General features: G+C 38.5%; 1 pseudogene; it reads right to left on the reverse strand.

Moving 5' to 3' along the window:
- Window positions 1-25647: 25647 nt before the first annotated feature.
- Window positions 25648-41754, reverse strand: LOC129637081 (nuclear receptor coactivator 4-like; annotated as a pseudogene).
- Window positions 41755-67527: the final 25773 nt, after the last annotated feature.

Consider the following 67527-nt stretch of genomic DNA (forward strand, 5'->3'; position numbering starts at 1 on the left):
TGGTTCACATATTGTTGAAGCCTGACTTGAAGAATTTTGAGCATTAATTTACTAGCATGTGCTGCTGCTACTGCTGCTAAGTCGCTTCAGTCGTATCCGAAGGCAATGGCACCCCACTCCAGTACTTTTGCCTAGAAAATCCCATGGACAGAGGAGCCTGGTGGGCTGCAGTCCATGGGGTGGCGAAGAGTCGGACATGACTGAGCGACTTCCTTTTCATTTTTCACTTTCATGCATTGGAGAAGGCAATGGCAGCCCACTCCAGTGTTCTTGCCTGGAGAATCCCAGGGATGAGGAAGCCTGGTAGGCTGCCGTCTATGGGGTTGCTAGCATGTGAGATGAGTGCAATTGTGTGGTAGTTTGATCATTCTTTGGTATTGCCTTTCTTAGGGATTGGTATGAAAACTGACCTTTTCCAGTCCTGTGGCCACTGCTGAGTTTTCCAAGTTTGCTGGCATATTGAGTGCAGCTCTTTCACAGCATCATCTTTCAGGAGTTGAAGTAGCTCAACTGGAATTCCATCACCTCCTCTAGCTTTGTTCTTAGTGATGCTTCCTAAGGCCCATTTGACTTTGCATTCCAGGATGTCTGCCTCTAGGTGAGTAATCACACCATCATGATTACCTGGGTCATAAAGATCTTTTTTATATAGCTACCTCTTCTTAATATCTTCTGCTTCTGTAAGGTCCATACCATTTCTGTCCTTTATTGAGCCCATCTTTGCATGAAATGTTCCCTTGGTATCTCTAACTTTCTTGAAGAGATATCTAGTCTTTCCCATTCTATTGTGTTCCTGTATTTCTTTGCATTGGTCACTGAGGGAGGCTTTGTTATCTCTCCTCTTTCTTTGGAACTCTGCATTCAAATGGGTATAGCTTGTGTTTTTTCCTTTGCCTTTTACCTCTTTTCTGTACATAACTTCTATTCTATACATAACTTGTATAGAACATAAGATATATAGAAGCTTCTCTTCTAGACATACCTATAATCATATTATATATGAAAGTTGTAAATTTCAACCCTAGAGTTTCAAACATAAAACCTAGTTACCCTTTTACTGGGCTTCCCTTTTGGCTCAGCTGGTAAAGAATCTGCCCACAATGCAGGAAACCTGGGTTTGATCCCTGGGTTGGAAAGATCCCCTGGAGAAGGGAGAGGCTACCCACTCCAGTATTCTGGCGTGGAGAATTCCGTGGACTATATAGTCCATGGGTTGCAAACAGTCAGAGAAGACTGAGCAACTTTCACTTATATCCTTTTACTGTTGTGGTTCCCAGACCTTTCCAAAGGAACGTTTTTCCCCTTAGTCATTTCAGCACCTTTCTGCCTTTGTCTGTATTTATTCTATTTCTTTCTTTATCTCTTGGGTAACAACCTCTATTTATTTTGCTCTTTTGACAGGTGATAGATAATCTAATTATGCACTTGAATTTCTTATGGATCCCACAAAGATAAATTGTTTGTGTCTCATTATGTATCGATTCATGGACAATTTGCAAAGCAGTTGGCCCAGAGAAATAGTTACTGCTGTTACAGTTCATTTAAAAGAGTTTACAGTAGTGTAAAGATGTTATCATTTCAGAACTGATAGTCTTTTAGAGAGATAGACTTTCACACATACACACACACATGCGCATGCGCATGCATGCCAAGCCTAACAATACTAAAAAAATGAATCATACTTAACATAGTTTCCTATAAAATATTTTTAGCTTTTCTTGGTAAGATCAACAAATCTCATTAATTCTTATAGCTCACAGTTTGACAGTTTAGAAAATAAAATTTGTTTCTTTACATCACTGGGTTTTGTTGACTTCATCTAAAGTTCAATAGATTATATAATATGAAGTGTACAAATAGGGTCTGTTAAGTGATTTTTCCACTGTCATAATTTACTTTGAAAACTTCTCCTCTGATTATAGAAGTCTTCTGAAATAATTTATTCAAAACCACATAAAAAGATTAACCATTGAAAGCAATGGCTAATGGAGATTTTATTTACATTTTTACCAATATATTGTTTACAAAACAATGGCAGATTTTTAGTTTCAATTATTATATCTTGAGGTAACAAAATGGCAATTCTACATGGAATGTTTTAAACAAAGATCCAAAGTTACTAGTTTGTGTGTCTTTTTATAAATTTTCTCATGGATGTTACCATATTACTAACATTATTTTTCTTTTTTAATGAGTGTTAATTTTTATTAAAGACTTAGATTACGTAGACATATTGGAAGCATATACAATATTTGTTATATTCATTTCCAGGTGGAGCTAGTGGTAAAGAACCCACTTGCCAATGCAGGAGAAATAAGAGACATGGGCTCGATCCCTGGCTCAGGAAGATCCCTTGGAGAAGGGCATGGCAACCCACTCCAGTATTCTTGCCTGGAGAATCCCATGGTCAGAGGAGCCTGGTGGACTACCGTCCATAGGGTCTCAAGGAATCAGACATGACTGAAGCAACTTAGCACTTAGCATGCACTTGAGAAAAGTTCACATATCTATCTCAACAAACTTTCCAAACTTTTTAGTTAACATAAGGTTTCCTCTTCCCTGAAAAAAGAACTTTAAACGACATTTCTAAATGCTTCTCAACTAGTTTAGTACTTGATTACATACTGTAATTTTTAGCTCCTAGTTGTTACTTGGAGAAGGAGATGGCAACCCACTCCAGTATTCTTGCCTGGAGAATTCCATGGACAGAGGAGCCTGGCAGCCTACAGTCCATGGGGTCATAAAGAGTTGGACATGACTAATGGCTAACACATACAAGGTCCATGAGAGAAATAATTTCCAACTCCATCCAGTATATTTTCTGTAAGAGGGTGAGAGTGGTCAAACAGCAAACGTGAATACAGCGGCTAGGTTAGTTCCTTTGACACAGACACACTTGGTTGGCATTTTAGACAGAACTGCTGTAAAGAAATGTATGCATTCCCATTTCTCAAAAACATTCTTGACTTCATTGTTTGCTTTTTCATCGCTTTGTATATAAGAAATACTTCGCTGTCTGGTTTACTGTAAAATGAGAATAATACAACTGATTCTTAGCTTCGTTGTAAGGGCGATACTACAGTAGAGACTGTGGCTGTGTGGTGAATACCACTTGAGAGTAAAGCTCAGTATGCCAAGTGGGCAAATTATTTAAGCAAAGAAAGAAATACAGAATTATTTGGGAGTTCTCCGAAGTTTTACATCTTCACAAATAATTAAAAAAATAAAGCTAGTGCAGGCCAAGACTGTGTGGGCCATATAAAATAGGTGTACCATCAATTTGCCACCTCTGGTCTGTAGTATATAACCATGAAAAGTGCTCATCAGCACTGTTTACACAATATGTTCATGATGAGGAACCAACTTTTCTTTTATAGTTAGAGGCTAAGCTTGCTCTTCAGCTATAAAGAACTGGTTAAGCAGGTTTCATTCATCAGAGCATTGTTAATTGCTTGGTTTCTAAGTCATGTCTGACTCTTGTGAACCCAGGGACTGTAGCCCCATCCTACCAGCTCCTCTGTCCATGAGATTTCCTAAGCAACAATGATGGAGAGGATTGCCATTTCTTTCTCCATAGGATCTTCCTGACCCAAATATCTAATACACATATCCTGCATTGGTGGACAGATTCTTTACAACTGCACTACCAGGGAAGCCCCTTACCAGAGTATATGTTAAATTAGTTGTTATCAATGCAGTGGGGCTTTGAAATGACCATGTGATAATTACTTTAAATTGTTTATAGCTTTACCTGTAGTTCCTTAATTTAAATATCTCCACTGCATGAGATGTGTATGTTGAAAAAAATGTGTTTTTCTTAATGAAAGATGACTAACAATGATGTTTCCAGGTTTCAGTTCAGTTCAGCTGCTCAGTCGTGTCCAACTCTTTGCGATTTTCAGGTTTAGTCCATCAATATGCTCAAAATTCTCCAAGCCAGGCTTCAGCAATATGTGAACCGTGACCTTCCAGATGTTCAAGCTGGTTTTAGAAAAGGCAGAGGAACCAGAGATCAAATTGCCAACATCTGCTGGATCATTAAAAAAGCAAGAGATTTCCAGAAAAATATCTATTTCTGCTTTATTGACTATGCCAAAGCCTTTGACTGTGTGGATCACAATAAACTGTGGAAAATTCTGAAAAGAGATGGGAATACCAGACCACCTGACCTGCCTCTTGAGAAACCTATATGCAGGTCAGGAAGCAACAGTTAGAACTGGACATGGAACAACGGACTGGTTCCAAATAGGAAAAGGAGTACATTAAGGGTGTATAGTATCACCCTGCTTATTTAACTTATTTGCAGAGTACATCATGAGAAACGCTGGGCTGGAAGAAGAACAAGCTGGAACCAAGATTGCCGGGGGAAATATCAATAACCTCAGATATGCAGATGACATCACCCTTATGGCAGAAAGTTAAGAGGAACTAAAGAGCCTCTTGATGAAAGTGAAAGAGGAGAGTGAAAAAGTGGGCTTAAAGCTCAACATTCAGAAAACAAAGATCATGGTATCTGGTCCCATCACTTCATGGGAAATAGATGGAGAGTGGAAACAATGTCAGACTATTTTTTTCGGCTCCAAAATCACTACAGATGGTGACTGCAGCCATGAAATTAAAAGACGCTTACTCCTTGGAAGGAAAGTTATGACCCACCTAGATAGCATATTGAAAAGCAGAAACATTACTTTGCCAACAAAGGTCCGTCTATTCAAGGCTATGGTTTTTCCAATAGTCATGTATGGATGTGAGAGTTGGACTGTGAAGAAAGATGAGTGCCGAAGAATTGATGCTTTTTAAATGTGGTGTTGGAGAAGACTTCTGAGAGTCCCGTGGACTGCAAGGAGATCCAACGAGTCCATTCTAAAGGAGATCAGTGCTGGGATTTCTTTGGAAGGAATGGTGCTAACTCTGAAGCTCCAGTACTTTGGCCACCTCATGTGAAGAGTTGAGTCATTGGAAAAGACTCTGATGCTGGGAGGGATTGGGGGCAGGAGGAGAAGGGGATGACAGAGGATGAGATGGCTGGATGGCATCACTGACTTGATGGACGTGAGTCTGGGTGAACTCCGGGAGTTGGTGATGGACAGGGAAGCTTGGCATGCTGCGATTCATGGGGTCGCAAAGAGTCAGACATGACTGAGCAATTGAACTGAACTGAACTGAAAGTCTTTTGGAAGGAATGATGCTAAAGCTGAAACTCCAGTACTTTGGCCATTTCATGTGAAGAGTTGACTCATTGGAAAAGACTCTGATGCTGGGAGGGATTGGGGGCAGAAGGGGACGACAGAGGATGAGATGGCTGGATGGCATCATGGACTCGATGGACGTGAATTTGAGTGAACTCCGGGGGTTGGTGATGGACAGGGAGGCCTGGATGCTGCAATTCATGGAGTTGTAAAGAGTCAGACACGACTGAGTGACTGAACTAAACTGAACTGAAGCTATCTATAGCATAGAGTAGAAGCTTAGGGATTGACCACAGGTTGAGTCATCAAGGAGAGTGTTTTGTTCTACATTTACCATACTCTTTTTACTGATATATAGGTTATATACGATCAGTTCACACATTTAGATGTTTAGGTCAATGCCTGTCTTACCACCAAGCCACTTAATATGTAAGACAGTTCTGTTTCCCCAGAAAGTTCCCTGGGTCCTTTCAAAGTCAATATTCTCCATTTCCACTCACTTCCGGAAATCACTGATCTGAATTCTTGCACTGTATTTTAATTTTGCATTTTCTATATTTTCAAATAAATGGAATCCTCACCTTGCTCTTAAAATAATTCTTCATTTGGCTTTGTGTCTGTGAGATATCCATGTTGTTGCTTTTATTAGTAGCTCATTCCTTTTATTGCAGATTGATATTCATTGTGCAGGTCTACCAGAATATATCAATTCTTGTCCCATTAGCATTTTTCTAATTACTGGGTATGATAAACAAGTTTGCTATGAATATATGTGTAGAAGTCTTTGTATGAACATATATTTTAATTCATTTTGAGTAGATGTAGGTATACCTTTGAGATACTGCAGGTATGGTTCCAGAATAATGCAGTTAAGGAATATGACAATGAAGCAAGTCACATAAAATTTTTGGTTTCCTAGTGCATTATAGAAGTTATGTTTACAATATAGTCTATTAATTGTGCACTCAGTTCAGTTCAGTCACTCAGTTTTGTCCGACTCTTTGCGACCCTATGAATCGCAGCACGCCAGGGCTCCCTGTCCATCACCAACTCCCAGAGTCCACCCAGACCCATGTCCATTGAGTTGCTGATGCTGTCCAACCATCTCATCCTTTGTCGTCCCCTTCTCCTCCTGCCCTCAATCTTTCCCAGCATCAGGATCTTTTCAAATGAGTCAGCTCTTCGCATCAGGTGGCCAAAGTATTAGAGTTTCACCTTCAATATCAGTCCCACCAATGAACACCCAGGACTGATTTCCTTAGGATGGACTGGTTGGATTTCTTTGCAGTCCAAGGGACTCTCAGGAGTCTTCTCCAACACCACAGTTCAAAAGCATCAATTCTTCAGTGCTCAGCTTTCTTCACAGTCCAAATTTCACATCCATACATGACCACTGGAAAAACCATAGCCTTGACTAGGCAGACCTTTGTTGACAAAGTAATGGCCCTGCTTTTGAATATGCTATCTAGGTTGTTCATAACTTTCCTTCCAAGGAGTAAGTATCTTTTAATTTCATGGCTGCAATCACCATCTGCAGTGATTTTGGAGCCCCCAAAAATAAAGTCAGCCACTGTTTTCACTGTTTCCCCATCTATTTGCCATTAAGTAATGAGACTAGATGCCATGATCTTCATTTTCTGAATGTTGAGATTTAAGCCAACTTTTACACTCTCCTCTTTCACTTTCATCAAGAGACTCTTTAGTTCTTCTTCACTTTCTGCCATAAGGGTGGTGTCATCTGCATATCTGAGGTTATTGATATTTCTCCTGGCAATCTTGATTCCAGCTTGTGCTTCTTCCAGCCCAGCGTTTCTCATGATGTACTCAGCATATAAGAATCAGTAACATCTTCTGGATCCACTTCTAAAGTTTTATTGTGATTTCTACCACATCTGCATTTACTTTCTTCAGTGAAATATTTGAGCCTCCAAACATCGTCCATGAGGGTTGGCCACTTCCTTCAAATTCTTGTTGATGTTGATATTTTGACCTCTTCCCCTGAGTCGTGAATTTTTTTAATGGCATGTACAATGTGAATCCTCTTCAAAACACTTTCAGTTTGCTCCAACTAGACCCATAAGAGGAATTAGTGTCTATAGCAGCTATAGCCTTAAGAAATGTATTTCTTAAATAATATGACTTGAATGTTGAAATGACTCCAAAGGATGCTGCTTTGGCAGGTGTGAAAATTTTAATCCCATTGTATATTTCCATCAGAACTCTTGGGTGACCAGGTGTATTATCAATAAGCAGTAACATTTTCAAAGGAGTCTTTTCTCTAAGCAGCAAGTCTCAACAGTGGGCTTAAAATAGTCAATGATATTCAGTGAACTGTGTTATAAAGAAATGTGTTGTCATCCAGTCTTTGTTGTTCCATTCATAGAGCACAGGCAGAGTAGATTTACCATAATTCTAAAGGGCCCTAGGATTTTGCAAACAGTGAATGAACGTTGACTTCAAGTCTCCAGCTACAGGATCCACTACAAAAAGAGTCAGACTATGCTTTGAAGCCAGACACTGACTTCTCCCTAACTTTGAAAGTCCTAGATGGCATTTTCTTCCAGTATAAAGCTGTTTTGTCTACATTGAAAATCTGTTGTTTAGCATGTGTGCATGCTAAGTCATTTCAATCACATCTAACTCTTTGCAAAGCTATGGACTATAGCCTGCCAAGCTTCTCTGCCAGGGGATTCTCCAGACAGGAGTACTGAAGTGGGTAGCCATTCTTTTCTCCAAGGGATCTTCCCAACCCAGGGATCGAACTGACATCTCTTAAGTCTCCTACATTGGCAGGCGGGTTCTTTATCACTAGTGCCACCTGGGAAGCCATTGTTTAGCATAGTCACCTTCATTAATTATCTTAGCTACATCTTCTTGATAACTTGCTACAGCTTCTGCATTAGGACTTGCTGCAGCTTCTACATCAGGACTTGCTGCTTCACCTTACACTTTGATATTATCGAGGCAGCTTCTTTCCTAAAACCTCATGAACCAACTTCTGCTAGCCTCAGACTATTCTTCTGCAGCCTCCTTACCTTTCTCAACATTCACAGAACTGAGGAGTGTTAGGGCCTTGTTCTGGAATGGGCTTTGGCTTAAGAAAATCATTGTGACTGGTTTGATCTTCTATCCAGACCACTAATACATTCTCCATATCAGCTTAAGACTGTTTTGCATTCTTATCATTTGTGTATTCACTGGAGGAACACTCTTAATGTCCTTCAAGAACTTTAACTTTGTGTTCACGACTTGGCTAACTGTGCAGGTGTTCTAGCTTTTGGCCTGTCACAACTTTTACTATGCCTTTGCCCCTAAGCTTAATCATTTCCAGCTTTTGGTTTAAAGTGAGAGACATGTGGCTCTTCCTTTAACCTGAACAGTTAGAGGCTATTGTATGGTTATTAATTAGCTTAATTTTAATGTTGTTATGTCTCAGGGAATAGGGAGGCCTGTGGAGAGGTAGAGAGAAGAGGGAATGGCTGGTTAGTGGAGCAGTCAGAACACACAACATTTATGTATTAAGCTTGCTGTTTGATAAGAGCACAGTTTGTGGTGCCCTGAAACAATTACATGGAGAAGGCATGGCACCCCACTCCAGTACTCTTGCCTGAAAAATCCCATGGATGGAGGGGCCTGGTAGGCTTCAGTCCATGGGGTTGCAAAGAGTTGTACACAACTGAGCGACTTCCCTTTCACTTTTCACTTTCATGCATTGGAGAAGGAAATGGCAACCCACTCCAATGTTCTCACATGGAGAATCCCAGGGATGGGATAGCTTGGTGGGCTGCCATCTATGGGGTCTCACAGAGTCAGACATGACTGAAGTGACTTAGCGGCAGCAGAAACAATTACAATAGTAGTATCAAAGAGCACTGATCACAGATCACCATAAAAATATAATAATAATGAAAACGTTTAACATATTGCCAGAATTATCAATATGACACAAGACATGAAGTGAGTAAATGCTACTGGAAAATGTTGCTGATAGTCTTGCTTAAAACATGGTTGTCATAAACTTTCACTTTATGAAACACACACACATATACACCCACCCACCCACCCACCCACCCATAGTATCTGTAAAGCATGACAAAGTGAAACAGTAAAATGCTGCTGCTGCTGCTGTGTCACTTCAGTCGTGTCCGACTCTGTGTGACCCCATAGACGGCAGCCCACCAGGCTTCCCGTCCCTGGGATTCTCCAGGCAAGAACACTGGAGTGGGTTGCCATTTCCTTCTCCAATGCATGAAAGTGAAAAGTGAAAGTGAAGTCACTCAGTCGTGTCCGACTCTAGCGACCCCATGGACTGCAGCCTACCAGGTTCCTCCGTCCATGGGATTTTCTAGGCAAGAGTACTGGTATGCCTATATTCAGAAGTGAAATTGCTGGATGATACAAAGAATTGTCTTAACTTTATAGTTGAGAAAGTGTTAAATTGTTTCACACTTATCACTCCATCCACAATATGAGAGTTTCAGTTTCTCTACGTCTCTCTACCAACACTTGTCAGTATTATCAGTCTTTTTAATTCCTGCCATTCTAAAGGATACAAAATCCTCTCTTTGTGCTTTTATTTCAATTTTCTTGAAAGTAAAGATGTTTAGCATCTTTTCATGTGCTTATTTGCAACTTTTGTGTTTGTGACATGAAGGTTAAAATCCTTTGCCTTATTTTTATTAAGTTGCTTATTTCCTCATTGTTGATCTCTTGCTATATACTCTAAAGTGAAAGTGAAAGTTGCTCAGTTGTGTCCAACTCTTTGCGACCCTGTGGACTATACAGTCCATAGAATTCTCTAGGCTAGAATACTAGAGTGGGTAGACTTTTCCTTCTCCAGGGGATCTTCCCAACCCAGGGATTGAACCCAGGTCTCCTGCATTGCAGGTGGATTCTTTACCAGCTGAGCCACAACTCTATATTAGCCTTTGTTAAATACATATGTTGAAGATTTCCTCCCAGTCTGTAGCTTAGCTTGTCTTTCCATTTCCTGATGGTATATTTTGGAGAAGAGAAAGTTTTAACTGGTTTGTTTGGAAGAAGATACAGTTTTAATTGTTATATATATTTGAAAATACTGAGTCTTCCATCCAATCCATGGATATGGTAAGTCTCTTCATTTATTCAGACCTTTAATTTTGCTCCTCATTTGCTGCTCATTGTTTAATATTTATTAGTTTAATAGTTTCATGTAGAGGTATGGAACATATTCTGATGGGGTACATATAAGGAAAAATTCTGAGTGAGCACATATCTTGTCAGATGTGACACAGATACAAAAGTAATGTGTAAAGATAAAGACGTAAAAGACTAACTTGTAGTTTGTAAAGAAGTTTATGGCAGGAGTGTGAGAACTGCTCCTTAAAATAATAATGAGGACAAATGATCCTTTTCTTATTTTTGTTTTGTAAGCTGAGTATAGTGAAAAGCTGAGTGGTAAGAATTTAGTAGCTGGTAAAGAAAACCAGTATTTTCTGAAAAAATAGTCCTGAGCAACAGGGTGGTACCCATACACATAGGCATTGAACAACTACTGACTGTATGAGGCTGGGGAAAGAGCTTGAGATAGCTTGAGTAATTTAGATAAGCAAGGTAGGCAAGATAAATACCTTTTCTCCCTTCAGGTTTAATCCAATTAAGACAGTTAAAGCCTGTTTCTATCTTTTCCATATCATAAGGAGTTAGTTCCACCTCACTTGATCCAAGGCAGATTTGGTGTAGCTTTTTCTGGTTCCTTATCTCATATTCTTGGTAATAACGTGATTAGAAGAGACTCCAGTGTAAGTGCAAGTGTGATGCGTGACAGTCCCAGGCTGAGGCAGGAATGTGTTCTTCATGGTATTTGAAATGTTTTCATAGAGTGATTGCATAAAGCAGTGAGTTCCTTTGAGAATCTTTTTATATATTGTGTTCTTGCCCACAGAAGTTACTAGAAGTGGTATGGACCTAACAGAAGCAGAAGATATTAAGAAGAGGTGGCAAGAATACACAGAGGAACTGTACAAAAAGATCTTCACGACCCAGATAATCATGATGGTGTGATCACTCACACTCACCTAGAGCCAGACATCCTGGATGTGAAGTCAAGTGGGCCTTAGGAAGCATCACTACGAACAAAGCTAGTGGAGGTGATGGAATTCCAGTTGAGCTATTTAAGACCCTAGAATATGTTGCTGGGAAAGTGCTGCGCTGAATATGCCAGCAAATTTGGAAAACTCAAATTTCATTCCAGTGTTTTCATTCCAATCCCAAAGAAAGGCAATGCCAAAGAATGCTCAAAAAGAATGCTCAAACTACTGCACAATTGCACTCATCTCACACGCTAGTAAAGTAATGCTCAAAATTCTCCAAGCCAGATTTCAGCAATACATGAACCAGGAACTTCCTGATGTTCAAGCTGAATTTAGAAAAGGCAGAGGAACCAGAGATCAAATTGCCAACATCCACTGGATCATCGAAAAAGCAAGAGAGTTCCAGAAAAACATCTATTTCTGCTTTATTGACTATGAGAAACCCTTTGACTGTGTGGATCACAATAAACTGTGGAAAATTCTGAAAGAGATGGGAATACCAGACCACCTGACCTGCCTCTTGAGAAATCTGTATGCAGGCCAGGAAGCAACAGTTAGAAAACTGGACATGGAACAACAAACTGTTTCCAGATAGGAAAAGGAGTACATCAAGGCTGTATATTGTCACCCTGCTTATTTAACTTATATGCAGAGTACATCAGGAGAAATGCTGGGCTGGAAGAAGCACAAGCTGGAATCAAGATTGCCAGGAGAAATATCAATAACCTCAGATATGCAGATGAAACCACCCTTATGGCAGAAAGTGAAGAAGAACTAAAGAGCCTCTTGATGAAAGTGAAAGAGGAGAGTGTAAAAGTTGGCTTAAAGCTCAACATTCAGAAAATGAAGATCATGGCATCTAGTCTCATTACTTAATGGCAAATAGATGGGGAAACAGTGAAAACAGTGGCTGACTTTATTTTTTGGGGCTCCAAAATCACTGCAGATGGTGATTGCAGCCATGAAATTAAAAGATACTTACTCCTTGGAAGGAAAGTTATGACCAACCTAGATAGCATATTCAAAAGCAGGGCCATTACTTTGTCAACAAAGGTCTGCCTAGTCAAGGCTATGGTTTTTCCAGTGGTCATGTATGGATGTGAGATTTGGACTGTGAAGAAAGCTGAGCGCCGAAGAATTGATACTTTTGAACTGTGGTGTTGGAGAAGACTCTTGAGAGTCCCTTGGACTGCAAGGAGATCCAACCAGTCCATCCTAAAGGAGATCAGCCCTGGGTGTTCATTGGTGGGACTGATGTTGAAGCTAAGACTCCAATACTTTGGCCACCTGATGCGAAGAGCTGACTCATTTGAAAAGACCCTGATGCTGGGAAAAATTGAGAGCAGGAGGAGAAGGGGACGACAGAAGATGATATGGTTGGATGGCATCACTGAGTCAATGGACATGAGTTTGGGTGAACTCTGGGAGTTGGTGATGAACAGGGAGGCCTGGCGTGCTGCAGTTCATGGGGTCGCAAAGAGTCGGACATGACTGAGCACCTAAACTGAACTGAAATTACTAGGTAGATTTCCATCCTTTTTTTGTTCTTTTATTTCATGTTTTCTTTCTATCTTGGCACTCTAGCTATCCATCAGCAATCAGAGATACAGTGCTGAATGACAGAAATGAAAGAGTAGCATTTTTTTAAAAATAAATGACCAAAATAAATGAGAAACATGATATAAAGATAAACTTGTTTTAAATTACTCTAATTGTTTAAAATAGAAATCTTTAAATGTATAACAAGTCAGAGCTACAGTAAGACTATTTGAGACCATATTAAATTATAAAATATGAATAGCATGTTATAAGGAAATATATGATTCCACTTTAGATTGTTTAGTTTAACATATACTTTAAATCAAGCTTGAGAGTTAAACAAAACACAAAGGAAATCCTAATGTAGCTAATAGTGAAACTTTAAATGCTTTACAGAACAATACACATGTGAACAATTGTGATATCCAGGTATTGTAGAATTGCTTTTGGATTATCTCTAATATTTGGCTTCCCTAGTGGCTCATCTGGTAAAGAATCTGTCTGCAATGCAGAGACCTGTGTTCAATCCCCTGGAGAAGGGAAAGGCTACCCATTCCAGTATTCTGGCCTGGAGAATTCAAAGAATTCTCCAGTCGCATTGCAAAGAATCTGATGCTACTGAGCAACTTCACTAATATATTACTAAAAGTCGACTTCAATTTTCTCTTGTCTACTCATGTTTCAATTTAAAGGTTATTTACACCAGGTATCCCAAGAAAGGAAAATACGTGATTGAGCATTAAAGAGATAGTGTGAAAAAGTGTAGCTGCAGACATCTATGGCTCTATTTGTATATCCTGACCTCAAGTAGGAGGTTTCTCAGGAAGAATTTTTTTTTTTTTTTCTCCTCAGGATGTTTGTGACTACAGTGTATAAAACACCTTCTTGGCTTCTCCAGGGACCTTATCTTTGACTGGTTCTCATAGGAGATGTCAAGGTTAAGCAGGGTCTCAAGTAATTTTCTGAAAAAATATGTTCCCTTAAGACATGCCAAGGCATGAACCCACTTCTGCCCTGTCAGATACAGTCCAGTCTTTTCCCAACTGCTCCTTCCTCTTTAAGACTAATACTTAGACCATGAGCTTATTTCAGTACCCTTTATTTGAACGGCTCAGTCAAAGTGTTTCATAAGCTTACAAATGAAATTGTTTTTCATTAGAGGTCTCACATTTCTTTGTCTCACAATATCTTTGATTCGTTGTTCATTTGCAGACCCTAAGATGCTCAGTTTCAAAATCCTAAACATAACATAATATTTTTGCTTATTTTCTTCCAAGGGACAAAAAAGGCAACAATTCTCTATTATAAAAAATTTCTATATGTGGTGCTTTATTTTTATCCCAACTTCCCAAATTTAGAATTTTAAGAAATATGCTCTATATCAGGAAAAAAAAACACAGACATAGGAGAGCTTGATTTAGAAAGAGGCTTCCCTTGTGGCTCAGCTGGTAAAGAATCCACCTGCAATGTGGGAGGCCTGGGTTCAATCCCTGGGTTGGGAAGACCCCTGGAGAAGGGAAAGGCTACCCACTCCAGTATTCTGGGCTAGAGAATTCCATGGACTGTGTAGTCTATGGGGTCGCAAAGAGTTGGACGTGACTGAGTGACTTGCACTTGCACTTGGTAACTGAGCAATTTTAAGCATCTTAATTCTGGATTAGACTTACAAAATGTTACTACTCAAAGGAACCTTTGAAATCTGAGGTCCAGATTTTGAAATGATTTTCCCAAGATCAACTATTACATATTTGTGTTGAAAGAGTGATGATATTGCTTATTTCATTGATGGTAAGGTTTATTTGGGGTCATACATGTCATGTGGTTGACTCAGTGTCTGGCATATATGTACATGACATTAAATGTTAGTATCCTATTGTAGTTCATTAAATCACATTATTACCAAAAAGTCAGTAATACTCTTGTACCTATATGTGTGCTGCTACTGCTATTTAGTCACTCAGTCATGTCCGATTCCTTGTGACCCCATGGACTGTATATAGATCACCAGGCTCCATGCAATTGCCCAGGGAAAATACTGGAGTGGGTTGCCATTTCCCTCTCCAATATGTGTACTGACTTCCCATTTGTAATAACTAGAAATAAGTCAGGTTCTTAAATCAGTGTAATTACCTGCTGTTGCAAACAGCTTCCATATCTCTGTGTTGTAACACATTGCAATTTTATTTCTCATTCACTGGATTGTCCAGTGTAGGTCTACAGTGCAATTTCCTTCCGAGTCATGGAGGGACTGGCTATTTTCATATTGTGTCTCCGCCATCATTTAGTGCCTTGGAATTCTGCACTGGGTCCTCTGCATATGGCTGACCATGGAAGGTCATATGGGAAGTTTTAGAGGTGTGGTCTGAAAATGGCATATCGCTTTGCTCACAGTCCATTGAAGAGAGAAATTAATAAGTCAAATTAACTTCTACAGGTTATAGCTTAGAAATTTCTAAGTTCATTAATTAAAAGTATCATTAAAATAATCAATATAAAATATTCATTATGCCATTTAGGAAATTCATGCTTATGGGTACAATATTTGCATGGTATTCACAGTTCAATTGGAAAAATTAAAACTTGGAAAATTAAAAATATATGCAATGTGTTTTCTTAAAATCTATCAATTTGCAAAGCTTAAGCATAGAATTGCAATTTTTGGTATGCAAACCCACGGGCAACCTGGAGAATGTAGGCCCAAGAGGAAAAGGAAATGGCATTTGATCATCATATGGCATTGACTCTGCAACAGCCAAGGTACAGAGTACAACACACTGACTCACATGGGAAAAAATAATCATATGCTTTCCAAAGCATTACGTCATTTGCACCTATGATATCACAGTGAAATTGGTATATGTTATTGCATAAGGAAACTAGATATAAGTGATTTTGTCTAGATGCTATGATTTCTCTTTCATTTGGTTTAAATACATCATGAAAAACTCTAAGTTTTTCATACTTACAAAATGAAAAATTTAATTATACTCGTGTTTTTTAGATGATTCTTAAGAGACTTCATGGGGGCTTCCCTGGTGGCTCAGAGGTTAAAGCGTCTGCCTCCAATGCGGGAGACCCGGGTTTGATTGATCCCTGGGTTGGGAAGATCCCCTGGAGAAGGAAACGGCAACCCACTGCAGTATTCTTGCCTGGAGACTCCCATGGATGGAGGAGCCTGGTGGGCTACAGTCCACGGGTTGCAAAGAGTTGGACACAACTGAGTAACTTCACTCACTCACTCAAGAGACTTCATTAATCTGCTATTTTGCAGAATAGTCCTAACTGCCTTTGTAGATACTAATTCTTTTTTGCTTCCTGAATTAAATTTCACTTTGGTTAGCATAATGTCACATTTATCAAAATCTTATTACCTAAATGAATGCTTAAAATGACTTAATGATTTTAAAATTCTGCCCTTAATTAATTTTCAATGTCTTCCTGGAGGAACCATCCAAAAATGGCAATACTGTTTCATCTTTTCTAGTTGATGGATTTTAGTCATATTATTGCATAATTTTTAAATTTTCTAAATTTTAGTTAAATAAAAATTATACTTTGAATAGCATGCAAATTTGGTACTCACAAATATGAATTTCCTAAATGACAGTCATGAATATATTTATGTGTATTATTTCAGTGATTCTGTTAATAAACTTGAAAACTTCTGCACAGAAACCTGTAGAATTAAATTTAAACTTTATCTCTGTTTCTTTTATTTCAAGGAATTTGATTCTATCATATATTTGTTTGCTGAGCTTTTATGAAAAACAGATATGAACTGGTTAACAATCCAGACTGACAAAGTTAACTTCTAATTAGACATTTATGTATACTTTTTATATCAGTAGGTACATATTTATACATTAGAAATAGCATTCATTTCTAAAGCTAATTAAAACTGCATATTGAAATCTTACTGGAAATTTTCATTTCATATTAAACTTTTGTTTCTTTTTCCAACCACCTATTTGTCTTTCCACATATGTTGTTCTGAGTTCTACAGTTTGGGAATGTACTTTACAATTATGTTCCTTAAAATTTCATTGAGGATTTTTTGTCATGTATGTGACTTCTGTGGTTTTATGTTTCCCTGTAGGGTTGGGACCGGGCTTCCCTCATAGCTCAGTTGGTAAAAAGTCTGCCTGCAATGCAGGAGATCCTGGTTCAATTCCTGGGTCGGGAAGATCTGCTGGAGAAGGATAGGCTACCCACTCCAATATTCTTGGGCTTCCCTTGTGGCTCAGCTGGTAAAGAATCTGCCTGCAATGTGGGAGACCTGGGTTTGATCCCTGGGTTGGAAAGATCCCCTGGAGAAAGGAAAGGCTAGCCATTCTAGTATTTTGGCCTGGAGGATTCCATGGACTGTCTAGTCCATGGGGTCCCAAAGAACTGGACACAACTGAGCAACCTTCACTTTCACAGGGTTGGGAGGAGAAAATACCTATAACAAGTAGGGATTATGGAAACACTTACTACTACCTGATCTTTTCAAAATCTAGATCTGAAAGTACATCAAGCTTGAGGAGACATCCACCGCTGTATACAAATGTATAAAACAGAACTACCAGATGTTAAGTTGAAGCTTTAAATATGGGTGGAGAGTTTCGAAAAGAAGATAGTTGGCCTCTTCACATGTGGCAGAGGGGTCTCCTAAGGTGAGGGTAAAAGTGTCTTAGAAATGAGAATGGCATCAGTAGTTTAAATCTATCATTTACATGCTACAACTCTAATCCTAGATCCCAAAATCCGAAAGAGGGACTTATCAGCCACAGTTGGGATTGATCCAAGATTGGGTGCTACCAGAGAGGGTCTTGGGGAAGAGAGAAATGCTTTTATAAGGAGGAAAGGGGAGAGGACCAGAGCAGATGTATAGACAGGAGTCCATAGAACAGCAGGAATAACCTTGGTGTGGTATTCTAAGTCCTGAGTTCTAGCTTGTTGCAGAGGCCTTATCCCACTCCTCTACTTGTGTTCTCTGAGGTAACCACCATCCTTATGATTAATATACTCTCTACTTAAGCTCCTCTAAGAAGTATACATATTATTTGCAGCAAAAATCCTATATAATCTAGTACCTATCTCATTGTCAGAATCTGTAGAATAACTTTTTGCAACAGGATCTACTTGATAACAAGAGACAGTATTTTATTTTTGTGGAAAGCTTTGGAATCTACCAAAGATCTCACTACATTGTCACCTTTATCCTCATAATGTTTTGGGAAAAAAATCTTGACCCCAGGTAAATTTGCTAAAATATTTGCATCTGAAGGAAGATGTGATAGTTCTGTTTTACCTATTTGTCACTGATAGAGGATATGCCTTTCTCTTAAGCCAGTTGAAGTGTAAATCATATTTTTATGACTATTATTGAAAGAAATACATCCAAACATAAAGAATATATTCTAAGTATATTTGGAAACCAATATCTTTTATAATATACTACTTGGTGTCTATTGTCATTGTAAATCAAGAGGTGTGTGATCTCACACTTTGTGATACCACTATCTGGAATGAATTTATTGTTTTAAGCCTTACCCTGTGTTGATAGTTTAGAAATTTCTTAGATCTCTCTACAGGATAAATTGTTCCCCCCAGAAAGTCAGTAGCAGAAAATACATTTTCATGGCCTCTGATGGGGATTGGAATTCACAATTGTAGAAAGGAAGGAATTTGTCCAGGTGGTCCACTTCATCTTAAAACTCAATTATTTGTAGTCACATGCCTCAAACCTGCATACACTGTAATGCTGTTTCCATGAACAAAATATAGATGCTGGGGTTTGTGTTATTCATTATCCCTCTTATAAGTATAGAGAAAAGGGAATAATTAGAATCATTGACATAGAAAAAGTGGTGTTACTCGTATTTTATTAAGAACTAAGCCTCACAAAATGTGATTTCAAATTTTTCATCATGATAAAATGATTATATCTTTAAATACAGTCAGGTTTGTATAAAATCAGTTGTTTTATTAATTCAAGAGGGGAGTATTAGCTGTATACTTCTCTGAGTTTTTGTTGGCAATGATGATTCCCATGTGTACTCTCTTCCATTGTGTAAGACACTGCCTCACAGTGCAGTGAAAAATGACTTGATCTGAGAGTCTCAAACTCCAAACAGATTGCCTTCAAATGAATAGGCCCATGCTCTCGTAATCTACTTTTCTCAAGTCTCTTCAGACTCCTAAGAAAATGAAGAGTATAAGCTATTAATTAAAGGTTCTGAGTAGCTAAGCCATTGGTTATATCTTTTCCTTGCTGTTTTTAATGAGTCTTACACTTATGACCTAAAGTCATTGGCAAATCATATATAGGGAGGAACTATGCACGTCATAGTTCTTACTCGTATTTTCCTATGATTCTCTTTGTTTCCTTTAGATTCTTATACACTTGTTTCAAAGCTTTTATTATTGTACTGATTATTCCGTTATTTAGTGGTGTAATTTATTAATCATACTCCCATAGATCTTACAAAAATTGTAATTTTAAAATCCAATAAGATTTGTTCTTTGTGTTTGATCTTTGTTAATTTGATTAATATGTGTCTTGGGGTGTTTCGCCTTGGGTTTATCCTGTTTGGGACTCTCTGGGTTTCTTGGACTTGGGTGATTATTTCCTTCCCCATTTTAGGGAAGTTTTCAACTATTATCTCCTCAAGTATTTTCTCATGGTCTTTCTTTTTGTCTTCTTCTTCTGGGACCCCTATGATTCGAATGTTGTAGCGTTTAATACTGTCCTGGAGGTCTCTGAGATTGTCCTCATTTCTTTTAATTCGTTTTTCTTTTATCCTCTCTGATTCATTTATTTCTACCATTCTATCTTCTAATTCACTAATCCTATCTTCTGCCTCTGTTATTCTACTATTTGTTGCCTCCAGAGTGTTTTTAATTTCACTTATTGCATTATTCATTATATATTGACTCTTTTTTATTTCTTCTAAGTCCTTGTTAAACCTTTCTTGCATCTTCTCAATCCTTGCCTCCAGGCTATTTAACTGTGATTCCATTTTAATTTCAAGATTTTGGATCAATTTCACTATCATTATTCGGAATTCTTTATCAGGTAGATTCCCTATCTCTTCCTCTTTTGTTTGGTTTGGTGGGCATTTATCCTGTTCCTTTATTTGCTGGCTATTCCTCTGTCTCTTCATCTAGTTTAAATTGCTGAGTTTGGGGTGTCCTTTCTGTATTCTGGCAGTTTGTGGAGTTCTCTTTATTGTGGCGTTTCCTCACTGTGTGTGGGCTTGTACAGGTGGCTTGTCAAGGTTTCCTGGTTAGGGAAGCTTGTGTCGATGTTCTGGTGGATGGAGTTGTATTTCTTCTCTCTGGAGTGTAATGAAATGTCCAGTAATGAGTTATGAGATGTCTATGGTTCTGGGGTGACTTTGGGCAGCCTGTATCTTGAAGCTCAGGGCTGTGTTCCTTTGTTGCTGGAGAATTTGCTTTGTATGTCTTTGTATAGAACAGTCTTATGGACTCTGTGAGTGAGGGACAGGGTGGGAAGATTTGGGAGAATGGCATTGAAACATGTAAAATATCATGTATGAAACGAGTTGCCAGTCCAGGTTTGATGCACGATACTGGATGCTTGGGGCTGGTGCACTGGGACGACCCAGAGGGATGGAATGGGGAGGGAGGAGGAAGGAGGGAGGAAGGTTCAGGATGGGGAACACATGTATACCTGTGGCGGATTCATTTTGATATTTGGCAAAACTAATACAATTATGTAAAGTTTAAAAATAAAATAAAATTAAAAAAAATAAATAAAATAAAATCCAATAAGATATTTACATTTGAAGCAAAACAATTAAATACAACTAACTTTTTAAGTAATGATCCTGACAGCTCCTCTACAAAGCTGACCTTGGGATAAAACTTAAAGGTTCAAATCAAATGGATTTTGGCATTTCTCAGCTGTTGCTTCCTGTGAAAAACTGTTGACAATTTGAGACACTAAATGTTAACTACACCAAATGATGATAAATGTCCTGGGTGCTAGCATTTTTCCTTCAGTCTTTCTCCTCAAATATTAAATGTTTATATCCTCTCTTTGCTACTCTCACATGTTCTGAGCACATGGTTCAAGGATATAATGGATGTGTGTGTGTGTGTGTGTGTGTGTGTGTGTGTGTGTATTTACAAAAACCCTCCAATTAAAAAAAAATATTTTAATTGGAGGATAATTCCTTTACAATATTGAGATGATTTTTTGCCATATATCAGCATGAATCACCCACAGGCATAGATATGTTCCCCCCACAACCATCCTGAACCCCCTCGTCTTTCCTCCCCACCCTGTCCCTTTGGGTTGTTCCAGAGCACTGACTTTGGGTGCTGTGCTTCAGGCATCAAACTTGCACTGGTCATCTATTTTATGAATGGTAATGTACACGTTTCAATGCTATTCTCTCAAATCATCTCACCTTGCCTTCTCCCACTGAGTCCAAAAGTCTGTTCTTTATGTCTGTCTCCTTTGCTGCCTCGAATGTAGGATTGTTGGTATCATCTTTCTAAATTCCATATATATGTGTTAATATACAGTATTTGTCTTTCTCTTTCTCACTTACTTCACTCTGTATAATAGGCTTTAGGTTCATCCACCTTGTTAGAACTGAGTCAAATGTGTTCCTTTTTATGGCTGAGTAATATTTCATTGTGTATATGTACCAGAATTTCCTTATCCATTCACCTGTTGGTTATTTAAGTTGCTTCCATGTCCTAGCTGTTGTAAATAGTGCTGCAATGAACATTGGGGTACATGTGTCTCCTTCAATTTTGGTTTCCTTAGGGTATATGTCCAGCAGTGGAATTGCTGGGTCATGTGGCAGTTCTATTCCCAGTTTTTTAAGGAGTCTCCACACTGTTCTCCATAGTGGCTGTACCAGTTTGCATTCCCACTAACAGTGTATAAGAGGGTTCCCTTTTCTCTACACCCTCTCTAGCATTTATTGTTTGTAAACTTTTTAATGATGACCATTTTGACTGGTGTGAGATGATGTCTCATTGTGGTTTTGGTTTGCATTTCTCTAATATTGGGCTGGAAGAAGCACAAGCTGGAATCAAGATTGCTGGGAGAAATATCAATAACCTCAGATATGCAGATGACAACACCCTTATGGCAGAAAGGAACTAAAAAGCCTCTTGATGAAAGTGAAAGAGGAGAGTGAAAAAGTTGGCTTAAAGCTCAACATTCAGAAAATGAAGATCATGGCATCCAGTCTCATCACTTCATGGGAAATAGATGGGGAAACAGTGGAAACAGTGTCAGACTTTATTTTTTTAGGCTCCAAAATCACTGCAGATGGTGATTGCAGCCATGAAATTAAAAGACGCTTACTCCTTGGAAGGAAAGTTATGACCAACCTAGATAGCATATTGAAAAGCAGAGACATTACTTTGCCCACAAAGGTCCGTCTAGTCAAGGCTATGGTTTTTCCAGTGGTCATGTATGGATGTGAGAGTTGGACTGTGAAGAAAGCTGAGCGCCGAAGAATTGATACTTTTGAACTGTGGTGTTGGAGAAGACTCTTGAGAGTCCCTTGGACTGCAAGGAGATCCAACCAGTCCATCGTAAAGGAGATCAGCCCTGGGATTTCTTTGGAAGGAGTGATGCTAAAGCTGAAACTCCAATACTTTGGCCACCTCTTGCGAAGAGTTGACTCATTGGAAAAGACTCTGATGCTGGGAGGGATTGGGGGCAGGAGGAGAAGGGGACGACAGAGGATGAGATGGCTGGATGGCATCACGGACTCGATGGACATGAGTCTGGGTGAACTCCGGGAGTTGGTGATGGACAGGGAGGCCTGGCATGCTGCGATTCATGGCGTCGCAAAGAGTCAGACACGACTGAGCAACTGAACTGAACTGAATATTGGGTGATGCTGAGTATCATTTCATGTGTTTATTATCCATGAATGTCTTTTTTGGAGAAATGTTTGTTTAGGTTTTTTGCCCACTTTTGATTGAGTTTTTCATTTTTCTGGTATTGAGCTGCATGAACTGCTTGTATATTTTGGAGATTAATTCTTTGTTAGTTGTTTTGTCTGTTATTTTCTCCTATTCTGAGGGCTGTCTTTTCACCTTGCTTATAGTGCAAATTTCCTTCTCTGTGCTTTTAAGTTTAATTAGATCCCATTTTTTATTTCCATTACTCTGTTAGGTGGGTCTTAGAGATTCTTGCTGTGACTTATGTCAGAGTGTTCTGCCTATGTTTTCCTCTATGAATTTATAGTCTGTGGTCTTCCATTTAAGTCTCTAATCCATTTTGAGTTTATTTTTGTGTATGGTGTTAGAAAGTGTTCTGCTGCTGCTTCTGCTGCTAAATCGCTTCAGTTGTGTCCAACTCTGTGCGACCCAATGGATGGCAGCCCACCAGGCTCCCCTGTCCCTGGGATTCTTCAGGCAAGAACACTGGAGTGGGTTGCCATTTCCTTCTCCAGTGCATGAAAGTGAAAAGTGAAAGTGAAGTCTCTCAGTCGTGTCCGACTCCTAGCCACCCCATCAACTGCAGCCTACCAGGCTCCTCCGTCCATGGGATTTTCCAGGCAAGAGTACTGGAGTGGGGTGCCATTGCCTTCTCTGAGAAAGTGTTCTAGGTTCATTATTTTGCATGTAGTTGACCAGTTTTCCCAGCACCACTTATTGAAGAGACTATCTTTTCTCCATTGTATATTTTTGCCTCCTTTGTCAAAGATAAGGTGTCCAGAGGTATGTGGATTTATCTCTGGGCTTTCTCTTTTGTTTCATTGATCTATATTTCTGTCTTTGTGCCAGTACTATACTGTCTTGATGACTGTAGTTTGTAGCATCGTCTGAAGTCAGGAACATTGATTCCTCCAGTTCCATTCTTCTTTCTTAAGATTGCTTTGGCTATTCAGGGTCTTTTGTGTTTCCATACAAATTGTGAAATTATTTGCTCTAGTTCTTTTAAAAATACTGTTGGTATTTTAATAGAGATTGCATTGAATCTATAGATTGCTTTGGTAGTAAATTCATTTTCACTATATTGATTGTACCAATCCAAGAACATGGTATATTTCTCCATCTATCTGTGTCATCTTTGATTTCTTTCATCAGTGTTTTATAGTTTTCTGTATACAAGTGTTTTGTTTCTTTAGGTAAATTTATTCCTAAGTATTTTATTCTTTTTGTTGCAATGGTGATTGTGATTATTTCCTTAATTTTCTGATTTTTCATTGTTAGTATATAGGAATGCAAGGGATTTCTGTGTATTAATTTTATATTCTGCAACTTTACTATATTCAGTAATTTTCTGGTGGCATCTTTAGGGTTTTCTTTCTTTTGGGGGGGGGGCTTTATGCTTTTAATGAATGGAGGGAGGTACAAAATGCATCAATGCAAAAGAATGGTTTAAATGCTCATTAGCATAGTGATTAATGTTAATTTAGGGATACACAATGTGTTAAACCTCAATTACAAAGTTTCCTGCAACCTAAAATAATGAAAATCTCCTTAAGTTTTTACCCACCACCTTAAAGTTCTAAATGGTGTCTGGAAGAACTAAAAAATAATAGGCTCCTTTCAGCTGTGGTTAAGAACTCTAGTGAAGCTGTATGTCAATGACACCAAGACTGTGAAGTTTCCTCAAAAGGGCTGTCTAGATTATCACATCACAAACTTTAAAGATATTTCCAATAACACAGGCAAGTTGAGTGGCTTAATAGTTTAAAAGTGGCAAGCAGCTAAGACGTCTCAGAGAATTTTAAAACATGGTATAAATACCATCTCTCTCCTACAGAGAAACTTTTTCAAGCATGGACATAACTTTGGATACTAAGGAAACATCGATAGTTTTCATAAAGTTTCAATAAACACCCTAAGGCACAAGTGTTCAAAACTTCCTATTCACTAAAATGTCACTGCATTATCCTTTTAGAGGTATAGGTATGCTATGCTTGCAGTGAGCGGATGTTTAATTTATGCCTAGTTAAAAGCACCAAGTGTCAAGTTCAGCTTCCATTTACACAGGATGCACCAATAACACTTAGGATAGTGAATAGTTCAAGTACTACATTTCCAACATAGTTTGCTTTTTGATTAGTAGGCACTGGGGCTATTCTGCCTGTAGCTCTTCAGAATATTTTGAAAGAGGATAGAACTATCCTGAATATAGTCTTCAAGCAATATGGAGCCCTTCTGAAAGAGCTGTCTTCTTTCATAATAACATTTAAAGAAGGGAGTAAAGACAGATCTTGCAAAAGCTGAGTTTCTTTCAAAAGAAGAAAAATGATGTAGAATCTGGAACCTAAGCTAAAATGTTTTGTGATAAATGTCAAAAATTGCCAAGACTTTCAAAACATGTTTTGGTAAGGAAAAACTATTATATTGCCAAGGTTAATTGTGTAAAATACAATAGTATCTTAATTAAACAGAAGAATTCACCATTAATGGAAGAAAACCCATGATAAGGGAAGCATCCAAAGACTGGCAACCAAAAAGCTGGGTAATTTTACTAGCTTTAGAATACATCAACACACTTTGATTATCAAACTATTTCATTTTTTAAAACTGCAGTGTTTTAATGTACTTCTAATAACAATGCAATCTAAGGAGCCATGGAGGCTTATGAAAAAGACCTACCCACTAAGATGCATTTCTAGTGTAGGGGTGAATTAATACTTCTGTAAGAAGGAACTGAATCACCTCAGCATCAACAAATAGCCATTTTCTTTTACACAGTAACTCATAATTTGATGACTAATTTCTGTTCGAAATTGGGCAGGAAAGGAACTACATCAGACCCAGAAACAATGATTTCTCAAGCCACAGTCACTCAGCTCATGGATTTGTGATAATCTGCAGAAAATTTGCTTGGCTAGTACTTGATTCCTTCACATTTGTAGAGGGGTTTGATACAATTACTTTTTAAAAATCAACCTTAAGCTGCATACAGGCAAAGAGATCACAAACTGCTGGGAGGCCATAACGGTCTAGGGGAAAGTTGTGTTCCTCCTGTAGGGGCAAATTAAGCAATACTTCCTTGGCCTTCTTTCAAAGTAGCCACTTGTCTTCTCCTGAGGATAATGGGCTAAAATTTCCTGTCGTCTTTCCTGGCAAGACCCATTCAGCTGTGTTAAAGAGACACCAGGAGGTGGCCAAGGGGTGTAAGCTTTTGTTTGTTAGCCCTATCCTCTGTAAGAGGCACTTCCTTGGGACATCCTTCTTTGTGCGAGGGGGTCATGAGCCACTTTGACAAGGGACTGTTCCTTATAACTTGGAAGAAATCAGCAATTCTAGAAGAAGCCATTGCCTTTGGTGCCTTAGCTTGTTCTGCTGCCTCTCTTCTGGATGGAGAGAGATACACGTTCAGGGAATCTTTATGTTTCTCAGGTTCAGGTTTTGGTTCCACAGGCATACCATTTTTATCCTTTCCTTCTTTCTTCAGAAGCCATTTACACAGAGCTTCTTTCTCACAATTTTCATCACACATGCACTTTGCAAAACTTATACAAGGCTCATTGGCTTTGCAGACCTCCTCCACTTATATGGGTCTTGATGGTTCTGGACAAGCCAATCCTCAGTAGTCACGGAGTGGACAAGGGTTTCTTGGCCTCCAAGTGGTCATTCAAGCATTTCAGATTGCCCAGGTTCTCAGTCTCCATACCTCTGGGCTGGTTACCCTGACAGTTGGTACAGGAATCAGACTTGACAAGCCAGTCATTCACATTGTAGGACTCCCGGAACACCTGGAACAAGAGCTTAAACTTCTCACTGGAGGTTTCACAGCTGCCATTCCCAGGCTTCTCAGGCTTATGGGATTCCTGGGGAGTTACCAGCCAACCAGAAAGATCCATCTCATCTTGATCAAGAGGCTCTAGATTGCTAACTTTTTCAATTTCAATGGAGTAAGAACTGGTAGTGGTATAGCTATTAAGACTTTTTGATAACTTGCTTTTTCAGAAACTAGTTGTTGCTGACTCTTGTGGAGCCAGTTTTCCAAATCTTTTAGGTTGCCCCAGACATTATTCAAGAAACTGCAGGCTCTAGCAGATGTCTGGCTGTTCTCCAAAGTCTGCTTTTGGTTGAGCCAGTCCTGGAGATTGGTGCTGCGTAGGTAAGGAGCCTGGTGACTAAGGCAGGTTTGCTTCCAAGGCGCCATTCACTGAGAGGGACAGCTGTGGTGCTGGATGCTGACTTCTGCTCTGGCAATGGGATATAGCCTCTCTTCTCTAAGAAGGACCCAATATTTGATGAACTAGCATGAGCCATCAGGTGCTCAGGAATTTGAATGGTCTTCAGTTCAGTTCAGTTCATTTGCTCAGTCATGTCTGACTCTTTGCGACCCCATGAATCACAGCATGCCAGTCCTCCCTGTCCAACAACAACTCCCAGAGTTCACCCAGACTCACATCCATCGAGTCAGTGTTGCATCCAGCCATCTCATCCTCTGTCGTCCCCTTCTCCTCCTGCCCCCAATCCCTCCCAGCATCACTCTTTTCCAATGAGTCAACTCTTCGCATGAGGTGGCCAAAGTACTGGAGTTTCAGCTTTAGCATCATTGCTTCCAAAGAAATCCCAGGGCTGATCTCCTTCAGAATGGACTGGTTGGATCTCCTTGCAGTCCAAGGGACTCTCAAGACTCTTCTCCAGCACCACAGTTCAAAAGCATCAATTCTTCGGTGCTCAGCCTTCTTCACAATCCAACTCTCACATCCATACATGACCACAGGAAAAACCATAGCCTTGACTAGACGCACCTTTGTTGGCAAAGTAATGTCTCTGCTTTTGAATATGCTATCTAGGTTGGTCATAACTTTCCTTCCAAGGAGTAAGCGTCTTTCAATTTCATGGCTGTAGTCACCATCTGCAGTGATTTTGGAGCCCCCAAAAATAAAGTCTGACACTGTTTCCACTGTTTCCCCATCTATTTCCCATGAAGTGATGGGACCGGATGCCATGATCTTCATTTTCTGAATGTTGAGCTTTAAGCCAACTTTTTCATTCTCCACTTTCACTTTCATCAAGAGGTTTTTTAGTTCCTCTTCACTTTCTGCCATAAGGATGGTGTCATCTGCATATCTGAGGTTATTGATATTTCTCCCGGCAATCTTGATTCCAGCTTGTGCTTCTTCCAGTCCACCGTTTCTTATGATGTACTCTGCATAGAAGTTAAATAAACAGGGTGACAGTATACAGCCTTGATGTACTCCTTTTCCTATTTGGAACTAGTCTGTTCAGGTGGTCTGCTATTCCCATCTCTTTCAGAATGGAGCCACCCCACGCCTGAGACCAAGGGTGGTGGCCGGGAGGACCAACCCCATGTCCAAAGAGCCGTGGCTGCGCGGGTGCAGGAGGGCCTAGAGGAGCTATCCCACATTGAAGTTCAGGAAGTGTGGCGGTGAGGAGATACCTCTCATCCAAGGTAAGGAGCAGCGGCTGTGCTTTGCTGGAGCAGCCGTGAAGAGATACCCCACACCCAAGGTAAGAGAAACCCAAGTAAGAGGGTAGGTGTTTCAAGAGGGCATTAGAGGGCAGACACACTGAAACCATACTCACAGAAAACTGTATTGAATGCTCAAGAGACCCAAATGTGGCGATTGCCTTGTGCAGGGCAGTTATGTCAGCTTCAGAGTAGGGCAGTTGAATCTTCAGGTTTGAGGGTCAGACTGCCCAGCCTGTCCAGGCACGTTGAGACTTGATTGGCTACACTCCAGTTGATGAATAAGACAACTGAACTGGCCCAGTAACCAGTAGAGCTGTTGGGCCTGCTGCTGGAGTGTCTTCTCTTTAAGCTGATAGATGAGATTTACTTGCTCATACTACCACACCTTACAGCTTCAAAGGCATTCTAGGTGGTGACTTATGCAGCAGTGAATCTGGGCTTTTACCTCTCACAAATTATCTTTAATTTGCTTCTCAGCTGGGAGAACTCCACCAATTGCAAGCTCCAAGTCCCTCTGTGCATCACAAGACCTCGAAAGGGAACCTCTATTAGTGGAACAGCCACTCTGGTCCTGTGAGGTACTCCTTCTGCACCTTGTTTCTCCTCTCAAGCTAGGCCCCTGTGCGTGAGCTGCCCAGCAAGCAGGGTGCTGCTTTATCAATGCTTGGGTGAGAAAAATCCCTGGGCTTACAGATAGCACCCCACCCAACCAGCGCGTCTGGCAGTGCCCTAGGGTTTTCTATGCTTCCTCTTGAGAAATTTGTATGCAGGTCAGGAAACAACAGTTAGAACTGGACATGGAACAACAGGCTGGTTTCAAATAGGAAAAGGAGTACGTCAAGGCTGTATATTGTCACCCTGTTTATTTAACTTCTATGCAGAGTACATTATGAGAAACGATGGACTGGAAGAAGCACAAGCTGGAATCAAGATTGCCGGGAGAAATATCAATAACCTCAGATATGCAGATGACACCACCCTTGTGGCAGAAAGTGAAGAGTAACTCAAAAGCCCCTTGATGAAAGTGAAAGTGGAGAGTGAAAAAGTTGGCTTAAAGCTCAACATTCAGAAAATGAAGATCATGGCATCCGGTCCCATCACTTCATGGGAAATAGATGGGGAAACAGTGGAAACAGTGTCAGACTTTATTTTTTGGGGCTCCAAAATCACTGCAGATGGTGACTGCAGCCATGAAATTGAAAGATGCTTACTCTTTGGAAGGAAAGTTATGACCAACCTAGATAGCATATTCAAAAGCAGAAACATTACTTTGCCAACAAAGGTGAGTCTAGTCAGGCTATGGTTTTTCCTGTGGTCATGTATGGATGTGAGAGTTGGACTGTGAAGAAGGCTGAGCACCGAAGAATTGATGCTTTTGAACTGTGATGTTGGAGAAGACTCTTGAGAGTCCCTTGGACTGCAAGGAGATCCAACCAGTCCATTCTGAAGGAGATCAGCCCTGGGATTTCTTTGGAAGCAATGATGCTAAAGCTGAAACTCCAGTACTTTGGCCACCTCATGCGAAGAGTTGACTCATTGGAAAAGAGTGATGCTGGGAGGGATTGGGGGCAGGAGGAGAAGGGGACGACAGAGGATGAGATGGCTGGATGCATCACTGACTCGATGGACGTGAGTCTGGGTGAACTCTGGGAGTTGTTGTTGGACAGGGAGGACTGGCGTGCTGTGATTCATGGGGTCGCAAAGAGTTGGACATGACTGAGCGACTGATCTGATCTGATATAATCTGCACACAGTGAGAGTTTTGTATTTTTCTTTTCCAATCTGAATTCCTTTTAATTCTTCTCTTATTGCTATGGCTAGCACTTCCAAACTATGTTGAATAGTAGTGGTGAGAGTGGGCACCCTTGTCTTGTCCCTGGTTTGGGAGGAAATATTTTCAATATTTTGCCATTGAGGATAATGTTTGCTGTGAGTTTGTCATATATCAGTTCAGCTCAGTCTCTCAGTCATGTCTGATTCTTTGTGCCCCCATAGACTGCAGCATGCCAGACCTCCCTGTCCATCACCATCTCCCGGAGTTTGCCAGACTCATGTCCATTGAGTTGGTGATGCCATCCTCTGTCATCCCCTTCTCCTCCACCTTCAATCTTTCCCAGCATCAGGGTCTTTTCCAATGAGTCATTTCTTCACATCAGGTGGCCAAAGTATTGGAGTTTCAGCTTCAACCTCAGTCCTTGAAGTGAATATTCAGGACTGATTTCCTTTAGGATGGAATGTTTGGATCTCCTTGCAGTCCAAGGGACTCTCAAGAGTCTTCTCCAACACCATAGTTCAAAAGCATCAATTATTTGGTGCTCAGCTTTCTTTATAGTCCAACTCTCACATCTGTGACTACTGGAAAAACCATAGCCTTGACTACATGGACCTTTGTTGGCAAAGTAATGTCTCTGCTTTTTAATATGATGTCTAGGTTGGTCATAACTTTCCTTCCAAGGAGTAAGTGTCTTTTAATTTCATGGCTTCAGTCACCACCTGCAGTGATTTTGGAGCCCAAAAAAATAAAGTCTGTCACTATTTCCACTCTTTCCCCATCTTTTTTCCATGAAGTGATGGGACCAGATGCCATGATCTTAGTTTTCTGAATGTTGAGCTTTAAGTCAACTTTTTCACTCTCCTCTTTCACTTTCATCAAGAGGCTCTTTAGTTCTTCTTCGTTTCTGCCATAAGGGTGGTGTCATCTGCTTATCTGAGCTTATTGGAATTTCTCCTTGCAGTCTTGATTCCAGCTTGTGCTTCATCCAGCCCAGGTTTTGCATGATGTACTCTGCGTATAGGTTAAATAAGCAAGGTGACAATATACAGCCTTGACATACTCCTTTCCCTATTTGGAACCAGTCTGTTTTTCCATGTCCAGTTCTAACTGTTGCTTCCTGACCTGCATACAGATTTCTCAGAAGGCAGGTCAGGTGGTCTGGTACTCCCATCTCTTGAAGAATTTTCCACAGTTTTTTTGTGATCCACACTGTCAAAGGCTTTCTCATAGTCAATAAAGCAGAAATAGGTGTTTTTTCTGGAACTCTCTTGCTTTTTCAATGATCCAGCAGATGTTAGCAGTTTGATATGTGGTTCCGCTGTCTTTTCTAAAAGCAGCTTGAACATCTGGAAGTTCACGGTTCATGTATTACTGAAGCCTGGCTTGGAGAATTTTGAGCATTACTTTAATGTGTGAGTTGAATGCAATTGTGCAGTAGTTTGAGCATTCTCTGGCATTGCTTTTATTTGGGATTGGAATTAAAACTGACCTTTTCTAGTCCTGTGGCCACTACTGAGTTTTCCAAATTTGCTGACATATTGAGTGCATCACTGTAACAGCATCATTCTTTAGGATTTGAAATAGCTCAACTGGAATTCCATCACCTCCACTAGCTTTGTTTGTAGTAATATTTCCTAAGGCCCACTTGACTTCACATTCCAGCATGTCTGGCTCTAGTTTAGTGTGAGTGATCACGCCATAGTGATTATCTGGGTCGTGAAGATCTTTTTTTGTACAGTTCTTCTGTGTATTCTTGCCATCTCTTAATATCTTCTGCTTCTGTTAGGTCCATACCATTTCTGTCCTTTATGGAGCCCATCTTTGCATGAAATATTCCTTTGGTGTCTTTAATTTTCCTGAATAGATCTCGATTCTTTCCCATTCTATTTTTTTCCTCTATTTCTTTGCACTGATTTCCCCAGGAAGGCTTTCTTATCTCTCCTTGCTGTTCTTTGGAACTCTGCATTCAAATGGGTATATCTTTCTTTTCTCCTTTGCTTTTCACTTCTCTTCTTTTCACAGCTATTTGTAAAGACTCATCAGACAGTCATTTTACTTTTTTTTGCATTTCTTTTTCTTGGGGATGGTCTTGATCCCTGTCTCTTGTACAATGTTACAAACCTCCATCCATAGTTCATCAGGCACTCTGTCTATCAGATCTAGTCCCTTAAATCTGTTTCTCACTTCCACTATATAATCATAAGGAACTTGATTTTGGTCATACCTGAATGGTCTAGTGGTTTTCCCTACTTTCTTCAAGTCTGAATTTGACAATAAGGAATTCATGATCTGAGCCACATTCAGCTCCTGGTCTTGTTTTTGCTGACTGTATAGAGCATCTCCATCTCTGGCTGCAGAGAATATAATCAATCTGATTTTGGTGTTGACCGTCTGGTGATGTCCATGTGTAGAGTCTTCTCTTGTGTTGTTGGAAGAGGGTGTTTGCTATGACCAGTGCATTCTCTTGGCAGAACTCTATTAGCCTTTGCCCTGCTTCATTCCGTATTCCAAGGCCAAATTTGCCTGTTACTCCAGGTGTTTCTTGACTTCCTAGTTTTGCATTCCAGTCCCCTATAATGAAAAGGACATCTTTTTTGGGAGTTAGTTCTTAAAGGTCTTGGAGGTCTTCACAGAACTGTTGAACTTCAGCTTCTTCAGCATTGCTGGTCAGGGCATAGACTTGGATTACTGTGATATTGAATGGTTTGTCTTGGAAACGAACAGAGATCATTCTGTTGTTTTTGAGATCCCATCCAAGTACTGCACTTTGAACTCTCTTGTTGACTATGATGGCTACTCCATTTCTTCTAAGTGATTCTTGCCCACAGTAGTAGATATAATGGTCATCTGAGTTAAATTCACCCATTCCAGTCTATTTTAGTTTGCTGATTCCTAGAATGTCAACGTTCAGTCTTGCCGTCTCCTGTTTGACTATTTCCAATTTGCCTTTATTCCTGGACCTAATATTCCAGGTTCCTATGTAATATTGCTCTTTACAGCATTGGACCTTTCTTCTCTCACCAGTCACATCCACAGCTTTGTGTTTTTTTTTTTTTTTTTTTTTGCTTTGGCTCTGTCTTTTCATTCTTTCTGGAGTTATTTCTCCACTGATCTCCAGTAGCATATTGGGCACCTACTGACCTGGGGGGTTCAGTGTACTGTCTTTTTGCCTTTTCATACTGTTCATGGGGATCTCAAGCCAAGAATACTGAAATGGTTTGTCATTCCTTTCTCCAGTGGACCACATTTTGTCAGAACTTCCCATAATGACCCGTCTCTCTTGGGTGGCACTACATGGCATGGCTCATAGTTTCATTGAGTTAGACAAGGCAGTGGCCCATGTGATTAGATTGGTTAGTTTTCTGTAACTGTGCTTTTCAGTCTGTCTGCCCTCTGATGAAGAAGGATAAGGGGCTTTTGGAAGCTTCCTGATGGGAGAGACTGAGAGGGGTAAACTGGGTCTTTTTCTGGTGGACAAGGCCATGCTCAGTAAATCTTTAATCCAGTTTTCTGTTGATGGGTGGGACTGTGTTCCCTCCCTGCTATTTACCTGGGGCCAAACTATGGTGGAGGTAATGTAGATAATGGTGACCTCCTTCAAAAAGTCCCATGCATGTATTGCTACACTCAGTGCCCCCATCCCTGCAGCAGGCCACCACCAACCCACACCTCTGCTGGAGACTCTTGGACACTCACAGGCAAGTCTAGATCAGTCTCTTGTGGGATCACTGCTCCTTTCTCCTGGGTTCTTGTGCACAAGTTTCTGTTTGTGCCCTCCAAGAGCCTATTTCCCAATCCTGTGTATGTTCTGGAAGCTCTATGGTGGGGTTTATTGTCATTTATGGATTTTTATTATGTTGAAGTATATTCCCTCTATGCCTACTTTCTGGAGAGTTTTTACCATAAATAGATCTTGAATTTTGTCAAAGGCTTTTTCTGCAACTATTGAAATAATCATATGGTTTTTAACATTTTTAAAAACTAGTGGTTTTCAATTTGTTGAAATGGTGTATCACACTGATTTATTTGCAAATATTGAAGAATCCTTCAGTTCAGTTGCTCAGTTGGGTCCAACTCTTTGCAGCCCCATGGACTGCAGCATGCCAGTCTTCCCTGTCCATCACCAACTCCCAGAGCTTGTTCAAATTCATGTCTATCGAGTCGGTTATGCCATCCAACCATCTCATTCTCTGTAGTCCCCTTCTCATGCCTTCAATTTTTCCCAGCATCAGGGTCTTTTCTAAAAAATCCATTCTTTGCACCAGGTGGCCAAACTATTGAAGCTTCAGCTTCAGTATTAGTCCTTCCAATCAGTATTCAGGACTGATTTCCTTTAGGCTTGACTGGTTTGATCCCCTGGTAGTCCAAGTGACTCTCAAGAGTCTTCTCCGATATCACAATTCAAAAGCATCATTTCTTTGACAATCAGCTTCCTTTATGGTCTAGCTCTCACATCTGTACATGACTACTGGAAAAACCATAGCCTTGACTAGATGGACCTTTGTTGGCAAAGTAATGTCTCTGCTTTTTAATATGCTGTCTAGGTTGGTCATAGCTTCTCTACCAAGGATCAGGTGTCTTTTAATTTTATGGATGTAGTCATCATCTGCCATGATTTTGGAGCCAAGAAAATAGTCTGTCACTATTTCCATTTTCCCCCCATCTATTTGCCATGAAATGATGGGATCAGATGCCATGATCTTAGTTTTCTGAATATTGAGCTTTAAGCCAACTTTTTCATCAAGAAGCTCTTTAGTTCTTCTTCGTTTCTGCCATAAGGGTGGTGTCATCTGCATATCTGAGGTTATTCATATTTCTCCTGGAAATCTTGATTCCAGGTTGTGCTTCATCCATCCTGGCATTTTGCATAATGTAATCTGCATATAAGTTAGATAAGCAGGGTGATAATGTATAGCCTTGCATCCCTGGAATAAAGCCCACTTGGTCATGATGTATGATCTTTTTAATATGTTGCTGGATTCTGTTTGCTAGAATTTTGTTGAGGATTTTTGCATCTATGTTTATCTGTGATATTGGCCTATAGTTTTCTTTTTTTTGTGGCATCTTTTTCAGGTTTTGGTATAAGGGTGATGGAGGCCTTGTAGAAGGAGTTTGGGACTTTTGTTCCCTCTTGAATTTTCTGGAAGAGTTTGAATATGATAAGTGTTAGCACTTCTCTAATTTTTTGGTGGAATTCACCTATGAAGCCATCTGGGTTTGGGCTTTTGTTTGTTGGAATATTTTTTATTACATTTTTGATTTCTGTGCTTGTGATTGGTCTGTTCAAATTTTCTATTTCTCCGTAGTTCAGTTTTGGAAAAAAAAAAAAAAACAACTTTAGTTTTAAATTGTGCTGTTTTAGGGTGGTGCTTCCTTTTTTCTGCCAAGAAGTTTTTTATAGAATGCATAGTTGGAGAATTATTTGAATCAAACATCATCACCTTGATTTTTAATTGATAGTGGTATCTATTGTTTTAAACCTTGAGAGATAAAGTGGATGACATAAAAACAGGAGATTTTCATGGGTAAACAAGACTGAGTAAAAGGGAAGACCAGGGGTAAATGAACTATGCATTCATATTGCAGGATTCCTGCCACCTATTATTTTATTTTTCCTTATGTGTGGGTATTTAAGCAAATCTTTTTTCATGAAGACATCAGGTAAGGGTTGGAAAGGTATGATTTGGGTTTTTATAATATGGAGCTTATAACAGTTTCTATTTATGTGACTGAACATAAGTAAACATTGAATTAGATGGTGGTATTTTCAAAATAAGAAAGCTAAGTTAAACCTAGCTATTCAAGGAACAAATTACTCTTGTCCTGATAATCAGTCAGAACAAATGTCAGACTGCAATGAATTCACACAAAATCCGTTATTAATTCTCATATGAACATGTTTTATAGCAGAGTAATTTTTTTTTATTTTAATGCCTATTTAAAATAGTTGCACATGATTAAATGCCATAAAGACAAAACTAGATTGTTAATATCATATGGCTGAATTAAATATCAGTCAAGTTTGGCCATTGTTATTAATGTTAAAAAAAAAACTGAACATTAGTCACCATATTCAGCAAAATGAAACAGTATTCTCTCAATAGAAATCATTTCCAATCCAGAGAAAACTCAACCAAAATCTGTTTTTATTCATTGGTATGCTGTTATGATTTTTGAATTGTAATGCCATTTCAGTTTTCAAAACATGAACAAAGAATATGAATAGTATAAAGAGAAGGAAATAACCATTGTGAATGAAAATCTAGGTAAATTTTGCTTGTAATGATTGTCTTTCCTTATCCTATTCAATAGAATGTCAGCTTCCTAAGACAGAATCTTGTTCTTCAATCAGAATCAATACAACCCAGAGCAGTAGCTGGCAAGCATAGATGCTCAAAGAAGATTAGGTAAATGAAAGTCCATTTATAATATAAAACTGATAATTATTCTTAATTTTCCAAAGGTAATAAAATATCCTGTATATTGTTTCCTGAATGGTTTCAACCACCAACATATTCTAAATGTTATATTTTGTATAGATTAAGAATTCTTATAAAACATCAAAATCTTCAATAGTTAAAATAATTATTAATAGCTAAGAATTGTTAAAAATGATTAAAATACAGTACCCATGAGTTTTTACTTACTTGAGTTAAGGCAGAAAATTAAACCTGAACCTTACAAATTGTTAAATCATGATCAATGTGCTCACTTTTATTTCTGAGTGAAAAATATATATTCAAGGCAATATAGGGACTATCTATGTCTAATATGAATTAATCATTAGCAAACTGGCACATTCCAGCTTTATTGTTTAATTTCTAAACCACCAAAACTATAATTTAATCTTAAAGTAATTATCCCTCAATTAAAAAATAAAAAGAAAAAAAATTAATGAGTCAGAAATTACTACTGTCAGTTTATAATTAAGGTGTCTAAAAACACATCTTTAATGTTTACTTCTAGTGAGCATTAGCTAGTGAATGAACTTAGGTCTGACTGTTCATTGTTTTAAATTTCATGGAATAATATTCTGTACCTGGTCCTGAGTGAATGTATATAAATGCATATAAAATAATGCCAGTTAATTAGATGGGCAGTGCTGACTTTTAAAAATGTGCATTGGTTATAAACTTTTAAATTGGCTTTCTATATAGAATCCAAGATATGCTTGATATGGGCATAACAGTGTAGTTAAAAAACAACAACAACAACAACAACAAACTCTCTGGTTTTCAGCTGACAATAGTTCTCCCAGGGCATAGCTAGAGCTGTCACATAATGAGGGCTGGGAAGGTATAGACAATTTGGAAATAAACTGGCAGGGAAAGATGTGGGGACCTTGAGTTTTGGTTCGTCAAGAAGCAATGAGAAACCAGATGACCACTTCTGAATGAATAAGGAAAAAATCTGCTCACTGTCATCCTTGGCAGTCACTATGTGGATGACAATTTATTTCTCTGTGTTAATCAGTGTTCTGCAGGGTTGTTCAGGGCCAGAGCTCACAGTCTGCTTTGATGGGTCATTGGAAACTTTATATTTCCTAAACCCCATGTTCATTAGTGCTGCTGTTTGGAATCAGAATTTGCCAGATTATTCCTTGTATGAAAAGATGGGGCCATATTTGTTAAAACAGTGTACACAGATTCGTGAGAGCATATATTGCCGGATGGTAGAGCTGTGACAGAAGGGCAAGTGCTTCTGTGCATAGAAAAGGAACTCCAGGGAAATCTCCTTGGAATTTTCTTCATGTTCAAAGGATTAACTAAGACAACAGCAAGCTCATATACTACTTTGTGGGGACTGATGGAAGAGTGAACAGATGCTCATATTCAAAGCTATCTGGCATAAGTTCTGACTCTGGGAGTTGGAACAGGCCAAGAAAGAAAGGACCAGTGTTGTGCAAGCCACGGAGAATATTCTGGTTTTCCTTCTAACAGTCCTAGGAGGAATATGTATTATTTGTATTTTTGTTTTTATATATTTAGAGTTGATTTATTGTCTCACATTTATTCATCAGTGGACACATTTTGGCAACAATGGTGGCAGTGATGGGAGGTTGGAAGATTCTACATTTTTCTAAGGCAATTTAAATGCACTATTGCTCTTAATCTGCAGCAATGTCTTTTTTTGGAGAAGGTATTAATTTAAAATTTAATAGGTGAGCAAACTGAAGCCTGGAGAGGTAACACAAATTGCTAATATCAGAAGGCAGTATAGGAATCAAGAAATCATTAATGGTCACAAACCAAACACTCCTCAGTATCACTGATGAGTAATTCTACTTGGTTTCACTCTGGAATCAGAGCTCTGATCTTATGTGATCAGAAAGGTTATAAATTTCTGATTTGATATTTAGTTTTATAGAATAACTGGGAACATTGGCTGAGGGCCAGATGACTGTGTGTTAACATTTTTACTTTTAGATTTTAGCTCTCTGACCTTGGGCAACTTGCTTAATCTTTCTAAGCCTCAGTTTCCTCACCTGTAAAGTACTTTTGCTGCTGCTGCTAAGTCACTTCAGTTGTGTCCAACTCTGTGTGACCCCATAGACAGCAGCCCACCAGGCTCCCTTGTCCCTGGGATTCTCCAGGCAAGAACACTGGAGTGGGTTGCCATTTCCTTCTCCAATGCATGAAAGTGAAAAGTGAAAGTGAGGTCGGTCAGTCATGTCCGACTCTTCGCGACCCCATGGACTGCAGCCTACCAGGCCGCTCCATCTGTGGGATTTTCCAGGCAAGAGTACTGGAGTCAGGTGCCATTGCCTTCTCCAGTAAAGTACTTACCTATAGTATTGTTGTAGGCATGAAATAATAATGGATTAAGTGTTGATATACAAGATATACAAAGAGTGAGGCCAGTTGGCAGCTTCTGCAGTTTCAGTCTGTGTCTCTGAAACATCCCTGGAATGCCTCAGAAATATGGCACATTAATTTGGATGGGGAAACAATGGAAACAGTGAGAGACTATTTTTTTGGGATCCAGAATCACTGCAGATGGTGACTGCTGCCATGAAATTAAAAGATGCTTGCTCCTTGGAAGAAAAGCTATGACAAACCTAGACAGCATATTAAAAAGCAGAGACATTACTTTGCCAATAAAGGTCCTTCTAGTTAAAGCTTTGATTTCTCCAGTAGTCATGTATGGATGTGAGAGTTGGACTATAAAGAAAGCTGAGTGCCGAAGAATTGATGCTTTTGAACTGTGGTGTTAGAGAAAACTCTTGAGAGTCTCTTGGACTGCAAGGAGATCAAACCAGTCCATCCTAAAGGAAATCAGTCCAGCATATTCACTGCAAGGACTGATGTTGAAGCTGAAACTCCAATACTTTGGCCATCTGATGTGAAGAAATGACTCATTGGAAAAGACCCTGATGCTGGGAAAGATTGAAGGTGGGAGGAGAAGGGGACAACAGAGGACGAGATGGTTGGATGGCATCACTAACTCAATGGACATGAGTTTGAGCAAGCTCCGGGAATTGGTGATGGACAAGGAAGCTTAGCGAGGTGCAGTCCATGGGGTTGCAAAGAGTCGGATGTGACTGAGCAACTGAACTGAATTTGGATGCACACGTGTCATTCTATAGTTGACTTGTGATATATGAATTTGTTTCTCCTGTGGGATAAAGCAGAGCTATGGGGTTCTGAAAAAGAAAAAAGATTAGGCAATTGTGAAAGGAAATTCATGATCTCTGAATATTGTATGTGTTTGGGTGTGTGCACTTGTGAGAGAGAGGAGGGAGACCCTAAACCATAATTCAGAATCCAAGTACAGCCAGTGCCACATGACAACACATGCACATATAAGCCATATTTAATTTTAATGAGCTTTTATTATGGTCATCTTTGTATCAGGTGTCTTACATGTATTCTTTCATTTGATGCTCATAACACCTATTGAATTAGATACTATGATTTGTATTTTTCTGATAGGAAATTTGGAGATTAGAGAGGTTAAGTAGCTCCTAAAATAACACATCCAGGAAGTAGCAAAGATCAAACTTTAACCTACTGTCTTCAGAGCAGCTTCCCAGGTGGCACAGTGGTAAAGAATCTGTCTGCCAATGCAGGAGGCACAAGAGACTCAGGTTTGATCCCTGGGTTGGGATTGTTCCCTGGAGTAGAAAATGGCGATACTGGATGCTTGGGGCTGGTGCACTGGGACTACCCAGAGGGATGGAATGGGGAGGGAGGAGGGAGGAGGGTTCAGGATGGGGAACACATGTATACCTGTGGCGGATTCATTTTGATATTTGGCAAAACTAATACAGTTATGTAAAGTTTAAAAATAAAATAAAATTAAAAAAAAAAAAAAGAAAATGGCAACCCATTACAATATTCTTGCGCAGAAATTTCCATGGACAGAGGAGCCTGGTGGGCTATAGTCCATGGGGTTGCAAAGAGTCAGACACACCTGAGCGACTGAGCACACATGCACTCTGCTCAGAACCTCATTTTCAGGCTCCCCTGGTAGTCCTGTGACTAAGAGTCTGCCTTGAAATACTTGTTGCAAAGGGACATGTGTTCTATCCCAGGTCTGGGAAAACAAACATGCCACAGAGCAACTAAGCCCATGTGCCACAACTACTGAGCCTGCAAGCTAAGAAGCCTGCACATGGCAACTAGAGAGTAGCCTTCACACAGAAACCAAGACCCAGTGCAGCCAAAATTCATAAAATAACAAAAAAATAAAAAATAAAATCTGAAATATGTTTACACCTAACATTAAAAAGTGAGAAGGGGACGACAGAGGATGAGATGGCTGGATGGCATCACCAACTCGATGGACATGGGTTTGGGTGAACTCCGGGAGTTGGTGATGGACAGGGAGGCCTGGCATGCTGCAATTCATGGGATCACAAAGAGCTGGACACAACTGAGAGACTGAACTGAACATTAAAAAAAAGAAGAAGAAAAAGAGCCTCATGTTCTTTCTTTCTTTTGGGGTAGGGTGTGGGAGTGTGCTGCATGGCTTGTTGGAATGGCTTGTGGGACCTTAGTTCCCCAACCAGGGATTAAACCCAGGCCCTGGCGGTGGAAACACTGAGTCCTAATTTATTGGACCACCAGGGAATTCCCTCATGTTCTTTCACTATGATATGTTGTGGTGCTACTTTATTTTATTACATAAATTGTAAGCCCTTCCTAAGAGGCTCTCTGCTTCAGTCCATTGCAAACTAAACTCAAGTATAGAAATTACAGAAAAGTGGGAACTGTTTTGTGCAATATTTTTAGTGGATTGTGTTTCAGTTTACACATTCTGTGTACTTTTTTGTATTTTCATTAACTTGTTTTTAAAATGCACTTTAATTGTGAGGTAATTATAGACTCACATGCAATTGTAAGAAATGACAGAGGGAGATCCTTGATACATACCCTTTACTTGGTGTCCCAGTGAAAACATCTTGCAGGCTAGGGAAGGAGACACAAGAGAGAGCAGACATAGGTATAACTATGGCTGATTCATGTTAATATTTGGCAGAAACCAGCACAATATTGTAAAGCAATTATCCTTCAATTAAAAATAAATTTAATTATTAAAAATTCTTACAGGCTATATAGTACAATATCACAATCAGGATATTGACATTGATACAATCCACTGATCTTGTTTTCATTTCTTCCTTTTTAGTTGTACTTACTTGTATGTGAAATGTGTGTGTGTTTATTCTTTTCATGTGTGATTTTATCATATGTGTGGTTTTGTGTGTCTACCGCTACAGTTTGGATATAGGGCAGTTTCATCACTACATGTTCCCTCAGGCTGCTCTTCTGCATCCATACCCACCTCCCTCCCACAGCCTTCTTCCCATGACACCCCCAACTCCTGCTGATCACTGATCTGTTCTCTGTTTATAAAATATTTTGAGAGTGTAATTTGAATGGAATCCTATAATATATAATCTTTGGGGATTGTATTTTATCATTCAACATGATTCTCTTGAAATTCATCCAGTTTGTTGCATGTGTCAATAGTTTGTTCCTTTTTCTTCCTGAGTAGTGTTACATGGTATGGATGTACCACAGTTTGTTTAAGCATTCATTCATTGAAGGACAATTGTGTTATTTCTGGTTTTGGGTTATTATGAATAGCATTGATGGAACAATTGTATACAGCTTTTCATGTGGATGTGAATTCTTATTTCTCTGGGATAAATGAACAAGAGTACAATTGTGGGTGTATAATAGTTGCATGTTTAGTTTTATATAAAACTGCCTAACTGCTTTCCAGAGTGGCTGTGCCATTTTACCTTCCTATCAGCAATGTGTGAGCGATTCAGCTTCCCCATGCTTTCACCACCATTTGGTGTTGTCACTGTTTAAGTTTTAGCTATTCTGATAATGTAGTGATAACTCTGAGATTTTAATTTGCATTTCTCTAATGACAGAAGATGTTGAATGTATTTGTATGAACTTATTTGCTATCCATATATCCATTTTGCTGAGATACCTGCTCATGTCCTTTGCCCAGTTTTTAATTGGGTTTTTTATGTGTGTGGTTGAATTTTTTTGTTATATATATAAACACTCTGGATAGAAGTCCTTTGTTGGATAAATGGCTTACAAATACTTTTTATTGGTCTGTGCCTTTTAATTCTCTTCACAGGGTCTCTGCAGAGCAAACATTTTAAATTTTGATGAGGTGAAATTCATCATTTTCCTTTTATGGATCATATGTATGTTGTCAAGATGAACTCTTTACCTTTCTTTGGGCCCCCAAATTTTCTCTTGCAGTTTTTCCCAAAAGTTACATTGTTTTCTACTTTACATCTAAGTCCATAATCCATTTTGAGTTAATTTTTATATAAGATATGAGAGTCAGGCTATGATTTATTTAATTCATTTATGCCTCTGGATGTCTGATTTTTTGAATAAGTTATCCTCTTTTCATTGAATTGCTTTTGGTCTTTTTTCAAAGAGCCATTAAGCATATTTGTGTGGGTCTATTTCTGGGTTCTGTATTCTGTTCTTTTGACCTTTGTGTCTCTTTGCTGATGCCACACAGTCTTGGTTACTGTAGCTATATAGCAAAACTTAATATTAGTTAGAGTGTTACCTCTTACTCTTTTTTCCCTTCAAGATTGTTTTAGCTAAGGCTAGCTCGTTTCCATTTAAATTTTAAAACTTACTCATCTGCATTATTTGGCAAATAAATATTGCCAAAATTTTGATGAAATTGCATTAAACTTGATCAGTTTGGAGAGAATTGGCAACTTTATATTGTTATGGGCCTACTATGTCTCACTGTTTATTTTGGTCTACTTTGATATTTTTTCATCAGCTTTTTGTGTACTATACATGTTTTGTAGGTTTATACATAGCATTTTATTTTGGGGGGTCAATAGAAAGTGAAATTTGCTCAGTCATGTCCTACTGTTTGTGACCCCATGGACTTTACAGTCCATGGAATTCTCCAGGCCAGAAGATTGGAGTGAACCTTTCCCTTCTCCAGGGGATTTTCCCAACCCAGGGATCAAACCCAGGTGTCCCTCATTATAGGCAGGTTCCTTACCATCTGAGCCACCAGGGAAGTCCAAGAATACTGAAGTGGGTAGCCTATCCCTTCTCCAGTGGATCTTTCCAGCCTAGGGATTGAATCTGTGTCTCCTGCATTGCAGGTGGATTCTTTCCCAGTTGAGCTACCAGGGAAGCCTATTGGATCAACAGTAGATGGTTCAGTTCAGTTCAGTCACTCAGTTGTGTCCAACTCTGCAACCCCATGGACTGCATCATAGTAGATGGTATTGTGTTCTTAATTTTCAGTTTCCACATGTTCATTTTTAAAATATAGAAAAGCAATTGATTTTAATTGATTTTATTATTTTTGAAATTTTTATTGGAGTATAGTTGATTTACAATGCTCTGTTATTTTCAGGTGTATAGCAAAGTGAATCAGATACACATATATGTATATACACTTTTTAAAGGCTTTTTCTCCTGTATTGAGGAGAAAATATATTTTCTCCTATATTTCTCAATATAGAGTATTGAGTAGAGATCCCTCTATTTACAGTAGGTTCTTATTAGTTATCTCTTTTATATATAGTAGTGTGTATATGTCATTCCCACTCTCCCAGTTATCCCTCCTCTCCTTATCCCCTGGTAATCATAGGTTTGTTTTCTAATCTGTGACTCCACTTTTGTTTTGTAAATAAGTTCATTTGTTCCCTTTTTTGGATTCTACATACCAGTGATATATGATATTTGTCTTTCTGTTTCTAACTTAGCAAGTCATTCTTTTTTGTGTGTAAATGTTTCTTGTATCTTCAACTTGCTGAACTCACTTATTAGTCCTAGAGGTCTTTTTGTAGATTACTTGAGATCATCTCCATAGACAATCATGTTGTCTGCAAATACAGTTGCATTTCTTCTTTCCAATATGTCTTTTATTTCTTGCTTCATTGCACTGGCTAAAATTTCTAGTACCGTGTTGAAAAGTGATGATGTATGCATTTGTTACTATGAGAAAACCATTTTCTTTGTGTAACCGAAAAATAGTAGTGAACAAAACTGAAGTTATTAGCTTAGCTATCATCACTCTTATGTATTTCTTATCATTTCTTTAATTTTATTTTTTATTGTAATTTAAAAATTAAAAAAAATTTTGGCTGCTCCACACAGCATGTGGAATCCTAGTTCCACGATGAGGCACTGAACCCATGCCCCCTGCATTGTAAGCATGGAGTCTTAACCACCAGACTAGAAGGAAAGTCCCTTGTTTCTGTGAGTTTAAAAATCAATAATTTAAAAGGTATTTTATCATCAAGTGGTTGTTACATTATGTTTTGGAGAGCACTAATCCCTGCTTACTTTGTTTTGGACTCATTCATAGTAGGTTATTTGTGTGTTTTAATAATACTGTATTATGAACTCATTTTTAAGTTCCCAAAATGTTCTTTCCTTGAAGAGAGTAAATATGGCAAGTTTTAGGGAAACAATTTTCTGGAATGGTTTTGAACTTGCTTTTCTCAGGTGTTGTAGATGTGTTTCTTTCTTTTCCCCGATTTTCAAAACAAATTTGTGACTTGACATTATTTGGTACCTCTAGTGCATAGTAAAATCAAACTCCAAATCAGTGGAATGCAGTTCTCAGAGGAGAATTGTTTTTTCCTTTCATATCTTAGACAGACCCAACCTGTCTTACTCTGGATTTCCCCTGAAGGAGACCCCAAGGTAAGGAATCAAATGCAAGTAGTTTATTTGGCCAGTTATCCCAGATAACAGCAGTAGGAGACTTGCCAAAGTGAGACAAAGAGGGAAAGAAAACCAACAAAGATTGATTGACAACTGTAAACGAGACAGTACTTTTGTTTTCAGTTCCCACATTCTCACTTTTAGTATGTAGGATGAGGATACCACTGTGGGTAATTAGAGAACAATTCTGCAAGAGATAATGTAGCACCTACCTCAGAGTTGCCTCAGAAAAGGAGGGAAAATGCTGAGATGTGTATATACCCACATGTTGGCTGTCATTGGTTAGAAGACTTCTGAGACACATTCTCTCCAGCAGTTCATTTGCACTGTCTATGCACAAAGCCGAAAAACCCCACAAAATTTCCTCAGATGATTACCTCTTGTTGGATACTCAGGTACTTGCTGTCCACATTGAGAGACAAGGACAGGGTGCTGAAGACCTCTATCCAAACTCTTCTGTCATTTCCCTGGATGAGTGAGCTGATTAAATGGAGAGTTTGCACTGGATTCACAGCCCTTTCAAGGTCCAGCTATCTACAGAGTGCTGAGTTCTAATCCCTTCCTCATGTAGACCTGTGGCCTGTTCTCCTGTTCTATGGGGATGTTAAACCCTAAACCTCTAGCCATTGCCAGCTCCAATATTTCCCCTGGGTGCTGCAGTGCTGGCAAGTGTGCGCACTGCTGTGGTTTTCAGCATTCTTCTTGCTTTTAGCACTTCTTGTTTTTTGCTGACAGGCTCATCATTTTGCTGGAATTTGAGGACATCTGACTTTAAAATATAGTATAATAAGGGATGAATTCACATTTATTCAAACTATTTACTTGGCTATGGACATTTATTTTTTGTTTCTAGGTTTTTGTTTTGTTTTGTTTTGCACTGTAAACATGTAGCTGCTATCAGCCCCCCTTTATATGGATCTTTTGTTATAGTGCTTTTATGTATGGGTTAATGCCCCAGAAGTGATATAACATTCCCGATATTTTAATAGATTAATTATTTATGCATTCCAGGAAAGCTACAACAATTTATATTTCTACCAGCAATGCATTCTGCTGGAAAGATTGATCAGTCTTATAAACATCAATCAGAAATGAAAATCTTTTCCGTGGAACGTTAATACTTTAATTCCCTAGCTCCTCAAAGAAAATAATTTTGCCCTTCACTTAAACAGAAAAACTGTATAATAACAATAAAACCAAAGCACAAGGATTGAACCATATATCTGCAAATTTTGTGGCTGGCAAACCCTGAAAGTTGAAACTATATGAACTATCATTTATACCTAGACCAGAGCAAAACAAATAATAAATCCTCACTTCCAAGTAAAATTAACTCCATCTAAGGAAAATTATTACTTCTTAGCTCCTTGGATCAAAGAAGGCAATGGCAACCCACTCCAGTACTCTTGCCTGGCAAATCCCATGGACAGAGGAGCCTGGTGGGCTGCAGTCTATGGGGTCCCTAGGAGTAGGACACGACTGAGTGATTCACTTTCACTTTTCACTTTCATGCATTGAAGAAGGAAATGGCAACCCACTCCCAGGGACGGGGGAGCCTGGTGGGCTGCCGTCTCGGGTCCCACAGAGTCGGACATGACTGAAGCAACTTAGCAGCAGCTGCAGCAGCAGCAGCAGCTCCTTGGATAATGAGGTATCATTCAGGTGCTTGGTATGAATCCTTAGGGAAATATAACCTGGGCTAATGGCTGCCCGGAGACATCAGTATAGTAATTAGAACATGGTCATGAAATCAGATGAAATAACTACTTCCTTGGAATTTAAAAAACACTGCCTTTTAGAATGTGTAGTCTCAAAGTTATCTTGGGGGTGCTTGAATTCAAAGGTTTCTGGCACTGTTTACTAGAAAGGCTTCTCTAAAGTTAACTTGGTTTATCTTTGTTAAAATGAGTGTCTTATTTCTGACACATTCCAGCTGATAAAGATCTCCCAAGCTCTGTGTGGCCCTGGCTTCTGCATTTGCAATATTTCTATGTGAACTGAGAAACTTCTAGGAGAAAAAGATCAACACTGAATGCAATACTATTTCATTCCATTAAAATACAATTCCCATAAAATTAATTCTACCTATAAAGATGAAAACACTGAATTTTTTTTTTTTTAATTTATTTCAGAGCACAGGCTTTAAGCATGCAGGCTTCAGTATCTGTGGCACATAGGCTTGGTTACTCCATGGTATGTGGAATCTTCCCAGACTAGGGATTGCACCCATGTCACCTGAATTGGCAGGTGGATTCTTATGCACTGTGTGACCAGGGAAGTCCTGATTGAAATTTAACCACTACATTGTCACTATTTAAGTCATAAATTCAGAATTTATAATTTTAAAATCAGTAGCTAATTGAAATTTATTTTTATGTTATTTTGGGTAAAATCTCAATAATATAAAGACTATAAAGGAAGTCTTTAAAACTACCAGATAATAATTTTCAAGCACTACAAGGACAACATTTAATATAACTTATGCCCCAGTGAAAAACACTGTAACATAATTGTAAATATTTTTCTACATAATACTTGGTAAGTCTTTTTTTAGTTTTTGTGAGCACATGAAAGTCTCAGAAAAAGGTTTTTTCAAAGTATAAATTCCATTTTATTAGCTGAAAATAACTTTTCATTAATCAATTCTACTTCTATTTGTTTACTCATCGTGTATTCAGACATTGTTAGAAATGAGTTTTGGCTTCCAGAATAACATTTTATATATGTCGTTAAAATTAAAAATAATTGTCTTTTTTTTTTTTTTTTGGTGCAGGGGTAGAAAAGGAGTTTTGGTTAGGAGAGGATATCTTACGTCTTCAAAAGGTGTAACTTCTTTTGAAGAGACTATGTAGATTCACCTGTTTATTTACTTGATTGATTGTGTTAGGTGCTCTGAAGGAAGGTTAACGATGCCTTCAGAATGTATGAGAAACCTTGATTTAATTTCAAAGCGTAGTCTAAGAATGTTCCCTTGAGGAAACAGTGTTTGAGCCAAGATCTGAAGGACAGTGGGGTATAGAGGTTTGCAGAGAGGGTGGGGCATGTGGGTAGGGCACTGAGGTGAAGTGTGTTACAGGTGAAAGAACATCATGGGGAAAGAGACTGCTGGGAATGACCTAAGACTGGGGTGGGGAGTAGCTGAGAGAAGGTGGCAGGTGTGTGGAGTCCAGAGGACGAGTGATAAAGTGGTACAAAGTGAGATCCATGAGCAGTGGCTGAAGCCAAGGCAAGGCAGGCTCACTGTCTTCATTGCTTCTCGTGTTAGCATCTTTAAAACACATACATACCTGTATTCTTATTCTGTTTCCATTTTACCCATGTGATGTAGGTGCGCAGAATACCTACAATTGACAGAGGGCAGGAATCTGAGATTCAGGTGATATTCTGAGGCCTCATTGTTGGTTAATGAAGTTGTTGAAAACAACCATAGATAATCTGAGTTCTGGTCCCAGAGATTTTCTCCCCGGCCATAGTGATATAGGTGGCTCAGATGGTAAAGAATCTGCCTGCAATGCAGGAGACCTAGGTTCAGTCCCTGGGTCAAGAAGAGCCCCTGGAGAAGGGAATGGCTACCTACTCCAATATTTTTGCCTGGAGAATCCCATGGGCAGAGGAGTGTGATGGATTACAGTCCATGGGATTGCAAAGAGTTGAACATGACTGAGAGACTAACACTTTAACTTCCACAGTGGATATTGAATTTGCTTTCAGTGATTATTCCTTCTTTCCTTATTTAGGATATGATAGTCTATTTTGCATCTAAAACACTTAGCAAATATGTGAAGATGGAATAGTTTTGAACTGTCAGAGGGTTTCAAATTCTGGTCTTTTTTTGGTCTGGTGCTTCTGGCTTAATGTTAAAATCATTAAGAGAGGATACTGTACCATGTTGCATGTTCATATATTCAAAATGCTTTGCAAAATCAGAGTTTTTATAGTACTCCATTTAAAGATGTAGTGCTATTTTTAATACAATTGTTAAAACTCATCAATGTAAATATCAGTAACTTTGTTTCTTATATTCTTTATGTCAGAATCATTCCCTTTATATTGATTTATGCAAAAATATCAGTGACATTGTCTCCGATGTGTACTGCAAGTTTGTAGAAATGCAAAATATTTTCAAGAACTGATAGAAACATCAGAAAACAGTCTACAAAAGGATTCAATAAAACCAATTTGTGTTAATCCTGTGATCTCTTTTTGCAGATAAAATCTTTCTAAGAACCTAGTTCCCTGAAATAGTTTCACATTAGATTGTCAATTCCAACTTAACATAGGCATTATTTTTGTTGTTTTTCAGTCATGTCTGACTCTTTGGGACCCCATGGACTGCAGCATGCCAGGCTTTCTTGTCTTTCACTATCTTCCGGCGTTTGCTCCATCTCATGTCCATTGAGTTGGTGATGCTGTCCAACCATCTCATCCTCTGTTGCCCCCTTCTCCTCCTGCAGTCTTTCCCAGCACTAGGGTCTTTTCTAATGAGTTGGCTATTTCCATCAGGTGGCCAAAGTATTGGAATTATCTTTATGTGGCTTGTTTAGAGATTTTTTTTTACTCCCTTAGTAGCAACTACCTATTCTAACATTGTTGAAAAATTGAGTCTTATTATATAACACAAGTACAATTGTGCCTATATTGAATTTACAATCTCTTTTTAAACATTTAGTTAAATAATTTTTGGCTGCACTATCTTCATTGCTGTACGCAGGCTTTCTCTAGTTGTGGTACAAGGGTTTATTTACTCTTGGTTGTGTTGTGCTTCTGGGGTGGAGCATCAGCTCTAGAGAGTGGACTCAGTAGTTGTGGTGCACAGATTTAGTTGCTCTGTGGCATGTGGAACTTTCCCAGATCAGGGATCAAGCCCATGTCCCCTGCCTTGGCAGGTGGATTCTTTACCACTAGACTGCAAGGGAAGTCCCTACAATCTCTTTAAAAAGTAACCACTCATAAAAAATATAAAATAATACTACCATATTATGTATGTGGCTTTACTATATTATTAAAATTCCAGCCATGTGTTTCTCTGTGTTTACAATGAATTCTTTCAGTAACACATTTTGTAAACATTGTATGAAAAAAGAATCTCTGACATATTTTGTCTTGTAATGATTTCAAAATCATATCAATTTCTCCTTTCTTACAGGTGCTACATAAATATTTAGTATTCTCTTTTACTTTTGAGTTGTGCATTTGTTCTACCACTACTGAATGGCCCTTTAATTTGATTCCTTAAACTCTGATATACAGCTCCACCACTTCTCCCAAGTGAACCCTGCCAATATTCTATGAATGTAGCTCTGTTGCTCCCAACCTCTTGGAATATCTGTCATTATCTGTACTCTAGTTACAAAGAAGTCTTTAACAAGCCTTAAGCCCAAGGAAACAAATGACTGTACACCACAAAAAAGGAAATAAGAGGATAAAGGAAAATCCTAACAGGTGAAGACAAGAATGCAGGCCCCTGAATATTTAAAGTTCCTTTGTTCCTTAAGGAAGCTGACAAGGAGAGTGTGCTGCAATTGTTTCAGTATTCGCAGAGAAGTTTAGGTGATGTAAAGATAATTAAAACTTAAAGCAGCTGTATTCAGTATTTGTATTTGTCTAATATTGCAACTTTATTTTTTTGGGCTCCCAAATCACTGCAGATGGTGATTGCAGCCATGAAATTAAAATACGCTTACTCCTTGGAAGGAAAGTTATGACCAACCTAGATAGTACATTCAAAAGCAGAGACATTACTTTGCCAACGAAGATCCATTTGTCAAGGCTATGGTTTTTCCAGTGGTCATGTATGGATGTGAAAGTTGGACTGTGAAGAAAGCTGAGCACTGAAGAATTGATGCTATTGAACTGTGGTGTTGGAGAAGACTCTTGAGAGTCCCTTGGACTGCAAGGAGATCCAACCAGTCCATTCTAAAGGAGATCTGTCCTGAATATTCATTGGAAGGACTGATGCTGAAGCTGAAACTCCAATACTTTGGCCACCTAATGTGAAGAGTTGACTCATTGGAAAAGACTCTGATGCTGGGAGGGATTGGGGGCAGGAGGAGAAGGGGACAACAGAGGATAAGATAGCTGGATGGCATCACTGACTCGATGGACATGAGTTTGGGTGAACTCCAGGAATTGGTGATTGACAGGGAGGCCTGGCATGCTGCAATTCATGGGGTCACAAAGAGTTGGACATGACTGAGAGACTGAACTGAACTGAATATTGCATCTCCTTGTTTTATGATGTCATTCTCAAAAGAGATGAGACAACCCAGCACTTCCTGTAAGATGTTCACATATGTCATCTGGATATGAAAAATACTTCAGCTATTCTAGGGAGGCTGTCATGAGACCTTGTAGAAATGAGGTGGCATTCTTCTTTATCCCAAATTACAGAAAATCTAATATTATCCATCTAGCATATCTGTCCACCTAGATATTGAATCCTGTCACAGTGCACAAGTTGTAACCAAAATAAAGGCAATATTTTCCTTTAGGGCTCTCATCCGATATCCTTATCTTCTGACCAAAAGAAAAAAAAAAACCCCTGCAGAGAAGCACTATGAAATTTCTAGGGAAGAAATAACTTTGTTCTATGATACTGTGGTTTAAAAATTGTGTTTATCAGGAAATTCAACACACTTAGGGTATGTAATTACTATATTGTGAAACTGGAAAACAATTCAGAGAAAGATAGGCATGAACCCATGGTCAAGATGCTAAGGACAAAGTAGAATGAACTTATGGTTGTTGAGGGGAAGTTTGGAGGGAAAGGATAGTTAGGGAGTTTGGAACTGACAACTGACATGTACCCACTGCTATATTTAAAATAGATAAGCAACAGAAACCTACTGTATAGCACAGGGAATTCTGCTCAGTGTTATGTGGCAGCCTGGATGGGAGGGGAGCTTAGGGGAGAATGGATACATGTATATGTATGGCTGAATCCCTTCACTGTTCACCTGAAACTATCAAAATGTTGTTAATCAGCTATATACCTCAATCCAAACTAAGAAGTTTTTTTCTTTTTTTAAATACTAAGGACAAAGTAAATTCAGGAATCATAGAAAATTACTGAACCATAACAGCAAGTTTTTAATCATCAATAATAAGTGCTATTGATATTCTTTCTTCAGATGTGTAACTGAATGCCTATGTGTTATTCTTAGGGCTCAAGAATACAGAATGAACAAAGAATTGGGCTTAGAAAATGTCTCTGAGTATACACTCAAGGAAAGTAGTGTTACACATGTTTCTCTGGACATAGTGCCTGAGACAGAGATTGCTTTGCTAGTGATATAAAGCAATTCTTTCAAAAGAAACCTGAAAAGGAGTGAAGAAGCCAGAGAGAGAAACTAGGCAGAGAGGTATCTTCAGGTGAAATCTAACCTCAGTCTGATCCTGTGGTGAGTTCTCAGCTATAAAGAGAGTTGGGGTTTTGTACCCCTCATACCAGTCTCTGGCTACTGGATGTAACAGAGGGTGGTCACACCTTGCATGTGTTTCCAGGCAAGATATCTTTCATTTTCCAAGGGTACTTTTTCAGAGAAGGTGGCAGGAGAAAGCTGTTAGTGGCAACAGATATATTAATTGAGTAAAAGGCATTCTAAGAACCTGTACACGGCACTGACAGTGCTTGCTATTGTAAATGACAAAGGATGGAAAAGACATTGTGGATGTGTATAAGGAAGTTTATTGTTTTGGATTTGAGAAAAGACATGGGAAATACACTTCATCTCATTAGTGCTGAGGATCCCAAGGGTGAGTGAGGAATTGAATCTAATAATGAATCTACCACAGTACCCCTCGCCAGTGCATGCCCAAACATAGTCTGAATGACTAGTCTTTGGACATGCTTGCCTGGAAAGGGGATATACCTGCTGATTTATAAGATCATTTTCAACTCTTGGGTTTTATCATCTTGTGGGGACATAGTCCTATGTGTTCCTGCATACCATTTAGCAAAATTTTTATATGTCAACATTTCTAGGATATTCAGTATCCTAGAACTAATACTTATATTTAAGTATTCTGGTGAAATGAAATTCTAGTAAAATGAAAATTCTATGTCACTGTTAGTTATTGTGAATTTTTGTGAAATCTTGATTCAACAAATCGTCCTATAACTTTGCTGGTCTCCAGTGGGAGGTAAATACTTTTAGGAACAAACTGAGAACCATACACAGAGAGGATATTATTAAATACAGTGGATATTGAATGAGTTTTTCAGGGTGAGTTAACTTCTTTTTTCTGTGACCAGGTACCTGTAGAAGCTATGGAATCTCTAGCTTGTGCCAACATTTTTATTTAGAAAGGAAATAACAATTTCTGATTGCTCTTATAGTATGGTTACCTTTTGGGCTGGTAGCTTCCCAAGTGGAGGTGGTTGTTTTGAAGTCAGCAGCTTGTGATTTTTTAATTTGGTAGGGGACCCATTCTGAACTTGTGAGGAGTAGCAGCCCTTTGGTGGCTCAGCCCTGTAATTTCTGTTGAAAAATCATCCACAATGCATTTTATTTTCAGTGGTTGAACCCTGACAGATCAACTTTTAAATTGAAATTTAGTGATTCCTAGATGTAGAATGCAGAGGTGGTTTAGTTCTTCTAACGCATAGAGTCGAGAAACATTTTTCTTCTCTTTGACAGCTAAATATGTATATATTTACATGTATATAAGGTTTTAGACTTCAGGTAAAAATGTTTTATTAAAAAGTTTACTGGCTAAAGTATGATGTGGATAATTTCATGCAAAAGCTGAAAATGATTTGCTAAGTGACTTGATCACTTAAAATACTTGGTTTTATCTGAATTTAAAAATAAAACTCACATTAAAGAGTCTTTGGAAAGCTAGTTGCACTTTAAGTCTGTTTTTGGTGCTCTAGCCAGCCCCTTTCTTGTCCTTACAAATCCCTTTACTTTCAAAAGACAAACTATAAATTATCCCGCTCCTGCAATGCATAATGAGCATCAACCAGTGACTTTTCACACAAATGTACAATTATCTTTTGCTGGCTACTTTGTCAGTGACTTGGTGACTTTAAATTTTGCATAGATTCTAATGTTTAGATTTTTTTTCTTCACGAAAATTAACTCTTATGCTAAGGTTTTTCCCTCCCCTATAACAGTATGCAATATCACTGCCTCTATGATTAATTCAGAAAAAGACATTGTAACTTGCTTGTGAATTATTTATTTCCACTGAGTCACCCATAACATAGTCTCAGTAATATGATGAAAATAATTTCAGAGAGAATACTTTTAATATGCTATAAATTTCAGTGTTGCTTTACAGTAGATAATTTGATTTACAAACAGAGCAAAGCTTTAAGCAAAGGCTTTCTGTTTTTAATGACGTAGGGCAATGGGTAGGGGGAACATTCTTCAGCTTTCTTGATTAAAGTTAAGGAATTATTTGCAGTCTTGAAATGTGACATATACTGCATGTCCTTAGAGAATGGCACATAAAATGACAATAACAAAAATGTGTCAGTGTGTTTGGTGCAATATTGCCAGTGACTTGATTTCATTTCAGTAGTGTAAGGTTTCTTATCTCTTGAGGCAATGATATGCTTATTTTTATACTGCAAATCTTCAAAACTTGACTTTCTTCCTGCTTCTGAAGGGTTATCAACAGTCATTCACCCAACTAAGAAACCACAGAGTTTCCACTGTTCTCTGATAAATGGAAAAAACTTGCCCAAGGGCAAAAGTACTGTTACATAGTTAATATAATCTTGGGAATAAACATAGTGACTGAAGAGCCCAAGCATAGATCAAATCTCTAGGGGTTACTGATTTAATGATTGATATTGTATATCAACATCTGACTCACTTCCAGTGTTTGAAGATAGCTCATGAAAATGCACTGAATGGCTTGGTTATTTTATGATCAAAGTCAAGGCAATTAATAAATAGCCATTTTTTCCATATTATTTATCATATTTATTTGCATATCAATGTAATGTTGGCTAGTAAAGGACTTAGAAAAGAGACTATTCTTGTTCTATTTGGCTCCCTCAATAGAACTGATTTGTATTGACAGTGACTTAGTGAAACAATGAACTTTAAATATTAAGTATTACTTGCTTGATAGTATTGAGGGTAATACTTATACTACAGGAAATGCAGTTTTAATTAAGTAGAATATTTTATACTTTTACAGGTGCATTTGTTTTTCTTTCTTTGCTGTCTATAATAATTCTGAGATAGGCAAGGTATCATTGGCTCAATAGAGATGATAAGAAAACTGAAATTTAGAAAGATTTATTAGACATTAGAAATCTTGTGACAGAAAAATTGGAAAGAGAAATAATGTCAACATATAAAGTTTCAAAGGCTGCATCTCTATCTGCCACTTATTAATGTTTAACTTACTGAGTTTCACTCTGATACAGAATTTTAGATTCACTGAGAAAAACAAGGTAATACATATTAAAAATTATGATATTTTATATGTACAGTTAACCTTACTATTTGATAGGCATATATTAGGCATATTTATATGCAAGAGTGATTGATTCCCAGAATTATAATATGGGAAGTATGATAATTCTATGGGTATCTTTTAAAATATACTCATGTTCTGAGATTATGCATACCTGGAGCATGCCTTAGTCAGCTCCGGCTCCTTAAAGAATACCATTGTCTGGGTGACTTAAACAACATGCCTTTATTTCTTGTAGTTCTAGAGGTTGGGAAATCCAAGATCAAGATGCTGACAGATTCAGTATCCAGGGGTGGGGTGGGGAGCCCTCTTCCTGTTTGTAGATGGAATCCTCCTTGTTGCACCTGCAAATGACAAAAGGAGAGAGGGTTCTGGCTTCCTCTTCTTATAAGAGCACTAATTGCATCATGTTGGCCCCATCTTCATGACCTTATCCAAACCTAATAATCTCTCAAAAGCACTCCTCCTCCAAATACCATCACATTAGGGATTATGGCTGCAACACATGCATTTTGAGGGGATTAGAGCTTCAAGTCAAGCATTCAGTTCATGTTAGGGTATATTTAAGCCATTGTGTCGTTGCTGAATGGAGCACATTCTTAGGTTCAGGTAACTGAGAACCAAATAAATGTTGGGCATCAAGGATATATATCAACCAGTGAATCCTTATGGCTTCCACATCTGGCAGGTCAGCAGGAACAGGTGATTCTACAGGCCAGATAAATCTGGGAATACACATATGGCTTATTATCCATGCTTAGATAATACTGTTACTGCAACATTTCAGTTAGAATGTGGTTTAAATGAGAAGACCCCCTACAGACTTCTCAAAGAATGACCACTAGTTCAAATATCTGTAGTGGTTCAAGAATACTTCTTGAGTTTGAGTGGCCTTAGGTTTCCAACATTGAGCCTTTTTGCTCTTTGAAAACTTTGGTTCTGTTTCATCCTCTGGCTCTTAATATTTTTAGTCAGCTTTGATTGGACCTCCATTCTACCAGCTCAGGCCCCAGAACCAAGCTCCAGGTCTATTTGACTTGACTGGACCATGCTCAGTTTCATCATGGATGGGATTAATGATTTCAGGGGCATCCTCAAGTTGTATATGCCTGGGTGGTACACATTTTCATGTCTAGGACTTGGAACTTTCATTTGCCCACTCATGGGAAGTGGTGTCAGCCAGTAATGCAGGTATAACACATATGTTAATGGCAAGGGGCAGCAGTTCAACAGAGTCATTGACATCAGGTTTGGCCATTACAGCAGAATAAAGATATATTGATACGGACTTGGAGCATGAAGAAGAGGACTGATTTAGGGAAGCCTCTCAGCAGATCATCAAGCCTTAGTCAGTCTTTAGAATAAGAACAAACAGGAGGGTAGCAGGGTTCAAGTCCTAAGGCCATTAGTATATAGGGGTATGCCAAAAAAGAGGAAATAATAGAAGTTAATTGAAAAGCTTTGTTTTGAACTCTAGACTGGAAATGAGCATGGCCTGCAGTCTACTACACATACCAGTCTGTCTGTAATATTGGTATCTCAAGCTTAACCTGTTATGTATCTGGGCATGTTGGCTTCCCTTGTGGTTCAGCTTGTAAAGAATCCGCCTGCAATGTGGGAGACCTGGATTCGATCCCTGGGTTGGGAAGATCTCCTGGAGAAGGGAAAGGCTACCCACTCCAGAATTCTGGCCTGGAGAAGTCCATGGGGTCGCAAGGAGTCATACATGATTGAGCAGCTTTCATTTTCACCTGAGCATGCCACTCTCATTCCTGAAGTCCTCTGCTGCAGGGGAAAAACAGTAGCTTCAGTCCAAGTGCCAGAATTATGGGTGAAGCAGCCTTTTTAGATTTTTATACCAGCAATGACAAGCCCACTTCATGTTTACTCGTCTCTGATGAACTTCCTTTTCCCAAAATGAACCCAGAGAAGGCTGCTTTAATGATAACTCTTACCTAGTGCTTACCATGTGTCAGGAACTATTCTAAGGGATTTACACGTGGGACCTCATTTGATCACCTACAACAATTATATGAAACAATTTTTTTTTTTTTTTTTGTCATTCCCATTTTGTAAATGAGGAAAGGAAGACACAAAAAGGTTAAGTAACTGGCCTGAGGTCAGCCAGAATTACAGCCCAGGTACTCCATCTCCATAGTCTGCTATGCTATTCACCACTATACCATGCTGCTGCTGCTGCTAAGTCGTTTCAGTCATGTCCAACTTTGTGCGACCCCATAGACGGCAGCCCAGCAGGCTCGTCTGTCCCTGGGATTCTCCAGGCAAGAATACTGGAGTGGGTTTCCATTTTCTTCTCCAATGCATGAATGCATGCATGCTAAGTTGCTTCAGTTGTGTCTGACTCTATGTGACCCTATGAACAGCAGCCCACCAGGCTCTGTCCACAGGATTCTCCAGGCAAGAATACTGGAGTGGGTTGCCATTTGCTTCTGCACCACTATACCATTTTGCTTCCTAATTCTAATATACTGTTAAGATGTTAATAGCTATTGCCTATTAGCCTAAAAGGGTTTTGTGGGGAAGTAAGTTTAGAAGTGTTGACTTTATTATGCAGATTTGTGGACTGTTAATCCATGATCAGAGTTGGGTAAGTTTGGTGGAATATCACTAGGAGCCAGGCTCCTGCAAAACACATTTCAAGAAAAAGTGATACTGGTTATTAAAGCAGCCAGCTTTTGTATGCTGATATATTCTTGCCAGAGAGAAGATTCATAGAAAGCTGAAATGTTGCTCCTTTGGGCAGAAAGTAGTCATTAAATTTAACCAATTCCTTATGCTAATGATTCAATAAGATTCTGTGGGAATCAGAGCTAGAATTGTATTCACTCAACTAGAAATTCTCTCATTTCTAACATTATCTGTGAAGATTACCTCCATCTTTCAAGAATCAACTTGAAGGCTTTCTGTCCTTAAAGCTTTCCTCCATCTGAAGCCTTCACTTGTTCACATTGGAAATATAATGATTTTAGCTTAGCAGTTCATATTAAAGGCTTGTCATGTGCTACCTGACAGAGTAGTAATTTTTGTACGTTTTTCAACTCCTCTATTATATCATAAGTTCTGCAGATCAGAACGGAGAAGGCAATGGCACCCCACTCCAGTACTCTTGCCTGGAAAATCCCATGGATGGAGGAGTCTGGTAGGCTGCATGCCATGGGGTCGCTAGGAGTCAGACACGACTGAGCGACTTCACTTGCACTTTTCACTTTCATGTATTGGAGAAGGAAATGGCAACCCACTCCAGTGTTCTTGCCTGGAGAATCCCAGGGACGGGGGAGCCTGGTGAGCTGCCCTCTCTGGGGTCGCACAGAGTCGGACACGACTGGAGCGACTTAGCAGCAGGAGCAGCAGCAGATCAGAAACCATGTTTATACTTTACAGTAAATTCCTGCATTTGTGACAGTTGAAGGTCTCTATTTTGTTCTGTGAATGAAAAAAAAAAAGTTTTTCATGATTGGAAAATTACTTTAGATGATCATTTACTTTATTTCAGGTGTAAATATAATTTTATTATATTTTATTATTATTAATGATAAAAGTTAAAAATAAAGATCCATCAATCACATGCATCAAACTGTTGGCCATTTTCTCTGATGTTTCTTGCCATTTTTGCCTATTTCACATGCATGTATAATTTTTTGTAGATTTGGTAATTACAGAGATTTAATTTTTTATATTTTTTGATTTAATATTTTAGAGCAGTTTAGGTTCACACCAAAGTTTAGAGGAATGCACCCCACTCCAGTACTCTTGCCTGGAAAATCCCATGGGTGGAGGAGCCTGGTGGGCTGCAGTCCATGGGGTCACTAAGAGTCAGACACGACTGAGCGACTTCACTTCCACTTTTCACTTTCATGCATTGGAGAAGGAAATGGCAACCCACGCCAGTGTTCTTGCCTGGAGAATCCCAGGGACGGGGGAGCCTGGTGGGCTGCCGTCTATGGGGTCGCACAGAGCTGGACACGACTGAAACGACGTAGTAGTAGTAGCAGGAGCGGCAGCACCGAGACTTCTCATGTACTCTCTGCCCTGACACATGCATAGCCTTTTTCATTATCAGCCTCAATCATTAGGTACATTTGTTACCATTGACAAACCTGCACTGGCACATTATAATCATATTTACTAAGCTGTGTGGGGTTTCATTCAAGAAATGTTCCATAACTAAGTCTTCCCCTTGGGTGTCTAATATAGACACCCAAGTTGTGCTCTTTTACCTATTTGACACAAAAATTAATCTATGTGATTATAACATATACTTAAAAGATTGGAACAAAGATGGTAACAATAACCCTATATACAAGACAGCAAAGGAGACACTGATGTATAGAACAGTCTTTTGGACTCTATGGGAGAGGGAGAGGGTGGGATGATTTGGGAGAAAGGCATTGAAATATGTATAATATCATATATGAAACGAGTCGCCAGTCCAGGTTCGATGCACGATACTGGATGCTTGGGGCTGGTGCACTGGGACGACCCAGAGTGATGGTATGGGGAGGGAGGAGGGAGGAGGGTTCAGGATGGGGAACATATATATACCTGTGGCAGATTCATTTTGATATATGTCAAAACCAATACAATATTGTAAAGTTAAATAAAATAAAATTAAAAATAAATAAATAAATAAATTATGGGTGCTCTTTTTCTAAAACTCTTTTTTGTTTAATTGGGTAAAAATATGGAAAAGAACGTTAACAGAAGAAATTCCATAATAGTAAAATATGCTGACTGAAATATGAAAAAAAATCATTTTGTAAGTTATTTTTTTGGCTCAAAGTTTGAATAAAAAATGGAAAGTTTTTTAAATAAAATTGTTTTATGTAGAGACCTACAGATTGAGAAAAGGTCATGGGATCTGAGAGGAGCAATATGTAAAAGGACTGAAAATATACTGTACCCAGCCAGCAGTCAATAAATTGTTGAATAAAATAGGATGTAAACACACATGCACACAAACACACAGAGTGTGAACTCTGAAGCAGAGAAAATAGGTGCTCTAATAGATTGATCTTGCCTGTGTACAGTACAGGAGACCTTCCTAGGAAAACAGCTTTGTGTTTAACACCTAAACTGGCTCTTTATACCTGTAAGAGTAGACAGAATAAGAAAGGGCTCTTGGAAGTTGATGTGGCTCTGGAAGAGACTGGACTAACCTCATCCACTCTCTGTTGGTTTTTCTTCCTTCTTCTCTCTTGGCTTCTTTTCCTTTTTCTCTTTCCCTTCTTTCCCCTCTTTCTATTTTTCTCTATTTAGGGCTTACTGTGTGCCAGACCCTATTCTAAGACCTGAAGATGCAACAAAGAATAAAACACAGGGTTATTGTTACCATCTTTCTAAATTCCATATATATGCGTTAGTATACTGTATTGGTGTTTTTCTTTCTGGCTTACTTCACTCTGTATAATAGGCTCCAGTTTCATCCACCTCATTAGAACTGATTCAAATGTATTCTTTTTAATGGCTGAGTAATACTCCATTGTGTATATGTACCACAGCTTTCTTATCCATTCATCTGCTGGTGGACATCTAGCTTGCTTCCATGTCCTGGCTATTATAAACAGTGCTGCGATGAACATTGGGGTACACGTGTCTCTTTCCCTTCTGGTTTCCTCAGTGTGTATGCCCAGCAGTGGGATTGGGGAGTTATAAAATAGACAAATGCATATACAAACAAATGAAATATTTCAGATCTTGGTAATAAAAATGGAGTAGATGATCATCTCATAGTGATTTATGGAGGCTATGTGTGTGTCATCTTTCAAGTAAGGAATCTGGAAGAGGTACTTTGAAGAACTAAAGATGAGTTAAGACCTGCAGAGTATTGGTTAATAAGACATTAATTCCCTTGCAGAGGGAATACCAAATACGAGTGGCTGGAACGTAGTGAATCATGCTTTTGTGCTTAGTTGTGTCCAACTCTTTGCGATGCCGTGCACTGTAGCCCACTAGGCTTCTCTGTCCATGGAATTTTTAAGGCAAGGGTACTGGAGTAGGTTCCCATTTTCTTCTCCCAGGGGATCTTCCTGATCCAGGGATCAAATCCTCATCTCCTGTGTGTCTCCTGCATTGCAGGTGGATTCTTTATCCACTGAGCCATGGAGGAAGCCAATCATGCTTAGAAGCAAGTCAGTAACAGCTATTTTCTGGGGTGAAAAAAAATAGAGACCTCTGGGGGAACCAGAGACTGGATGGTACCACAGCTTCACAACAAGGCTCAATGGGAAGGGTTTTTTTTTTTGTTTTTGTTTTTGTTTTTTTTTAAAAGAGCTTAAAGGTGATTAATGGAAGCATCAGAGAAAAACATGGATTTTTCATTCTTTAAGTGTGTATCTTGGAGACTCCTTCTTCCCATTGGACAAAAAGTATATTCTCAAGCTCAATTAGATTACATATTAACAGACAGTTTATATAAGTTTGATGCCTAAAATGTTATATTTGTCATGCCAGAATGAATAGACAGAATAATGATTGTAAAAGTTAATTGTTCACTAGAAAATAATTCCCTGATGGTACAGTTGATATATATTTTAACAAGTTAACGGAGGGATAACTCAAGCTTACGTTTTAGAAAATCAATTTACCATCCAATTTAAGGCAAAAAAAAAAAAAAATGAAAGTCAGTGTCTGATTACGGAATGAGAAAAACATGAACAAATGAGATTATGAAACTGCCTTATTTTCAGATATTAGGCAAAGAAAACCCAAAGAGAATATTTTCATTGTTGGTGCTCTTTCAAAATTCTCAAAGTGTGGATTAAATGTATCATATTTTATATAAATGCTTGATCTAATTTATGAAAGAACATTAGATCTTCCAGCTCCCTCATATTTTTTTAAGAAAAATAGGCTGGTGTTTATGGAAAATGAGCATATATAGAATTACTATCCCACTGAAAAACCTTTCAGTTAAATTTCATATAATTTTCTTTAAGATTAGACATACAGTTTGAGTTGACTATAAACTATATGTAATTTGAAACACACATTTGTATATTTAACTTTTCATGTATTGCATTATTTGGAACTACTTGAATGAGATGGCAATGTTCTTGAAGGTAGAGAGCAAGCACATTATCTATTTCTTTTTTATGATGTTCTATAGAGTCTAGGCCCAAGATAATAAGACAAACTTCATAATCCATCATGATTTTTGCTGAATTTTATGTTGGTTTTGGTTGGGACACTGGGATGAATTAGATAAGGATTGGAAAAGTGGTCCTGGAGCCTAGTCCTTAGCCTATTTTTATAAATAAAGTTTTTCTGGTACACAACTATAGCTTTTTGTTATTTTCTGTAGGTACTTTGCTGCTACAACAACAGAATTGAGTATATGTGACAGAAACTGTATGTTCTCAAAATTTTAAATATTGAAAAATGCCTACTTTGCAGTATGAGGCCCAAACTATTTCCTTATTTGGTATCCCAAATAAGGAAATAAATAGCTATGGTATCTTCTCATTTTCCTTTAAAATACTTCAGTACTTCAGACAAAATTACACATTAAAGTTATATACTGTAAAAAAAAATGTACCTATATCTCCAACTAGGTTTAAAAACTTAATTTTTACATTTGCTTTTATTTTGGAATAAGATGCAAAAATATAACTACATTACATTCCTACATGATGGTTGCCTCCATGCCAGTTATTGGGTGACCCATCTGTTTATTGCTAAAATTAACTATCACATTTATTGTATATTCAAGGTCTCAATTAGAATATTAATATGTGTTTGAGCTTTTACTATGTGACAACTGTTAAGCATTTTTATCAGTATGATTGCATCTATTATACATAAAAACTTTGTGATGTGTGTACTTTCATTATCCCCATTTTACAGATGAAGAGACTGAGGTATATAGATGTTACATAACCTGTCCAAGGTTACAGTTAAAAATTTGTGGAGAAAGGGGTTTTTATAGATTTGAAAGAGATGAAGATGCCTGTTGAATGACAGTTGAATGCGTGTATAAAATTATTATATGTATTTTCTATTTTTTTTTATTTAATTACATAACAAACACATAGTAACAAGCTCTGTTCTAAGGGTGTTATAAACATTAAGCCATCTAAACCTCTAAACAACCTTATTAGGCATCCTTATGATAAAGTATTATCATAGTCAATATTTTGACAGTAAGAAATTGAGGCAGAGAAATGAAGACGTTTCCTGAGGTTCATCGAATGAGTAAGTGTCAGAGCTGGGATTTAAATCAAGGGATATTAATTTTAGCCTCCTTGCTTCTGATCCTTTGATTTTTTTTCCTAATAATTACACAAGTGTGTATTTCTAAATATTTTAAAAAATGAGCCCTTGCTGACTTATAGGGCAGTAGCAGCAATTCAAGACTGAGATAGAATTTGTAATATAATTATATAAGTAGAAATCCCAAGAAAATCACCTAAATCCAGTAGTATTAATAACAAACTCTTGCTTTGTATTCCTCAACACACCAGAATATGAAATGCCATCTCCTTGATTTAGAGAGGCAAATTTAAGTGATAAAATCTTGTGAAAACAAGAACTGGTTGTGTAAGTGGCCAAACCTGATAATATCCTGAAACCTATAGCCATAAACTCCCATGTTGAAAAAGTTCAAAACTTTTTAAAGCATTAATTTTTGTGTGTGTGTGTAAAATCAGCTTTCCTTTTCTCCCTTCTTGTTCAATCTAAAACTGGATTTGAAAGGAGCATCATTATTAATAGCTGCCTAACTTTTAAACAAATCTGAAATATTCCTTAAGAGGTATGAATCTTCTCCTTGTCTTCTTTATTTGACCTTGGATGTGTCAAATATAATGAAATGGAATTTTAAACCTTACCAGAAAAATCACCCATGAATTCTGCAGAAGACGGATTGATTTCAACCCTAAAGTCATGTATTTCAGACTCCTCTATCTGAGCATAGCGGTACCTCTTCTGGCTCCATGCGCCTCATTGGTTATTACATTTGGAAGAGCACCACTATGGGATTCAGAAATGCTTCCTGGGAGCAAATCAATTGAAGCAGAATGATATATTATTTATGTTTCCTAATTGCTTATACTTTTACAATGGGGCTTGAGGTTTTCCCAGGAAGGTGCTGGTATTGGCAATATTCAAACTGTATCCATAATTAGGTCAAAGTTCATATCATATGAAGATAACTCAGGGGAAATATTGGAGAGAAATATTGGATATATTCTATCCTGGATAGTCTGCTCAACATGGTGCCATTCATAACTTCTGACTTTCTGAGAGCCAGAACTTAAATCAGTTTTAAATGGTTAGCCTCACTGGGTTTGAAGGAGATAATTTAATCTGTCCCTGGCTCAGACCAGCTTGAAAAGAATTTCATTTGCTAACACTGCGCTGCTAGCTGTTGGCATCAGTGGCGCCAGGATAGGCTGAGCCAACATCCTGATCAGATGTCAGAGCTTGAATTTCTGAAATGCTGAACCTTTCTTTGTTCCTAGAAGATGAGAATGTTATTTCAATTTTTCAGGAGAAGTTGATCAACGTTAGGTCTCCAACCAAAATGAACAATGAATGAGTGACTATACTTACAATAATCAGATACTCATCATCCTTTGTGTTTTTTATGCCTTCTGATAATAGTAAATAATTAGGAGAAAATTATGGGATGTTTTAAATTAAAAGTGCTTAAAATACTAAAGTTAGGTTTATTTTTTATTTTTATGCCAATAATACATACTCATTTGATAAATGATAAAAATTCAAATCACTATGTCAAATAATCATATTAGAGCCATAACCCTGTAGAATTAGTGCTAATGAAACCCAAAACTCAGGGGAAAATAAGAGGAGGAAAGAAGAGTCATCAGTAAGTGAATTGTGTTTCTTTGTAAAGTTATAAAAATATCTTTAAAATGCAGGACCTCAGTACAACTGATCTGTTCAAGGACTATTCTTCCTTTAAATAATGACATATAATTTTTGCTCCCTAGTGGAACATTTGTTTATTATGCAACCCAAGAGAATATTTGTGTCTGGGGGACTGATTGAGAGGCTGGTACCAATATGCTTATATTTTATTCAGAACCACATCAGTGCAGCAAACCTAGAGTATTTGGAAAGTTTGATAATTCCTAGTAATAATCCATAGCATTTTAGTCACCACACTAACAACAAACATTTCATGCATATTGATTAAGAAGTGATTTGTGATACAACTTTTCCCAACATTTATGTACTGGAACAAGTGAACCTGAATGCCAGATCACTGAATTACCCTGGACTTTCTTTTTTCCTGTCTGTATACATGTTCATTCGGAGGAGAAAGACATTTACTACTGACTAGCTGCTTAATAGCTGTGTGAAATTTGATGGCTTGCAGAATTATAAAATCTTCTGAATAAAAGGAATCTTAACTTGCCCAGTCTACTATTAATAATAGGATCCTGACTCTCCTCTTCAGCATGGGCATGAAATAATTGTCCAGATTCTGTGCAACTCCTTACAGTGATGGGGACCTCAAGACCACCCAAGGAAACTTGGCCACTTTCAGGCAAATCTAAAAGTATATTCTCCACAGAGTTCTTTTATTTTCAGTTATGTAAATCTAACTGGATAAAATGACTACTGCCTTTTTTTATCTCATGAACTTGCAAGGATACAATGAGATAATGCTTACAGAAAGGTAGTGTATTGAGTGACTTGAGATCTAACTGAAGGTACTATTCTTATTACTCTAGCATGCTGAACTGAATGATTGTACACAGTTGTTTAGTCTCCCTGAGGAAGGATTATATTTTCCTATCCTAATTAAATTAGTCTTGTCCATGTGACTTCTCTGATCAAAAAAAATAGGATTAAAAGTCCCATGAGTCACATCTACATAAAAAGTTTAGACCCCAGCACATGGCCCAAAGCCCAGTTCCCTTTGTCATAACCATGAATATTCCAGAAGAAGGCTGCTTCAATAGCCTGGATCTTAGAGGGAAGATGACCTAGGGCAGAGCCACAGTCCACCCACAGGGGTGCTGCCTGAGTCAGAAATAAAATTTTTTTGTTGTTGTAAACCACCGAGATATTGGAATTGTTTGTAATCACAGTCCATTCTAGGTTTTACCAATTGGTGTGTTCTTTCTTCCACTCTGAGTTCAGGCCTGAATTATAGGTTACATTCTTGTGGACTTCTTTCTAGTATAGACGCTCTGATGACATTATAGAGCCTTCTCTCTTATAGAAGCCACTGTAGAAGGCGGGGCATGCTTTTTTTTTTAGGCAGACCAGGTAAGAATCGAAAACATTATGGAGTGCTATTGGGTACTTGAAGCCTTGTGACTTTAGGAACTTTTTCCATGATAACTTCCAAGTTATCAATTTACATCTTTGTAAATTGGAAGCTGTGAGTATTTTTCTATAACTCAATGCTTCTTTACCTTTTCCCCATTATTTCTGCTTAGCCTTTTTACAATTTTTTCCTAGTTATCCACCCTCTCCATGAAATGTCAGTACCATAGATAAACTGTATATCTATTTGTGTTCTCTAGTGGAACATTTGTTTTCCAGTGGAACTTTTGTTCATTTATCATATAACCCAAATTGTTTGTGTATTTATGCATTGTAATTTAGAAGACTGAGATTTTTTTGTTTGCCTTCTTTGAGACTGAATACTCTAGCTAAAGAATGGACAAGTTAGGAAAGGCCAGTTTCCGAACCTTCAGGCTGCTGTGGAACATCACAGGATTGGTCCCCAGGGCTTCCCAGGTGACAGTAGTGGTACAGAAGCTGCTTGCCAATGCAGGAGAACTGAGACACAGGTTCAATCCCTAGGTTGGGAAGATTCCCTGGAGGAAGAAATGGTAGCCTACTCTAGTATTCTTGCCTGGAATATCCCGTGGACAGAAGACCTTGGTGTGCTATGGTCCATGAGGTTACAAAAAGCTGGACAAAA

This window comes from Bubalus kerabau, chromosome 22 (genome assembly GCF_029407905.1).
Source record: "Bubalus kerabau isolate K-KA32 ecotype Philippines breed swamp buffalo chromosome 22, PCC_UOA_SB_1v2, whole genome shotgun sequence".
Lineage (NCBI taxonomy): Eukaryota > Metazoa > Chordata > Mammalia > Artiodactyla > Bovidae > Bubalus > Bubalus kerabau.